Genomic DNA, 60,948 nt, shown 5'->3' on the forward strand with positions numbered 1-60,948 from the left:
GTCTCCTTGTACAGTCAAAGGAGATGGGCACATTCAAATGACAAGTCATCCTGTCCATGAGATGGGATGGCTCTGTAGGTGCTCGTCTCTCTCTGCTCTCTGAGAGTAACTTAGACAAAACAGTTAACATTTTTAGGGTTTTAGTGATGACTAGTGGTAGATAAGAAAAACCCCACGTTTAAAGCTGACAAAAAAAGACTTCCTATCCTTCTTTTGCAAAAGAGACCAAATGAGGATTAAAAAACGATCATTCATTTGCTCAAAGTCACACAAAAGTTAGAAGTTAAAACTCAGTTTTGTTTAGTTCAGACCTTAAAATCATAGAAACATAGAATAGCTGTGGCTGGAAAGGACCTTAAGATCATCCAGTTCCAACCCCCCTGCCATGGGCAGGGACACCTCACACTAAACCATGGCACCCAAGGCTCTGCCCAACCTGGCCTTCAACACTGCCAGGGATGGAGCATTCACAGCTTCCTTGAGCAACCCATTCCAGTGCCTCACCACCCTCACAGTAAAGAATGTCTTCCTTAGATCCAATCTAAACCTCCCTTGTTTCAGTTTGAACCCATTACCCCTTGTCCTGTCACTACAGTCCCTGATGAAAAGTCCCTCACCAGCATGCCTATAGGCCCCCTTCAGATACTGGAAGGCTGCTCTGAGGTCTCCATGCAGCCTTCTCTTCTCCAGGCTGAACAGCCCCAACTTTCTCAGCCTGTCTTCATACAGGAGGTGCTCCAGTCCCCTGATCATCCTCGTGGCCTCCTCTGGACTTGTTCCAACAGTTCCATGTCCTTTTTATGTTGAGGACACCAGAACTGCACACAATGCTCCAAGTGAGGTCTCACGAGAGCAGAGTAGAGGGGGAGGATCACCTCCTTCGACCTGCTGGTCACACTCCTTTTGATGCAGCCCAGGATATGGTTGGCTTTCTGGGCTGTGAGTGCACACTGCTGGCTCATGCTCATTTTCTCACCTTCCTACCTCATGGTGAAGGTGGCAGGAAAACGGTTCTCATTGCTTTCCAATAAACAGAAATGGAAGTACACAATTGACTTATTTCACACTTTGTGCTTCCTGTCCCTTTCTTTGTGAAGAGAACACTGTCCCTGTTGTTTTCTTTTTTCCTGACCTATGTCAAAGACAGAAATTTAGGCCACTTCCTATTTTCCTGGCATGGAAGGACCGTTCAGAAAGTCTCTGAAAAGGCAACTGGGTCACTTTCTAGAGACCATGAGCCAAGTTATTTGTAATGGTGAACTATTACAAATAAAATGCCACCAGAATGTGACCATTTGGCAAACAGAAAATCAGTGACACAAGAGCTCAGGAAATCACTGAAATAGTGTTGAAACCATCAGTTTATCAGGAAGAGTATTGTGTTATGAGTACAAAAGCCAAGCAGAAAAGAATACATTTCTCAGATTTCTCAAAAACCTACTTGCTTAGGTGGGCCATCCAAAGACTGTGGAAGCAAGATATGGATTTCTACTTTAAGAGGTCAATCCATGACATTCCAGGCTTCGATTCTCACACTGAAGTACACACAGACTGGAAGGACCACTGAGGCTTATGACAAGAGCCATGAACACCACAGCAGATACAGAGGAACGCTGATGAAAAGAGCATTGCACACACATCTGAATCACTGCAGGCTGCTACATATGACGTTCACAAAGACAGGAAAAGCCTATGAGTTTAGCTCTGGGTCCCCTGTCTGATGAAGTGGCCTACATCAAGATCAAGTCTAGTTTGGGTTCTGTCCTATAGGACTCAAAAGCTATTTAAAAAGAAATTAAGATAAATTTAGCCATTTTAAATGTCAGTGAGATATAGTTTCCTTTTTAAAAAGAAATATCTCATGACAAATGCTCTAAACACAAAAATTATTAAAGTATTTCAAATTAAAATTTAAAACAGTGTTGAGATACATGATTTTGACAAAAAATACATATAAGAAATTAAAGGATTGAGTAGACCAATGTCACTGTAACCAACAGGGACAACTAACTTCTGATAGCAGCAGAAGTCTTCTGCAACAAACAGAAGACATATTGTCCTACTTCTTGTCCACTTTTATCAGTTCTCAAAAATGACTAGTTCATTCAGAATTGATAGCAAGATTGGAATTTGAAAAAGAAGGTAAGTCTTTTTCCCTCTTATGATCCATCAACAAACAGGAAAACTTGGCTTCCTTTTAGCTATAAATAAGATAGTTATGAGAGAATGTTGCCTAATAAGAACATGATAAACAGAAGGTGACCTTTTAATTCCTTTACTTTTGTGCTTAACAGGTTAGTTTTACTTGCAAAAATATCTCCAGATCAGTATTTTATCCCTATATAATCTGGAACATTAAGATACTTTAAGCAACTAACAAAACATTTTGGTGATCTGTTTGTGCCTTATAGCTTAATTCCAGATTTTAGGCAACTACAGTTCAGTATGATGAAGAAGCGAGTAGTAGGTAGCTAGTAAATGAGATACATTGTTCATCCTTTTCTACCATAACTCAAATTCTAGCAAATTTTGATAGTCCCAATGTTTTGTTACATAATTTCTTAAATCTACACATTAGGGATAATTCCATAGCAGAAAAGGTCCAAGGAAAAATTTAAGTAGAAATATACCAGTGAAGATCAAATTTTCAAAGGTTTTAAAGTAGAGCTGAAACAAGGCTGAAGTTGCTGTTTCTTAGGCTGTTTCTATCAGGACCTCATCACTGATCATACTTAAAACCAGGAACGATATCCTTGCCACCCACTGCTTTTCTAGCAAGCAGCATGGACTCCCCAGTGTACAGCAGAATTTTTCTGCTTCCTCAATTCCCCAGGGGTAGTGAAGCATGCACGGATTCCCCCAGAAAGAACCATATGGAGAAAACACAGTTTGAGAGACATCTCAGTGGCATGCTCCTGATCTGTACGTGTCTTTTCCTCATGCCATCTCTGGTGTGGACATACAGAGTTCTCATTCCCCCCTCATAAACCTATAGATTCTCCTTTGTCCATCACATTGTTTCTAACACCTCCCCTGCAGCAATCACTCCCAGTCTCAAAGAACTCTTGGTGGGAGACAGGGAAACCTTTTCATAGCCTTTGCTAGTATTTCACATTCTTTTGCATAAGAATATGTGCCCTATGACCCATAATATTCACTACCATCCATAGGTGTGTGCTCACCTTAGAAACCGTAATTAAGAGCAGATTGTTGGGGAGGGTGAACGTGGCAGCTATGCTATTATTTGTATTTAGCTGGTAGAAGGCTACGTGGAGCAGAGAGAATTACAAAGATTGACATTTGTGTTTTTAAGTTTCCATTAACATAATGGAAATGGTGTGTAACTCCCAAGTCCCCAGCCATCAAGGGTCTGTCAGCCTTACTCAGTGTCCCAACGCCCTCTCACTCATCCTCCTTAAAAGCAAATGAGTCGTTCTGTATCTGACGTTTCTTCCAGAGGCAAACCCAGCAGGGTCCTCCTTTCCTCTAACTTCTTGTCATCCAGAGGTTAGTGTTTTAGTAACTTGAAACATCCTGTAAAATCTATCAGGATTAGTTTCCAGTATAGAAGCACTTGTACTTGATCCAAGCTAATCAAATGTTCTTCAGATACTAAGCCCCAGGGTTTAAGTAGGAACACCCAACATATTAAGCAAAAATGACCTTCTCAGTGTGGCTACTATATCCTCCTTTTTGACCCCTTTTGACACAATTTTGGCTGACACAAGAGGGAGTTAAAGCCATTGTGAATAGGCCAAAAATAATATAGTAAGTGTGTGCCTGATGTCACCAGAATGTTATATCCTGAGACATAAAAAAAAAGGGCTGGTTTTAGATGGAACTGGACATTTTTTACATACCAATAAATGGGACTTTTTAATAGATAACATTTTGCTTTCAAACTCGTATTTCAGTCTTTCCCAATGGAATTAGTAACCAAATTAAAGGGTTTAGGAGCTCATATTATAATCAAACCCAAGTCAGAACTTACAAGTCATGTATGACCTGGCAGCCAAGAGGTTATGGTGAGTAAGAAGGCAGACCACAGAAAACCAAAGAACAGGAAACTTTCAGTCTAGTGCTGATGGAAAAGCTTTGGATTAGATGGATACAGTACTGAATAACTTATTTCAAAGCAAACAGCTCTAACAGAAGTTTCTGACCCTTTTATAGAGGAAACACTGAAGATGTATGATGTAAGAATTCAGAAGTGCACGTTAGGCTGCAAAGTCCTATTTTGAGTTATATACAGCAAAATCTGTGTTTATGCAGCTATACAGAATGACTGCCCTTTCTTTCATTCAGGGGTTCGTTCCATCAACTGACTGACTTCCTTCATTTCAAAACCCAGTATTTATTACCCCATGAAAAGTAGTTTAATGCTCAGCTCCTCTATATGCCCAGACAATTTAATGGAATTTCTGGAAGACCTTGGATGTACAATGCTGGAACAATTCAGTTTCTTCCTCTGTCAGAATCACTCTTTGTACAGCCACAGAAAGAAGCTCTTTTTCTCCCAGTGACAATTCCAGACATCCAGATGCTGACAATTTAAAAAACGGCAAAGCATTTCAGCAGAATCCAAACCAATCTCACATTTCCCCATTCTTCAGGAGAAGCCTTAAAATTGGAAGATCACACACAAGCATGAGCTTATTTCACTGACAGATACTAAGAGACAGTAAATGAAATGGCTTAGAAATGCATGTTCCCAAGCCTAGTTCTAAGATTATATGAGCTTTTGTTGCCCTAGCTCCAGTATCATCTTCGATTCAGCTGAATAGGAGGTTAGTTTTAATTCTGCCCACTAAATTCAACACAACCTGTCAAGGAGGAACTTCAGACTAAAGGAATTTCCTTGAGTGAACTTAGGCTTGATTAAATTTCTCAAAGTACAATGCACCACTAATAACTCTAAACTTTGACCGAGGTTAGCTCTTGAATTTCCATTGGAATAAAAGCAAACAGATGTCTCTGGAGTAAAATGAACAAAATAAAAGATATTTTAAAATTGGACAAAACATCCAAACCTCACTAGGGAAGCTGTACATGCAGTTCCCATTCATATTAAATTGTAAGCATTCGCCTAAGAAAACACGTGTAATCGGCTGCTGCAGCCCAGCTGATGACTGGCAACTTGGTAACATGCTTGAGGCTAAAATCTATCTAGAGGCAGCCTCGTGTGCTGCCCTATGGTTAAAAGGAAGTTAATTTCAATTGATATTGAGGGTGTTCAGGTTAAAGAACAAACAGTAGGAAGCTGATGAAACTCAAGATAGGAAGCAGAATCCTTCCCACTCTACTTTGGGTAAACCTGCTCTGATTCCTGGTACACTTTCACTGGGAAGGTTTCTCATGACAGCAGGTCTGCTCTCTCCATCAGGCAGAAATTACTTACCTGAATTCAAAGAATCTGGTTCTATCCAAATCCAGACTAATATCAAAAAGAGACATTTCAGTCATTCCCAGAAAGTTCAGACTAACACATATGAACAAATTTAAGGACCAGTGGAAGGAGAAACAGGCTCATATAATGCCTTAACTGAGGCAATATTACTCTTTAACTTTCACACTCATAGCAAAACTCAGCCAAAAAAGCCCACACCACTAAATGACCAGATTCTCTTCTGGTGTGAATCAGCACAGCTCAAATACATGAACGCGTTTTAAAATAACAACTCAGGTAAAAGGCATTTGAGGTCTGATTCCTCATTCCAGACAGTTATTAGATCCATATTACCATATACTGACAGCATTTTATTTTTTTTTTAATGTTAAAAACATCCCAAGATTTTGGCCCAAGTGGAAAAAAAAATAAAAGAAAAAAACCCCACCCCTTTTCATTTTAAAACTTCCATGCTATTTTTTGTTGGTTGTAACTTCGTGGTTTTATGACATGACATTCATTCCTAGATATCAGATGTTAAGAAATATCAGATCACATAAAGAGGCAAATTAACTTCCTTCCCAGACCTACATCACCCAACCTGGGCCATAATTACTAAAGCTATATCCTGCTCTATCATAGAGGTCAGGATCTGCTGATTCCACCGATTTTTGTCGTACTCAGCCTACAAAACTTGCTTTAAAATCATTGAGAAAATATAGGGTTTGTTTGGAAACATGTAGAAATAGCATTCTTGCATCACTTCTCTGAATCTTATTTAGAAATTAATTCGAGTATTTTGGACTTGTTCTTGCTTAAAATCCTTCCCCACTAGTGCACAGCAACAGTGCAGGAGGTGTTGAGGTGGGACTGACACATCATGCAACTGGGAGCAACACAGGGTTACTGTTTGGAGGAGGGACAGTTTAGCGCTGAAAGGGAATGGAGGGCAGCCTGGAACAGAGATTGGTGTCAAGGGGGAATCCTGCTGTGAGGAATTTACTGAGCCCAGAAACTGTCTCTGATTTTATTACTATTTATAATTATAAATAAATGACAGTAGTTTTTAAAACTTTCCTTTCACATCAAAATCCCAAGGTCATGGGAAGGAATCACCAGCGCCACAAATAGATGTTTGAGATGAAGCCATGAAAACCTGCAGCTGCACAGAGTCTGTCAGCTACAGGCTCCCATTCCTTCTCCTCCATCCACCACCTAGTGCTCCTCACTCCCACTGGATGGACTACCTGTGCACTACCTCAGTACAAAGCTCAGGCAGCACTGGTAAATTTAAGAGTAAATCCAGGTTCCCAGCACGCCAGGACACCACTCTTGTTGCTTCCCTGCAAGATCCTTTTGGGTTAATGCAGGCATTCATTTGACCTCTGCTCTCTCTGTGGATGGTAACATAATTGTGATTGCCATGAGGCCCCCTTTGTCGTCAGCAGGGGCTGGGATTGGAGCCCAGGACAGACAGCACATCCCAAGTAATAGCTGTGCCTGGAAGCGCACTTCAGCTGTGACCTCAGCAGCTTCAGAAGAAAAAGGGACTAGCCCAGAAGACACATCTGCTTTGGGTGATGACAGAGAAAAAACATAAAGAGAAAACAGCCATGATTATGACAATAAGCCTTCCCTGATGGACTGGCTTCTTCCCTGCCCCTCACCTTCCAATCTTTACTTCCTCCAGACCTCAATCTCAAGATCTTCACATCTTTCATCATTTGTACTCCAACACCTCCCCATACAGTAGCCAGATCAACCTGAGAGATTTCCCTGCTGCGTACTTGATTGCTAGTGCCTTAGCCACATCATTTTCACATCCACTGGATTTCACCTTCCTCTCTCTATGCTGAAGGGAGGTTCAGATGCCACTCAAACTACCCAGCTTCTATAAGCTTTAAAGAGCTGTATCTATCAGTATCCAAATGTAAAAATTAATTCTGCTGGAAATTTGGGAGGCATTTAAATGTCAATGAGCCCATCACCGGTAAAGTGTGCAGAAACTCCTACAACTGTGCTATGAATCAGTTCCATTCTTTGTTTACTGGAGGTCCATAGCAATCAGAGCTGTTGGATCACACAGCTCAATATAATGTCCCACATTACAGGAGTTATTACAGACAACAGTGAATTTAATACTGAAAACAAGGTGCTTTGTGGCTACTCCTGCACAGCGCAAAGGAACTTGGAATGAAAATTACTTGTCTGAAAAGTAACTTGAAGTTGGACAGCTTGCAAGGAACACAATATGCCAATCCCAGGATGTTCTGCTTGCACAAGAATTACTGGAACAGCTTCACTGTCACTAGGGAAGCTCATTCAGTAACAGCTTCTTTTGAACGTGTGGAGCTGGTAGGGAGTTTTTCCACCTAAAGCAACTTGTATGTTCATTTGAACTGTCTCCTCCAAAGAGAGGCTTTGCTTCCCACAGAAAACTGCATTTTTTTTAATCAGAAGTGCTAAAAACCACGCAGCAAAAGGATTCTTACTTTTTTAGAAAGACAAACGTTGCCTGGAAAAATAGCTTCCAGCCTTAGCACCAGGTACAAATTGCCTTTAAGCCCAAGACTAATTGGGCCACTGTTTCCCTCTGTAGTCATTCCTGGGTGTCTCTGTTGCACTAATCCCCAGCTGAGCTTCCAGCTAAGAAATCATAACATAACACCCACCATGAGTAAGCACTGTAGTTCAGTGAAAATTTCCCTCAGCATTTGTTCCTCTGTACATGACTAATCAGGATATAACTCAAGGTATTTTTCCTACCCCTCTTTTTAAAACATAGGTGGTGCAGAAAGTTAGTTTATAGTGGAAACATTACTCCAGCACCACCTCCTTACCAGTAAAGACACACATGCTCCTTTCTTCCTATCTAAACAGAACAGCCTACTAGCAGGTGCAACTGGTTACTTAGTGCTTACAGAAGATCTCAATCTAACAACTAACAATAGTATCATCACAACCAGCATTTCCTAATTTTGTATTATCTTCTTTCAGGATCTGTTTTCCTGGTCTGCCTTTCAAATGAGCCTTGTTTCCATGTGCACCATGGCACAGGCTTTTCTATCTCAGTGAATCAGAGTTTTGAACTTCACCTTTAAAGCCCACCACCTGGGACAGCAAAACTCTCAAGATTAGTAATAAGCCATTCCCCTCTCATAAAAGCACACCTGCTACTCACCTGCAATGTTTCACTGGTACTATTGCTTCTTGTCTAGCTGTCTGAATGTAGCAAAATAATATTTCACATATTTTTAGAAATAGTTTTGAACTGCACAAGTATCTAGTTTATAAAATATGGGGTGGGGGAGAGGTACTAGGTTTATGGCCATCAATCAGCAAATATTCTCTGTGGACATCTTCAAGGAAGTCAAGAAGATGTCTAACTGAGGCAGAACAGAACAGTATTAGCCCCGGTATTTCTTTGTGTTACTACAGAAATGAGTACAGATGAGGCAGAGAGATTAAGAATCAGCTTTTCAAAATTCTTTAAGCACAAGATAGGCACTCATGAGGGTTTTCAAAGGTCCCTACAGAAGCTAAGGGTCTAACTCCCCTTGGCAACACAAGCATTTAGGACATTTACAAATCCACCATAACACAAGTGAGGCCCTGAATGTATTTAGAAAAACATACACCTTTTGCTGAAACTGCTTTGTGTAATGCTACATAACCCCATGTAAACCCCTGTAGCAAAAAAATTAACCTAGGTGCCATTTCTACAGGAAGAAGAAACACAGGTCTACTGTAATCTTGACAGGCAATGATGCTCAAACCTTTGCACTGAAAAGGTGCACTGTGATCTTTCTAACAAGGCTAAGGACCTACATTAAGCTGTAACTCTGGAGATGCAGAAGGTAGTTAACTGTTGTAAAACTGCGCTGTAGGATCAATTTATGATAATGATTTTTCATTTTCATACCTGTAAGGCAGATTTTAAATGTGTCTTTTAAATGAGCTCAGAAAAGTTTTTCATTTCAATAGGACTCCAAATCTTGCTGCTTAATTCCATGTTCTAGGTGCAGTTTTAGCCAAAGAGAAATAATGGTGTATCTTCCTGTCTGTGGGAACTTGCTCAGTGCAGTGAGGTATCTCTGTATTCTTCTATATCTAATGTGCTTACTCCAGAAGTACCATTTTCTCAATTTTACAATTAAAATTTCTAAGATTTCTCCCTTTAAGTCACTTAAAGTCTGGAAAAGAAAACCTCTAACTGTGCCATCTGCAATGGATATGCCATCTCAACAGCCATCCAGTGAAGCTCAAGCCAGGTGGCAAACAACACCTAAATGCTCTGTCAACATCTCACAGTCTATCCAGGGAGCCTTTTTTGTCACACCAGATAAAATTCTGTGCACAGAAAGGTCTTGGCCGAGGGAGGGAAGGAGAAATAAGGATTTTCAGCTCCTTTTCCCATCATGGCCTGGGTTCAGCAGCAGCAGTCCTTTTTTCTCCTTCTTAGTAGCTGGTGCAGCGCTGTGGTTTTGACTTTTCGCATGGGAACAGCGCTGATAACACTGATGTTTTTTAGTTACTGCTTAAATGTTTAGTCTGCTCAAGGACTTTCTGAGCCTCATGCACTGCCAGAGAGGAGAGGAAGCCGGGAGGAAGCAGAGACAGGACACCTGACCCAAACAAGCCAAAGAGGTATTTCATACCACAGCACATCATGGCCAGGATGTAATTGAGAGTTACCCAGAAGGGCTAGTGCATTGTGGGGCTGGATTAGGTATCGATCGATGCTCAGTCAGGTGGGGTATTATCGGTCAGCGGGTGGTATTGTTTTCTCTTCCCTTGTTATTTCCTTTATCATTATTATTATTGGTGGTAGCAGTAGTGATTGGTGTTATACCTTAGTTACTAAACTGTTCTTATCTCAACCCATGGGAGTTACATTCTTCCGATTCTCCTTCCCATCCCTCAGGGAGCAAGGGAAAGGAAAGGGGGGGAGTGAGAGACTGGGTGGCTGACTGGGTTTTAAACCACGACACACCATTGAGAAAATATCCCTTGAAATAACAATCTTTAAAACAGAAAAACATTTTTACTGCTACATGATGTGATTCTTTTACTTCTTTTTTTAGGCAGAACAAAAGGTACGCATGCTTTGGTCACTTGTGAGCCCCTGCAGGTTTCAGAGAGATTCAGAACTATGGGATATACAGTTTTATACAGCTTATTTATGGGATATACATCTGGAGGCTTGCTGCAGGGAGACATCTGACAGCTGAAGAGACCTCTCCTGCCTCTCTATAGGGTGCACCAGAGGACTTGGAATGGCAGTACCATCAAGACTGTCCCTTTTCAGCCCAAAGGCACAGCTCAGAAGTACAACTAAACGCAGTTCTCACTTCCCAGATACACAAAGCCCAGCCATGTCACAGCTGAACAACCAGAATAAAATCTGTCCTTCCCTTACCCCTTTGTCAGGAAAGTCAGTCATCAAGTAAGTACCAACTGATTTCAAGTTCAAACATGTGAGTTAACCAACAGCATGGACCACACTGTTCACATACTGCCCAGAGACAGGGAAGGTCTGAACATGAGCAGGGAGAATTCCTCATTTACCCATCCTTATTTTCACATTATGGGACCCTGACATCACCTGGAGTTTTTTGCTTCTATTGCAATGCAACACTTACAGCTTTCATTTTTAAAGGATATCAGTTTTTTTTCAGTTGGAGTGATCTTGAGGCTGATTTCCCATTCATCATGGAGAACAGAAGACCTTGCTGTACAAGCACCAGTCTTAATAGTGACCTTGGGTTTTTTTCATCTCAGCCAAGAAATAACTCATCCCTGTTACCACACAAGGGCACTTATTTAAAGTTGATGAAAAAGGAAGTGTACCACCTATTGAGTCACCAATGCCACATCCTAAACACCTGGCTTTTGCCTTGCTGGGCTTCCATGTAAGCATGAATCTACCCTGAGTACAGCTGCAGAAAAAGCCTATAATAAAACCTCAAACCACACAACACTTTCCTGGATGGGAGGTATATTGTGAACTGCAGTTCATGGACTTCCAGAAGAAAACTGAAATCCTTTCCAAAGCAGATCCACTTGCTTTGCTTTTGTCGAATTTCAGGGGTAACAACTGTGCATGTCATGTCCCAAAGCAAGGTATAAAACTAAGTCTCCCTGACCTCAGAAATAAACTTACAGCTATAATCTGGAGTGGCAGCCTTTTAGAGAGGAGAGGGACTTTCTACAAGGACATGTAGTAATACAACAATGGCTTTAAAAGAGGGTAGATTTAGATATTAGGAAGAAGTTCTTTACTGTGAGGGTGCTGAGGCTCTGGCACAGGGTGCCCAGAGAAGCTGTGGCTGCCCCATCCCTGGCAGCGTTCAAGGCCAAGTTGGATGGACCTTGGAGCAACCTGGTCTAGTGGAAAGTGTCCTGCCCATGGCAGAGGGGTTGGAACTGGATGAGCTTTAAGGTCCCTTCCAACCCAAAGCATTCCTTGATTCTATGATACAATAATTCTATGAAATTTTTTTATTATAATTTTTAGTGGCTTTACAAATTTATGGCCAAATCTTTACAGGTTTGAGGCACCTGATCTCCCACTTACCTTAACTACCTTCCAAATTCTTCTCATTCCCACGAGACTTTTGTGCAAAATATAGAGATTTCTTAAAGCCAAACTAAAGATATTTCTTACGAATAAAATTCTTGCCTGTGTGGCAATGAATCACCTGCCATCGACAGTACATCCCCTAGTTGACAAACAAAGCAGTATTTACCACCCTATTGCAAAATACAACGTATTTTAGGAAATGACTTTTCATTAAAAAAACATGGTCTAGGGCAGTACAGCGCAACAGCAGTCACACGAATGTGTGACATCCTGTGACTGGCTCCAAAGCACAAAAACAGTCACAAAATATTTTAGGGCAGAAGGAAGCACACCCTTTTCTATGGGACATCAGCTCACAGATGGGCTTGCTCACCTTTGGTTTGTCCTGAATCAGACCACAACTCCTTTAACTCCCCACTGAGGAGCTCAGCCTCTCACAGGCAGGATGATTTAGACAACACATGCCAAAGGCACCTTCTGCAACACAAAGCAGAGCATGGTTTCCACAACAAAATGGCTGTGTATCTACCTAAAGCTTTGCTTTCTTCCACATCTGCTACCTAAAGAAATGAAACAACTCTGTGCTCAAGCTCAGAGACCAAAACCATAAATGCATAGTTTGAAGGGAGGAAGAGGTAAACCAGGGAAGACAATAATGACAAGGAGGGACATTTCTCTAATTCACATCCTAAGTCCAAATTTCCTGCCTCTTTTAAACTAATGTTTGCAACACATAATTTTGAAAAGCCTTATGTGTTTCAAGAAGTATGTGCAATAGTTATGCTTTATTAATACATGAAGTATCAGGAGCATCACCCAGATTAGTGCATCACTGCACACAAGGGAGACAAACCAAGTGCACGCAGTGAGTTCCAAAAGCATAATCACCTCAGTACACACCACAAATAAAATTGCTAACAATGACTCAGTGAGATGTCCCAGTACAGAGTGGAAAAAGGGAAACTACTCCTGGACAAAAACACAGACATGAGCTCTTACTGACAGCAATATTCTTTTCTCAGTGGATATCATTTTCCAACTAATAGCACAACATTGAAGTTGTAACAGGTCCCTGCCTCAGCACAACTACAGCATCACTTGTGTCATGAAGTACCCAGAAACCACAGCAGAGAATTGCTCTCCAGGAGAAATACCACTGGCAGAACATCCTAACAGGACAAGTCAGCTTAATCAAGGCTTTGCTCATGTGCAGAGGAGGAAGATAGTATTTCCTCAGTAGCATAAGAGTTCTCTATGTTGCTATTTTCCTGGAGAAAAATACATCATAAATTAAGTCTTAATAGTAACTTTTTTTTTTAATTAATCTCAACAGAAAGATAAAAAAGACTAACACTTTTTTCTTGTCAAAATAAACTTCAGTTTTCTAGGAGACTTACTGAATTTTCCATCACTGTCGAATTTTCTTCCAGATTAATTACTTTTATTGTCACACAGACTCATCCTAAGGCCATATCCTGAAATCTAAAAATGCTAAGTTAGACAAATTGTGTTTGCACAAAACTCAGCTTCTCCAGACCCTGCACAAGTAGTCTGATTCTTACCTCCTCAAACCTCTTCAAATAGAGACATGGGCAGGCACATCAAAAAAAGGCAGGAAAAGCACCTTACAGCCATGTTATCCTGCAAAAGGAACACCAGCACCCTTTCCCACAGAGAGATCTAACCCAAATCTTCATCACAGAACAGATCAATGACAGAGACTGGCAATGAAGACAAGATGAGATTACTTCATGGGTTTTGACAGAGCCATAGCAGGGCCCTTCAATAAGGCTGCAGACCCTGACATCATCAGGCTGCTTCACACTGCAGCACCCTCTTGCTTTATTGCAATCTACCTTCTACCTGCTAAACCAAACCTAGATCAGACTGGACCAGAGACCTCCAAATTTCGTGTTTGTAATAGGAATAAGACCCTTAAACAGTACCATTTTCCCTAGCTTATAGACCAACTTGCAACTCCAGTAACTTTGGATGCAAAGCAGAGCAACTTGGCTTAAGGGAAACATTTCAACCTGATGCCTCTCACACTAACTCAAGTAGTGGGGAAGAAGCTATCACGTCAGCACTGTTGCTTCACATTTTGAATCACATTATTACGTTAGTCACAAGACAGTAATTGACTTTCCAACCCTTTTCCCTCACTAAGATGAATACCTCCTCTTTGAGGGCAGGTTTTACTAGATCCTTTGGTTGGAAATACATGGGTCACCTTTCAAAAAGCCAACAGAACAGAAAGAAAACCATCCCAGAAACCCACACACACCCCCGACTCACGATTATCAGTCCTGCAGCGAAAAGTTGTGTATTGTTATTTACTTGTGAAAGGGATGTAGGCAGTCTCACTCCTGGGGGCTGCAACTGCAGTCATCAGCATACAATCGCAGAGCACCAGCATACAGACCACTAGGCAGGTGTTCCCCTGATGCAAATTACTCCATCTTCAGCAAGGCCCTTCCATCACTCCTCTGCTGTCTAGTGTATCATGCACAAATTATCCTTTTTGTCCCAATTGCTTTTTTATATATATTCTTTTAATAAAAGGAATTTAAATGAAAGGCCTTCTCATGTGCAGCCTCCACACTGTAATAACCTGTATGTTTTGGATTACAGCAACAGAAAGACAGGGAGCAGCCAGGTTTCACCTCTGTCCTCAGCTCACCCTGGTGCAGTTCAGTGCCAAAGGACTCAAGGATGAAGCACTGCACTCCAAGCGTGTTGTTGCTCTTCTCTTCACTACTGCAGTATTAAGCCATCCAAAGAAACGGGGGGAGGAAGAAGTCCAATTTACACAGAATGCCCCAAGCGCCCATGAGCAGGACACGCCAGTACTCCCGGCACATCCCGTGCTTTCCAAATCATTTTTCAACTTTACAGCTCGATGGTGTTATCAATGAGGAAGCCAATCTCGTTTTAAAACTCAAATTTATAAGACTGAGCAAGCGATAACAGATAAAAAACCAGCGCTGGGTACGCCGACCAACCTCTGCTCCGCCCCAGACGGGCACCCCGGATCTTTGGGGGGCTGTCCTTTATCCTTCTCGGTTCAAGGCTTCAGCCAATCCCGCTGCCTCCTTTCACCCGGATGTTGACGTGGCGCTTTTCCACTGCTTCTCTCTGTTGCTGGGGTCTCATCGTCGAGAGGTTGCGAGAAGCTCCCAGAAGCTTCGCGAAGTGTCCGTTACCAGCCTCATCATCACCGGAACCTCTATTCCTTATATGGTGCATGTAACCGTACTACCTAACTCTCCCTCCCTCCACTAGCAGGGTGCGCTCTGAACACCAGCTCGATCTCTCTGGCTTCAACCTCAGCACCGGGCTCGGGGCTTCCTCTCCCTCTCTCTCTCTCCCCCCCCGTCCCGTCCCGTCCCGTACTGGGACAACTGACTTCCCCTTTATAACTCACAAAGTACAATAATTACAAAAAGAAAAAGAAATATGGTTCCATACAGTGACAGTTAGAGTGTCTTAGAGTGTAGCAAGCAATATTTCCCTTTAAATCTTTTGATGAACAAACCCCACACATTACAATGGTATAACAAAAACAGCTGTGCAGCATTCCCGGGTCCCTACCTGAGTGTATTCCTCCCTGTCCTCACACTGCAGCTGGCCACTGTAGCTCCTCATCCCATTCTCCTCACGGCACATTGCCGGTTCCCAGGGCGCTGGGTGCTGTCTGTCAGGCAGGACAACCTCAGAAATACACGACAAACGTTTTGAGAACTCTCCTTTTTCCACAGCAGAGGAGAATAAATCGCATCCACACCAGTCCTGCTTTACACCGCCATGTTCCTCAGAGCACCTCCTGCACAGAAACATGCCCTGCTTGCCTGTGGAGTCTTACATGTGTTTCCACACCTCATCCCAAACTCTCCCTGTACCTCTGCTGCCCTTTTTTGTGGGTTTTTCCTTGTTTTCACCACACGGGCTGGAAGCAGATGATGGAGGCAGCAGCTGAGTGGCCCCACTGCACTGAAGGGAAGCTCTGGAAGGTTCCGGGGCTCTGTGCTGGGCTGGCAGCAGGGCACACATTAACTGTTGTTCCTTGGGGGTTTTGAGGTAGTTCTACAATTTTTGAGGAAAACCAGGATTTTCCTTATGTCCCAAGCTCCTCCACTCCAAGCTGCAGGCACCGAAATCACTGAGGAGGGAGCGAGCCATGGCCGCCCCCAAAGGGCAGACGTCGAACTGAGACCCACCATGCTCGGCAAACCCTTCACCATGAGAAAAGCTGAGGTACTGAGAGGAAGGGTGAATCATGGCTGCCTTACTTCCCCTATACCCCTCAGCAACTAACCCTGAGGAGAGGAACGCACCTTACCCCCCCCAGCCGCCCTCAGCACCTTCATGGCGGCCCCGCTTCGATGCAGGCATCAACGAAAGAGCTGAGGGAGGAGCGCTCCATGGCCGCCCTGAGGGGCAAACTGAGACCCACACTGCCGGGCAAACCCCTCACCATGAGGAAAGCCGAGCTCCGGGGGGCATCATGGCTGCCTTGCCATCCCCATACCCTTCAACAACCACCGCTGAGGAGAGGGACGCACCCTCCCCTCACGGAGCCGCCCTCAGCACCCTCATGGCGGCCCCATAGGGCTGCTGCGTGAGGAAAGACCAACCCAAGAGACCCCTTCTCGCCGTCGGCAATGACTGTCCCGTCTAATCCCGGCTTTGGCGGAGCCGAGAATAAGCACTTGATGTCTCGCAGCTCCATCTGCTGGTGTCTGTACACCGGGAATCTCCACACGGGCCGGGAAGGAGCGGGAGGGCTTTGAGAGCGGTTCTTGTGCGGGGCGAGGCCACTGAGCCATCTTGCACGTGAGTATTAACTCCTTGTACATTAAGATGCCTCTAAATAACCAGTATAAGAAAAGCCACCTCTTGGAAGAACAGCGAACAGGTCAGTGCCAAGTTTGGGATTCCTCTGAAGAATAGCCAGAATGCAGGGCTTTTCCCTATTCCGCCTGGCATATTTTGCAGAGCCCTTGGGAATGAGTTTCTGACATGACCAGTTCTGTGCACTCCTGTTTTTCCCTATGTATCCAACTCAGGCTGCCTGCTTTCAAAGGCACTGGTGTTTCACACAGCCCCAAATTGCTGCTTTCTGATGCTGTGGTCCAGGGAGGGGGCTCCTGACCACCCAGAGCCTCCCATCCCTGCAGTAGAGCCCTATGTGACTTCCAGCAGTTCCTTACCTCAGCCGGGTTCCTTCCTGGGCTTGATCCATCCCAACAGTGAAGTCATGCACATGAACTGCATTGAAAGTTGTTCCTTACTGTTAATTTATGGCCTGGTGAAGGCAAAAGGAAGAGATTGGGATTTTTCCCCCCCTCTCAATGAATAACATGAGATAATATAAATATGAAGAAATACATTACTTTGAAATGATGTTATATAGAGGAAGGACACCCATCTCTTCTGCTCCCTTAAAAATCAAGTCCAATACTAACTAAACCAGTAATTAGAGATTGCTGATGCACACAGGAATTACTGGGGAACTGCTTTCTTGTAAAGAACAAAATAACTTTTATTTTAGCCACTTACTGCCTGCAGCAGTTAAATAAAACATAGCATTTGTGCTGAGGATTTGTGCAGGGAGGAAAGCATAGCTGTCTTTTAGTCTCTCCCAGTCTGTGCCCAACTTCATTCAGTTTGCATTTTCCCTCACCTCCTCTGCTTATCAATAGCTGTGCAGCAGCTTGCAGGACAGAGGTCTGGTTTCAATGTGTGCTCCTGGTGCAGGGGATGAGCCTATAGACACCGGCACAGCTGGGCAGCTAAGCGCTGCACATCTGCTCAATAATGACACCTCTAATTTAACCCTTTCCATAGTTGCAGCCTTAGTCTGCTTGCAGCAGCACCTCCTCAGTACCCACCCTGTAGCACTTCACATGCCTGCCTGACCCCCTGTTTGCCTTACAATAAGACTCTGTTTTAAATTAGTGCTATCACAGCAATGACTAAACAAAAGAAAACTGGATAGCTCTATAGCATGTTCGATTTGAAGGGGAAAAAGTTTCCCTTTACAGAGTCCAGCAAATGTCCAAGGTTCAAACAAAGTACGAGGTGCTAACGAACAGAGTCTTGACAAACCTTATTTTCCTGCACAGGGGCTCAGTACATAATGATTTCATTCAGCAGCTACTGTTCAAGCATGGAAAGTGTTGGTAAAGAAATCCCACAGAGTTCAGACAACCATTTTCCTAACTTAAGCTTCCTCCTCTGCTGCTTCTCCCTCCCGTTTGCCTTTCGGGCCTCTGCCAGTCATAACATAAATATTCATCAGCTGATATTTGCAGTAGCTGTGAAGTTATGAATGAGGCCAAACGCCTTTCCCTTCTGCCCCATCTGCAAAATGGCAGCTTCTGGTCTTAGCTCATGGTCAAACGACACTTTCCGAAATCCCCGAAGTGCACTTGCAGGCTTTTCAAATTCAGTCGGGTTTCATTAATGCGCAAAGCAGAAATGCTGTCTGCCTAATATTTACCCTGGGATTACTGAAGAAAAAATACATATATATTACTTTGCTATGCTTTCAACTTTGCGATGCCTTGACGTAATAGACAGAAGTGTTGGCAGCTCAAAATGTTGGTTGGTTTATTTCAGGGGACATGACTGCTGCAGGTTTCCTTTCTGAGTCGAATACCAGACACTTGAACCATTTGTTGTGCAGAAAAGAGAAACAGCTTTTATTCTTAATACCGGTTTCTTAACCACCTGGGTGCTGTCAGAAGGAGTCACATGCACTGGAAAACACTTTTAATAAGATTCCTTTAAGCCTGTCTTAAACCCTGGATCCTGAAAAATGGAATCCCCACTGTCTGTCATACATGCTTTCTCTCTGCAGATTAGTAAGGGGCTGCTGCTTTACAAATGTTCCATTCTCACAAGGCCTGGAATTATGCTTTCAAACCAACCATGGATCAGCAGGACAGTGAGACATCTGATGTATCCACACCAGCAAAGTCAAAACTAGAGATGTCAGAGAAATTGCAGAGCCTTGATGAGTCTAATTCAACAAGGTACCATTCCAGCAAAAAGAGCTGTACTGATGGACCCAAATAGGGACCTTAAGCCAAAGCATCATAGGATCTTAGAGGCTTAAAAATCCTAAATACCCAGAATCACTGGGAAATTCTGATAAAGAGGCTCAGCACCATTTGGGCTCAGGGAACTGGTTCACCTCTTGATACCTTGGTTGCACAAGTCAGTCATGCAAACAACCCTTATCTTGCCCAATTCACATAGGTTCAGCCACAAACAAAAAACGAACTCCAAAAACATCGAAAGGAAAGCAATAGGCTTAGTAAGTAGAGATATTGCAGAGATACTGTAGAGATATTGCAGTCATCTAAGTTGATTTTCACCATTAAAAAAGCCAGAACATTTCACCCAAGAAGCCCCTAAACTTTTGTGACCAAAACAGAGCATATCTTCTTTTAAAACATCCATTTTCCATGTAAATACTACAAAGGACAATTTGCCCCATTCCTTGGGAACACTCCAACACTAATCAACCTTACTGCTAAAAAAAAAATGTACCCACACTTTGTTTTTAATACCTTCAGCTTTCAGCCACTGGATCCTGTATGTCTCCATTCTGAGATGAAAGAGCCCCGAAATCATCTCACTGGTACCTCCAAACCAAAATGAAGTGGTCTTTCCACCTTAATAATAAGCTATGTACACTTCCTGGTATATTTTGCACTGACACAAAGGCTATAAAGGTGTTAGGTCCTGCATGACTTCCACCTACATGCAAAAAGCAGGTTTCATCTCTGAAATCAGTCTTAGGTTCAGGCAGCTTTTAGCTAATGTGTCTCAGGAACAGTAAAACCAATAAGCCCAGGGAGCTGCACATTGGCTGGGGCTTTATTCTTTAAAGTCACTCAGCTGTGGTTTTGTAATTTATATATAGGACATAAATGAATTCCAAGGACATAAATGAATTCCAATAGGTCATGGTCAGGGCAGGAAAAATTACAAGGCAAACATTAGATACGTACCTCAGCATGGTTCCTCTGCTTCTGTGTACAAGTAACCACTTCATGTGTGTGCATGTCTGGGATATATTTATACATGTAAGATCAAAAGGCAGCCCCATGTAACAAGACACGTGCACAGTTTTGTTCTGCAGACCTAAATCACCTGCTGGAATTGACTTTGGATCCCTTGATTTGGAAGATTTTAATTCACAAAGAGAAAATATGTAGCAGGAATTGCTGCTTTTAACACTAAATGCCCTGTAAAGTTACATACTGAGTGCTTTCATGCAACAAATCACACTATACCCACAAATCCAAAGTTCTCACTAGGTTGATGACCCTGTTTTTATCAGCTGTTTACATACTATTGTGCTGCTTAGAAACATCTTGTTGGAGCAGTGGAAGTGTCTATGTGGTAGCATAAGTGAACAGTAATTAATTGACACACTTCACTGAACATACTAATATTGAGATGAGTTGTTCTGGCGTTTACCATGTTGATACTGTACTGCGGGATGGTCTCACTATGGACAGCACTTGAAGCAAAAACAAGGGGGCATGGGGGAAATTAATCACAGCTACACCTTCCTGTAGCCAATGAGGCAATAGAGAAGAGAGTGTTCACCAATTCCAAGTAGAAAAGGAAAGAGAAACTTCAAGGAATTTCTCCTTCACCATTTTCCCAAGGGATTGGGAAGGTAAGGATGAAAAAAACTAGCTGTGAAGAAAGGAATATTACTTAACAGGGCTGTCTCCTCTGCAAAGACACCTTTACTTTGATGCATCATGTTATATGGCATGCAGACACTTTGCTTTTGTAAAGATTTCAAACTCATTGGCAAACATCTATCAGTCACTGTACTTTTCTAAGCATCAAAAGCAACAAAGCTCGAGATACTCACTCCTGGGTTCCCAGGTATTTATAAATGTAGTAATATAGTTATTACTTTTGCTGTATTAATAACAAAAAAGCTTCTGATAGAGGCAATAAAAATTCTTCCAGGTAAATTATTCAGTGTATTGCAGGAAAGATTCAGTCAGAATGGAAACTTTCTCCACAACTGTGCTGCAATTGCAGCTTTAGAGATCATGGCAGCAGTATGAAGTGTTGCCTTAGAGATGCTTTACATTGCAGCCAACATCTTTGCTCATCATATGCTACTGAAGATTTCCAAACATCAGTAAATAGCAACACAAATTAATAAATGAGCTTGTGGGCTGGATATACCCTACAGTTCCTAGTTCTTCGAATGCGTTCTACATCCTCTATAATAAGTAATACAACTCCCATCCGTAGCAGAGCAGTAATGGAAAAAGGATTGAGAATCAAAAGAATACTTTTTCATCTTTTTATCTACAGTAAAAGGGCCTTTCAGCAATAGATCAAAAGTACTATTTTATGCTTGCTGGGGGGATGCATACACCCAAACCCAACACACTTGAAACTGATAAAAAGCAGAGCATGCAGCTGGTTGAACTGTCTGGGTTTACTGTTCATTAGCATGCCGGCAAATTATTTAGGTTGTGTGTGGTTTTGTAGTCTGTTATGCAGCAGTTACAAATCTACACATAACTACTTGCAAGTGACTATCCATAGACCAGCACAAGAAGACACTGTTAATGATGCACCACAAAGTCTTCAAAGTTTCTCTGGCACCACTGAATAACCAGAAAATAAGCTGGAGCTAGAACTATCAGATATGTCTTTTAGGCCTGCTGTACAGCTGTGGCAGTCTTCCAGGTTAACAATGAGCACATAAAAAACAAAGGTTTGGAAACTGGATGCAGTTAAGGTATACTTTATGGATAGATAACATGGTGGGGGAAGTGCAGAAATCATAAAGTACTTGTTTATTTATACATTAAAGCATGCATGTCATGCACCAGGGCTGTTCATTTTCCCATTCACACAACATGGCCCGGTGTAACAGGGCAACTTTGGCTAGGAAATACCAGCAGCATTGAGAACATTAACTGCACGAACCTTGCCAAACTGTGAACTTGCTGCTTTCCTCTGGCTTTTGCCTCAGAATTCCTGAAAACTGATTGTCCCACAAATTCAAATGCTACAGTCCTGCTGGGATACACACAGAACTTCCAGTGAAACCAGTGGAAATCTTGGTTCCTCTTGGGAGGTTAGGAAGAGATGAGCCTGTAGATCCAGGTTCTCAGCTGATGTAGATCAGTACCACTCTACAGATTGCAACAGAGCTATGCTAGCTCATGATTTGCACCTAAACATTTTGGACAAAGATCATATCAGCATCTAAACAGATGAAGTGGAAAGAATGTTGTAATGGTGGTGGGCTTCTTTATTTACTCAAAAACATGACTCTTGCAGCAGAAGTTCTGTAAGAGTAAGCTCTAATCTCTCTTGTCCCAGGACAACATTACGGAGTAACATGACATAGGCAAGAGCACTTCAATGTCTTTGCCAGCCTTCTTTTTAACTATTTTACTATGGCTGTAGGTGATGTGTAGCTTGAGAACCAGAGACTGGGGTTCCTCTGCCTTGAGGAGGCACCTAGTGTTTTCTTTACTGACATAAAGTGCTGCATCATATGCAGGATGGAATTAGATGCACTGGCATAGCAAAGTGGAGATGGATGCTGGTACGCCTGCACCTGGATTAGAAGTTGTGGAACAAACCCACCAGTAGGCAGTAAGGAAATGAGGTGGATTGTCAGCAACTCTTCTCCTTTATTTGTAGATACATTCTGTTGTTCTGTTTTCCTAAGATGATGTGACCAAGTTCTCTTTTCCTAATACAAATTTCTGCCTTTCAGAGAGTTTGCCACTGGAGTTTCCTGGATGAAGGGGGCTTGCTTTTTAATCTTTTCCAGATTCCTGGGTATTGATGCAAGCTTTGAAAGGGAATTTGCTTATACCAAATTAAATTTTTGGCTGCTCTTAATTCCTTAATGGGAAGGCTGCAGGTGTGTAACTCTAGAGTTAATGACAGTTTGTATTAGAATTATGGTAGAGACCTCACCTATGCTCTTCAACACACCAGGCTAGCTTATCTTCGATAGAGTAGATATATAGACTCAGAAGAAAGCTTATGTATGTACGGTGATCCTGCTGTTCAAATTCCTATCACAGTCAGCATTCAGATCTCATCTGCTGTGAAGACTGTGTATATCACATCCATATTAAATTTCTGAGTCCAGTAACAATACATGCTGAACTTATTTGCTGATCATATCACATAGAAATGCATACAATACACATTCTGAATTTGTGTAAGAGCTAAGTTTATGCCACGTTGCCTTATTGTAGGTTCCTTGCACCTTCCATTGAAGTCTTTGTGACCATTCTTGAAAATTAGACAAATCTCATGTGAAGTGAACACAACCATGAGTACCTGGCCTGCAGTAACTGCCATTTTTTAATGACAGCTGGGTGTTTTAAATACACTACTTTCAGGCCTCCTAACTGGAAAATCTAATAAAACACAGCATACACAATTAAAAGGGTTGCTACAATGTAGGGCTTGGGGAGAACACACGTAAAATCATGTTATACTACTGAATTACAGATAACCAGCAAGAAACAAGAGCTCTTACAATCTCATACTGGAAAGCCACCACAGTCAGCTTCTGTTTGGCAAACAGACAGATACAGTGCCCAGTTGTATAAGGAGCTCCACCTTCTTCAAGATAAAATACAGAGGTTAAAAGCTCTGCTGTGGCCCAGCTTCACCTCTGCTCTGTAGTTCATCTGTGGACCTTCCCTGTCCTTGCTGAGTATTTGAGATACATGATGTCCACCCCAGAGTTGTCTGCCTTAGGGACAACAGCATGTTTTATAATTAAAGCAATGGAATTGAAATTTAAGGGACTTAACAGGGGAAATCAGTTTGCTTCTACCCCCATTTTACAGAAAGAGACTTCCTCTTCCTGTGCTTGCCAGTGTATGCTTTTGACTCTGTTGGGTAGAGACTGCAGCTTGCAGAAAAGCCTCTTTGCAGTGCACAACAGCCTTGACCTTGACTGGAGCTTACAGCTGCTGTTGTCGTGAAATAATAATCAGTATTAATCATTGTCACTCTAGTTATATGAATGTCTTCCCGTTAGCTGAACAAACCAGCTGTATGTATCTACCAGCCTTCCATACCATAAAGGTGCTGCCAGTGCAATTCTTTACTCAGGGCGGTTAACTACATGAGCACCCTGCAGGATTGTGACAGAAGAGATGTATTGATGGTCTTGGGGCATTCCTGTCACACTGCTCCTGGACACAATTCATCCTGCCCATCTGAAATGATGATTTGGGAGCTCGAAATCCCTAAGGAGGAGTCAGATCTTTGAAGTTCAGCTAGGGCAGCCTTTGGGTGTCAAGAACTCCAGGCTCTGGAGAAACATGGGGTTGGCCCTCAAGAGCATTCTTATATTGGCTCATAACCAACATACCTATGCAAAGGAAGAAGCTAAACTATAACACAAAGGCATTCTGCATCTGGAGGACATGTTCTCAAAGCAGCAAAACATCTTTGTTATGAATGTAACATATGTGGTACTCTCCCTGTGTTTGGCAGGAGATAAGAAAAACAGAAGCAAGGCAAAAATGAAAACACAACGGAGTGTATAGGCATCGTGAAACGATTACAGTGCTGTGTCTCATTAGTGTCTAAATCTGGGATTGCCAGTCTTGTTTTAAAAACAGTTTTGTTCAACACTCAGTGACAGAATTTAGAAGCTGACATATCTTGCTGTCTTGTGGGCCACAGTCACAGCTGGTGTAAATCAGTATAAACTAATGAAGTCAATGGAGCTTCTCTGATTTACACTAGCTGAGGTTATGGCTCAATAAGGTTAGACTTGCTTTCTAGGAGTGTTCAAGGAAGCCAACTTCTGTGTGTCCTGTGATGAAGTGGTTATTTATAATGGCCTTCAGTGTGGTTTGGAGCCAAATTTCCACATCAAAAGTAGCTTTATAAGAGATATCCTTACAGTGAGGTTCAGTGCAAAATCATGACTTCAGAAGCCAGCTTTCCTCATGCTCTCAAGTATTTGATTTCAGCCTGAAAACCATTTGAGAAGCCAAGAAAAGCAGAGCCATTCCTGCCTGCTTCCCCAGTCTGCTTCATCTTTGGGTCGCCTGCATATCCAACAGGCCCCGACCTACGCTGCCCATTTATCAAAGCCAGTTACTCTAAGTGTCTGTTTATTTATGTTCAGAAATTCCCAGTAAGACAGACAAGTTTCATGCTTAACCTGAAAAACTGGGGCTGGAGGTGGAGTTCTTACCAGTTCCAGAGCTATTTGTTTGACTTGGCCACTAGTAAAAATAAAACACAATAACGTGTCCCGGAGTCACAGCGAGAGGTGGAGGTCACAAGAAAACAGATCATGTCTTTCACAGCTCTTCAGCTTCAGTGCACTGAATTATGACTCCTATTATTTACTTACTGGATTCTCCACCCTGTGCGCAGGCTCCAAGCATTCAAAAAGCAGCAGGTCTCTGCTTCAAAGAACTCGCAGGCCAAACAGGAGAATAAAATCTGTCCCAAAGCTACACTAATCTCCTCCTCTACTTAACTGAAAGGTCAGATGGTCTCACAACCCTCGGCTGACTCCTGCCATCTTCTGCTCGCAGAACTGCAATGCTGGCCTCTGTGCTCTCCTCTGCTGTATTAAACTGCCAGGGTTTTATAACAAAGACATTCCCAGTGGAGCCAAACCTATGCTCCAGGCACAAACTGCTCACATCTTGCAGCTTCTGCTGCAGGTCTTTTGCAGAATGGTATTGTTTTCTTCTTCGGGGGGCCCTGCTTGCTGCAGGAGCCTTGATGTGCTCCATCAGATGTCCAAACAACATCACAGGCTCTTTCATTGATCTTGCCACTTTGAAACATACTGTTTTCCTTAGAACAGCTTGCTAGAAATGGGTCTCTTGAGTCCAGTTGCTGAGATCTCAAACCAGGGCTGAAGCCTCTCCAAATCTCCTGTGTGGTTTCTACACATCCTCTCTAGAGCACCACATGCTTCCATAATTTCTTCAGTGGGTTTAGTCCTCTATGGGCTCACTGGGGCCAAGGAGACAACTTTATGGGGATGCTTCCAAAAAGGGGATCTTCAAAACTGACAGCACCAGAGAAATCCATGTATGGGCTGAATATGAAACATCATTATGTAAAAGCCTGCTTCATATCTTAGCCTCTTGGGAGGTACCATTTTCACCTAAAAATGACAGGATCCTCCTTCTCTTCCATGCTGCCAGGTTTTGCTTTTGGTCTCTTCTCTGTCCACAAAAGATCCAATAAATATACTCTCATTAAGAGCTCAAATCTCCTTTTCCAGGGAATGTTCCTGGTCTACCTGAGGGATGGTTAGGGAACCCCATTCAGTCACCAGCCACCCAAATGAGTTGCTTTTTTCTAGGCACCCAGCACACCAGTTGAGTGCTGTCCTTCTGGGTACATAAATATCACTTGCTGTTCTTCCCTTACTGGATTTTTTAATATGCAGACATTTTTCCTTGGTACCTAAGGCTAAATTATGGAACTAAGGTAAAGCCAGAAAATAATTTCACAATTAAAACCACCAAGACATTGTGTTTGTTATTTGAAATGCAGGCAGGCAGATATCCTAAAGCATCATAAATGCAAAATGCACCTTCTGTTCCCCCCAGCTTCTCTGCCTTGATCTGAAGACTGTGACCAACTGTTCCTTAGAGTTTGGTGGATTCACTTATTACTTCACAGACAAATACTGTATTTTTCTCACAAAAATAACTTTTTTTTAACATCTCTCACAAAAGCCTATTATTGCTTCTGTTACATTGCTTATGTTCTCCTTTGAAACACCCAAACAAACCACAGAAAGATCTGCCACCACCACTTGTTCTATGTGCTGGGTTTTCTTCTCAGCTTCTTCAGGTAAAGCAACTGTGAAGTAGACCTTTTTCTTAGGCAGGGTGTTGTTCAGCTTTTAAAATGGGGGCATTTGTCTTTCTGTGTTCTAAGCTGAAACCAAAACCAAACAGAATCCCTACCTTTTGCTAATGATTTCAGGAACCACTTGTGTTTGGTTGGCTCAAAATCAAGGGAAATTCACTTCACTGTTTAATGTTTTAAAACCAGAAGTCTACGAGATGAATGACTCTCATTTCTGTTAACACTGTTTCACAGCCTTTCAGTATGTAGCTCTAATATTGAGTTTTAATGCATTGAACTGGGAGGCAGTCAGACAATTCTCACGTAACAAGCAGGGAAAAATAATGTCAAGCCATTATCCCAGAGGAACTAGAAACAGTTAACTACGCACAAGTAATGAAACCGGTTGCCTCACCATCAGACTTCATCCTGGACCACAGAGTTACAGAACTTTCCTTGAATCTGGTTGGGGCAGAGGCAGGAAACTGCATCTTCTAAACTTTAGAAATAGATCTTCAACATGTAAACATAAGATATTATGCCCCTATCTTTTAAGTAACATTTATATTATCTAAAATAAACAGTCTTTCTGAAGTTAGTCTGTAATTGACATCTGACACAGTCCACATTGCAACAGATATGATAAGTGCAGTAAACAGCAGAAATTATGCTTCTCTGTGCTCTGAGAAACATTCATATTTCCTTACAGAGATAAACTTTATTTTGTTGCTACGCAACCCTCACACAACACACTACATTCTGCAGTAAATAAGAGTACAGATTTTACAACTGGAGGGCAAGCATGTGGCCTTTTGGGTTTTCTCCCCTTTCTGAGTTCCAGCCCCAGCTTTAGTTCACATTATAATATTCCATCATTTTATTACAAAGCTGCCTCTAAAGCTCGGTAAGGGATATGTCAAACAGAGCTAAAAGAGAGAGTCAGAACGCATGAGGCCTTCTGACACTGATGGGAAACAAACGGTGGAACCAGTGATGTCAGTGACAGTGAACAATGAAACCAAGGCTTTTGGGGTTTTTTTTATTCCTCCTTAGAAATGAACACTGAATTTCCACAATAAGATTTCCAAAACCTTCCTGCAGTGGCCTCTGCCTGCTTCCAGTAACATTGCTATACCTGCAGCAGAAGTGAGACAAATGAAGAGCCACCCTTAGTTTTACCCAAGATGAGATTAGTAGAATCTTACCTCCTCTGCCTGGTTGATCACTTAAGGAAAGGTCACTCTGTAGTATGAAAGTATCCCTTTGTTCTTTCCAGGGCAAAATTTCTCCTGAATTCAGTAAGGATTTGGATTGTTCAGCAGATCCTGCACGTCTATCTTCATCATAAACAGAGTGAATAATGCTAAGATTTATCTCTCTGAAGGGTGTTCATGGAAACTGAGTAGGGCCTAGGATCTTCCCAAGTGAAGGGTTAATGCCTCAATTATTCAAGTTCCTCCTTTGTACATGGCTGCAAATCCTACAAACTGTCCCAGGTACCATCAGCCTTCACTTGCCACTGTCAGCAAATGAATCCAGGTGAAAACCAGACTCACAGCTTCAGCTGGGTGCAGTTGGTGCAGTTTGGTGAAGGCAATAGGGCTGCAAGGATTTGCACCAGCCAAGAGTCTTGACATATACATGATGTATATATGTAGCACTGTCTCATTGCAGAGGGGTTTTATGTCACTTAAACAGCAGAGTTTCCCCAATTTTGCTTTGCTATTCAGTTCTTTCTAAGCATGTAGGCAGTAGGACCTTAGAGGACTCTTAGTTGTAAAGTAATAGCATATAGTCTTTAGGGAAATGACATTATGGTCACAAGCAAGCAATATTTAATCTCCACAATCTACAGTGTAGTTTCTCTAACAGTGAGCAAAAAACTATCTTTTACATTTTAAATTTCTCCATTTTGATAGTGGTTTGCTGCCAAGCACTTTAGTTTATAGTTTCATTTTAACATCTGAGTTACTTCCAGGCATGTATGTTAATATTAGCATTTGATGCAAAACACCTTGAAGTTTCTATATTGATCTTCTATAAAGGCCCATCTTTAATCACAACTCCCAGTAGAGCAGCTTTCCTTAAGACCCTAAGAAAATACAGAAACACCTGTAACATTTGCCTTATGTACATTCTTCAGCAAGTTATCTCCTACAGACCACTTCTCAGTCAGGATTGCAGGATGAGGTCCAAAGAGTGCACACAGTTGCTTTTTGTCTGGTAGCCCACTTTCTGTACAACAGGCAACACACTAGGCAATAATCTTCAGACCTAAATCTTGGAAGACAATACTTGATGTCTTCGTACCAGTGTCCTGCCGATTTCTTCTACTCTCCGGCACCCTGGAGTGGAAGTTACATATCAGTTGAAAGCCCTGCTTTTCCATCCTACTCTATGCCTTTTCTTGTCCTATAGAAATCTACATCCTGTCAGATGAAATCCACCCCTTAGTGACTGAGGATTTTCCACTACTTTTCTATGGATTTATTGCTCTCCTTGTGAAAAAGATCTTTTATTGCTTTTAGCTTATCTGCTCAGTTCCCATCTGTAAGAAGTCTTCTTCCCATTTCTCCATAGACTAATCTGTTTATACTGCAAACATTTCCATCTCCTTTGTGTAAGTTACTATAGCATCTTGCCCAGGGCAAATAAAAGCAATGAGAAAGTGTGATTACTGAGGGGAAACGTTGATGTCTCACCTGTCAGTGCCATTGCCAGGCGAAACTCTTCCTTCAGCATCTGGAGAACCTCTTTTGCTCCTTCTTCACCCTAAGAGATTAGGAGACAATATGTATTATTATGTGTACATATAGCTAATATGTGTAAATACAGACATGCATACTGTGCCAACAAAGTTTCATGCACAACTGTAACTCCTGAGTACTTGTCATAGCAGATTTTAAATCAGATGGTCTGGATACACACAGGCACACTCGGGTACCATCACACACACACTCCTATGTGCACACACATACACATCTGTGCGTACACTAAGCTTAAACAGGGAGTCTAGATATTTATAAACATAAAATTGAGGGTTTTATGACTTACTTGATAAACCAAGCCCCAGATGAGAGGTCTTCCAATGAACACAGCTCTAGCACCAAGAGCAAGTGCTTTGAGAACGTCTGTGCCTTTTCTTACACCACCGTCTAGGAACACCTCCACCTTCCCCTCCACAGCCTCAACAATTTCAGGCAAGACATCAATCTGAAAGAGTAAAACAGGAATACAGCTTGTCTGCTTCTGTAACCCTATTTATCTTGTGAATGAATTCTTACATACAGGATCCAAGCTTTAAAGAAGCTAAATGAGCAGTTGCATGCCTAAATGTATGCACAGATAGCAGAGCTTTGTATTGAAAAGCAGCAGTGACTTAGCATGTTAACAGATATACACAAAGGTCAAATTTACTTGGAGAGTCACATAAATAGAATGAGAATCAGCAGGGTCACATAAAATGGACATCTGATCCTATGACATGTATGTGACATAAGCCAGTATCAGATACCAGCAAGCAGGGAGGCCTTTTCTTTGTATTAACCCCCCCACCCTGAACATCCAGTGTTCATCAACTTGGGGATGAAACTGAATCACTGTCACCTTTAAATAACCATCTTTGCTTTCGTGTTTACATTTATTATTCATTTATACTGAGGACCAGCAAGCATCCAGAAGCCCAGAGGCTACCCAAAGACATGGAGTAAGAGAAAGATGTGCCCCAAAGAACTTAGAGTCGGCTTTAAATTTTTAATGACTGTATTATTCCTTTTGAAAATGCATCTTGATAACAGGGATAAACCTAGAGGAGACTTCGTCATAAGAGAAAAAAGCCAGCTTTCCTCTGAATTTTGATCAAGGTGGGACATGCTTTCTTTTACTGCATTCATATATTACTTTCACTGAGCTCTTCTAATCCCCTACAGTAGTGATAAAGTTAAGGGTGGAAAGGATTTTTCCTGTTCCTAAGTTACAAGTGACGAGGGAGTTAAGCAGCATGTTCACACCAGGCAAGAGGTCCCAATGAAGAGATGAGCCTCCTGAATTCAAGCCTCAAGCCTTAGTTACAGGGCAACTGTTCCCATAATGCCTAAATAGTTCCTATTCATGAAAATCAGGAAAGACGCAAAACTGGAAGCCAAATACTAAGGAGACTGGAAACAGTGTGTGGTAGTAAGACAAAAGGCCCACAAATCCACGTCTTTCAAAGACGGATGTAATTCATTTCCTTTCTAATGGATGAAAAATGACCAGGAGATGGGGGAGAGGAAGACTTGAAAGTGCAGTTTGTTTTTAGATTTGGATTAACATTTTCTTGAAGTTTGGCACTTGCTGTGATTTTTTTCCCCTCCCTTTGGTTTTGCTCTCTTTGCCAAACATATTTGGGATCTATTTCCATATACAGAGACCACTTTCTACATCCTGACAAACCGTACTGACATTAAAGTGCTGTAATAGCTAAAGTATGATGCAAACCATAATTAAAACATCGATTTCCTCAATGTGTAACCGGACACTGGAAATATTAACCAGCTTGGGTTCAGCTCACGTTCCGAAAAGCCATGGAATTAAAGCAAATTATTATGGTTTTAAAGCAGAAACATTTAGCGTGATCTGATACAGATATTTCCATTGTGAGAAGTAGTGTCTTTGTACGATGAAATCCAGTGAATACATCAGCTTTAATAGTGCCTTCTCCCCTGCACTGTGGTGTTGCAAAGAAACATCTCATAACAGATAGTTTGAAGAGAATGTTCTACTGATTTTGGCAAAAAAATCATGTTTCTTGAGCTTTCTCATTCCTCAGAATAATGTTTTTAACATCCTTATACATCCACCCTGTTGGATTAGCTCATATATAGACTTGCCCAAGATTTTCAAATACTCAGTATACTAATATATTGGGGAATATATTCTCAGAAGGTGATAAGAAGATAAAGATAACAGAAATTTAAGATAAAATTTCATTTCAGAAGGTTTAGGGACCCATGCTCTGCAAATTGAGTTCTCCTTAAGGTATCTGGTACTGAATAGCTGCAACTCTCCAACAGCACTAAATCATATCTGAAAAAGAAAAATCTCAGCCTTTCTTTTGAAACTGGAGAATTCCTGACATTAGGAAGTCTCTTTTCCTACTGGTTCCCGGGAGTAGTTGGAGACAGCCAGGCAAGAGCATCTCTGAGGATACTGCCTCAACTCAGAGATCAATACCTCAACTTCATTAACCATTTAGAAAACCATTTGTGCTGGCATTCGGCTTCCCAGTGCAGGGCTTGGGTGCTGAAGAATCAGCCAGCACAACCAGATGATCACTGGGTATAAGAGAAGACCTCTGAAAGTCAGTGGGTGAAGGAAATCAGCTGGGGAAATCCATGCTTGAGGATGGATTCAAGGATACATCCAGTCCTTGACAAGACAGCAGAGAGAATCACTCTGGACACTGCAGGAGAAATATGTCAGTGGGACAGCAGAGATGAGCAGATAAGGCTTCATGCACAAACACTCAGCAGTGAAAAAGAGTTTGCCTGTCTCCCTCTCCCTTCAGAGAACCATCATGGAAAACAGGAGGTTTTTCATCAAGGACACATTAGGAATACTGAAACAGTCACAACCAGGCTTTGATTCTCCTCCCTTTCATTCTCTTTTCACTTATGCAGCTTTCCCACACCAAATGGAGCAAGATGAGTGATGACTGGAATTTTGAGGGTTTTCCTTCAGCCTGAACACATACTTTTTCATTTTCCTTTACTTCTTTCTGTTTTGCCAGATGAGGACTTCTCAAATCCCTTTCACCTTTGGAAAAGGCACGGGGTAGCACGACAAGGAAAAGGAAAGGGAAAAAATAATGTAATTTAACCACTCTGTACCTTTTCCAAAGGTAAAAATGTTTGAAAAGAGAAAAAGGGAGAGTTTCATTCTGCCTTTAGCTGTTTGGTAACCCTGTAATTTTTCAGAAGCCTCTGAAGAATATTAAAGGGGAAAACCAACCTTCGATGTGCTGCAGATGGCGACAAGGGGTTTTCAGAAGAGGATGAGAAAGGAGAAATAGATGAGGAGACTGGAAAAGGAAATCCTTAAAGTCTTTCCAATTTCTAAAGCTTTAACTGACAGTAATGCTCTGTCTGAAACTGCTCTAGATTTCCATGCAGGGTGCTGCAGCCAAGGAGAGGATGCTCAGGTAGCTTGAAGAAACAGGCACCCATCAACCCTCCCGTGTTTTATTGTCTGATCTGACCAAGGGGAGGCTGTGTCTAACAGTGCGATGTGACATACATAGAGAAGAGGAGAAAGATTACTGTTTGTGGGTTAAGGCATATATCACATATTTACAGTTTTTTTTTTTCCAGCTACTATGGTGTTCAGAGAAGCAAACAAGAAGCCAAAAGGTAGAGAGAACCAGAGACTACTGGTGTATATTGGCACCATTACTTACAGTTGCAGGGACCCCATCAAGTTGGCGTGCCCCATGATTTGACACCAGGATACCATTTACCCCAGTCTTTACAGCTTCTTTAGCATCATCAGCTGGAAAACAAAGAGACACAGTATGCCCTTCTATGCCCTTCGATAACTGAGAGCATTGACACCATGATGAGGGAAAGTTTGGCATCACTAAAAAACACATTGCCAGGTAATGCAAAGCCACCTTAGGGCTTCACCCTTCCAAAGCTCCATCTCAACCCAGAGAAAAGTTTTATCTTTAAGAAATAAGACCAAAAAAGTAGTTTGAAATGTGGGAGCAGAGCGTTTGATCACTATGGATTAGCAGCCACTTTAGTTGCAAGCCTTTATTTTCTCTGCTACATTCTGGAACTCATCACTAAGAAATTTATTTTGCTGAATGATTCTCTCCAAGGCAAAATTATTGGCATGATTACAACAATAATCCATACTTAATGAAACCACTACACTGTGCTAAGTGCTCTTTTGACAGAATGGAAATACAGCTTTCCTTGAAGTTGTATACAGTTTACAGGCACAACCAACAGAGCAAGTTCCATCTTCCTGGTTGCATCTGATTTTAGACATAACTGATGCCATGCCAGCTGACCAACTTACACATTTAGTAAGGTAACATCAAGGTAAATACACCCTATAGCACAGCCATACAAAGCATCTAGTACTTATTTAAGCAGCTGCCTCTGCAAGTGTCTTTGTTGCCGTGTTCCTAAGCATGCATGGAGAAGGGTTTTTTTACTTCTGATTGTTTTGGGTCTCTTTTGGCACATCTTCCATTTAACACAGCACAGAAATACAAATGGTACATCCCACCATATTCCATGTCAGCAGAGTGGATGCTTTCCACTTAAAAGTAATGCAGTTCTAAGCAATTCTACAGAAACTTCCCCAGCACCAGCACTTTTCCTTCCCTGTGCAAAGGGGCACCTCGTCTACCCCACAGGAAGCAGCAGAGCTACACACCCCTGAGGATTCCTTTTGCGACGATAGGCAGCGAGGTCAGCCCTCGAAGCCATTTGATGTCCTCCCAGTTGATACTTGCATCGATTGCCTCAGCTACATACACAGCCAATCCACTGTTTTCTCCAAAGTCTTTCCCCGAGGAGAATGCCAGGTCACTGCTGGAGAAGTTCTTTAAACTAAAACGACAAAATACATAGAAAAACAGGCTGAGAAAGATTCAGTGTGGCCACAGATCAGTGCCTAATGCCAGCATTGAGTTTAGCTGTGTTAAACCTTCACTGCACAGCAAGGCAGGAGCAAAAAAGCCTATCCCAGCGTGTCAGATCACAGTCTTTAGTAAGCCAAAACCTTTGGCTAGCAAAGCCTTTGGTACCATTGGTACAGCTTTCTCCAGCCTAAGGCAACTGTCCTGGTGCTTCCAAAAGAAACAGGATAAAGTCCAAAATCTAAAGGTTCAGCATCAAACCCACAACCAGGAGGAAAAGTCAACAGTGAGAGCATTAATGTAGGCTCAAGGTTCTGTCCTCCCATGCGACTTTTGAGCACGACACTTTGCCACTCCTTTTGCCTCCGTTCCCCATCATAAAATAGGAACAACAGTATCTGCCAGGAGAAATGCACCAGAGGTTGTGGGACATTCAGACCCTAGAGCAGTACAGGTTGGATTTAAGAAGATAACATCAATCTTGCTTGCCACAACCCAGGACACACTGAAAAGTAGAGGCGCTGCTCTATTTACCAGCAAAAATCCCCTTTGCTTTCATGCAAAAAAGTTGGGTTTGTTTTGGGGTTTGCTTTTTTACCCCCCAAATCCAGGGGTTTCAGCTGCTGGAGGAACAGGGGATTGGGTAGGTGGGAAGGGAGAAGGAGGAAGGGAAATTTTGTTAAGCTCCATGAGTTAGGTGGATCTGCATGAAGCTTTGCAAGGAATTCTGAATTTTCATCTCTGACAACATCCAGCCAGTTCCCCTCATGTTTTCTTTTTTGCATGTTTCCTTGTAAAATGTAGGAGGGGTGGAAATTAAGTTCATATGAAAACATTAGCTATTATTTGCTCTTTAGCACCAAATCAATCTCACAGGTTCTAGGAATGAGTGGTAAGGGACAGCCCCTGCACCAAAGACTTCACAAGGCTTACTACACAAAGCAGGAAAAGGAGGGTAAATACACTAATTCAGGCTGTGCTTGTATTAGAAAGCTGAAGCAGCTCCAAGTGCTCACAAGCATTAAACCACCATGAGCAACACCAGTACTACCAAGGACACCCATGTCCCACATGAGGCTAATCACCCTGTTCTTTGGAAACTCTCTTGTTCCACATTGTGCTGTTTTATGCTCATATTCCACATTCTGGGACATGCACTGGGGTTTGTGCATGGAAACTGGCTGGTTTCAGTGCTGATTTCATGCCTGCAACAAGCTTTTCTGTTCAGCTCCGGGCCCAGAAGAAAATGAGAAAGGGCTCTCAGCAAGATCCAGCTTTTCAGCTGTTGGTTTGTGGAAGGTGGGGTGCCCAGAGGAAAACAGAACCGTGGATAAGATTATATAAATAACTGTTGTTTTTCTTGGCCTGTGAAATGCAGATCAACACTTGGATGAATGTTGCCTTACATACGTTTCCGAGCACAATGGCACCTTGTTGTTGCTTTGAGAACTTTGTTGAAAACCTGAAGCCAAGAAAAAGTTATCACATAACTGAGCGGAGGAGAGTTCCACCGCCGGCTCGGCAACAAAACACTGCCCAAGGGTCACTCTGAAACCTGAAGGGATTCATTAGAACCTTCAAAGATTACTCCAACTTCGTATGATTTAATGTGGTTCACTCAAACAAAACCTTGTTAGGGTTTGGTCAGGTTGGGTCAAAGGGTTTCAGAAATGCTCTGTTACTTCACTCAAACATTTCTGGGTTGACTCGCACTCAAAATCTCTTTAACCTCACACATTAAAAATGGTGCTATCCCTAAAAGAAGCTATGTAAAGAACTATTCCAAACTTTTTTTTACGTGAAATGACAGTGTTACCGACAGTGTTTTGGCATTCACAGATCTATAGCAGAATTACTACATGGGGCATATGCATACCAGCATGCTACATTTTAACATTAGATGTATGAGGGATGTTTTGTTTTATGATGCTTTCCTCATAAGATCATGCTTGAACACAAGTCATAGACAGAGATAAGCTTGCTCTGTCAAACTTCATCATACCATCTATGCTTCAAGTACAAGCATATGGGTAGATCCAACACCCCAGGCTCTGGAGGTTTTCTTGCCTGTGAAGTGAAGAATCAGGTTGACTGCAGAGTCCCATGGCTTATCTCCCATTTGAATATTATGAAAAAGAAGACAGGCCCCAGGATGTGATATTACATTTCTTGCTCTGCACACTATGTATAGTAAGTATATAGTATAGTTTGACAGTCTTAGGAGATGTAGGAAGAGCATTTCAAATCCAAAACCTGGACTCAAATCAAAGTTAATCTGTTTCAAAATATGTTCAGTTATCCTTTGGGGCTTTTTCCTTCCATTCTTGTGTTCATTCTCAGGCTCTGAATAAGAGCAAACACAGCACTCTCGATACATGCTGAGGCTGACTGCTGTCACTACCAAGACTTACTTGCAAGACATTCCCAAGACTTCTAGCTCCATTTTGTAAACCCAAGTCCTGGATATCCCATCCACTACATACTTTTCTAGCCAGCCTGTGGCTGCTAACACTGTGCCAGCACTTCAGCATAGAGGAGCTGTGGCTGCCCTGTCCCTGGCAGTATTCAAAGGGACAGGTTGGATGGGGCTTGGAGCAACCTGGTCTAGCAGAAAGCGTCCCTGCCCATGGCAGGGGTTGGAACTGGATGAGCTTTAAGGTCCCTTCTAAACCGAACCACATGCCCATCTCCCACATCTCACCAGTGAACATGTACCTGAGGTGGGGAGGGAGCTGGAACTTGTTGCGCACATCATCGAAACGCCTGCCGAGGAATGGTGTGTCCACTGTCACGAAGATCCCTTTGTATCCTGCTCGCTCCGCACGCTGCACAAGGGATTTGGTGATCTCCCGGTCCTTGTACACATAGAGCTGCAGCCAGTGAAGGCCAGATGGAGCTGCTTCAGCCACTTCTTCAATGCAAGAGGTGGCCCAGGAGCTCAGCATCATTCCCGTCCCCATTGCTTGGCAAGCTGGAGGAAGGAACACAAGGTTATGTTTGAGATTATCCAAGCTTCTCTGAGCGGGAGCACTTGGCTCATCAGAGTACCTCAGTGTTTGTGATCTCACACTGCCTTCCTCAGTGTTAATGTGCTTTCAGCCTTGCAGGGATAGCTGTTAGTAACTGCTATGAGTACAGTTACTAACAGTGGTGGGCTGCTGTGAGCCTTCTCTCTTTTATTCTGTGTTTAAAGGCAAATTCCTAGTGACTGCCATCTGCACAATGTTTGGGATGATCCCTGCTCCAATGCTGGAAATAAGAGATATTATAATCAAACTAAGCCTAACCCAGAGTAATAATTCTTTATCCTAAGGGGAGCCTGTTCGTAAGCCTCGAGTGTCTGGCTACTCTGAGGCATTCTGGCACATAAGTTTAAGGACCTACATGCAGTTTCAAATGATCTAAAGAAATAAAAAGATATATATATGGATTTAAGGCTTCCGGCTTTCTGAGCACTGCCACATTGCTGCTGATTGGTGTTTTGGATCTGTCATTCTCAATGTTGCTCTTCAGTGCTCCTCACCACCATCACAAACACACCCTCCCTTGAGCATTCTGGTCACTACATTTTGGCTACTTTGTCCCAAGTATGGTCACTACCATTAAACCTATGTTTCTTGAAGTGCTGTTCTAGTAAATGCCTGTTTTCATCCCTACAGGGAATCTCAGGGCTTAATAAAACAGGAGGACACAGTCCAACAGACAACCTTACTTAAAGACTTGAGGGTGAAGCGCGACTGTTCTTTGCTTGAACACTTTTGCTCTGTCTCATGGCCTGAAGGAGAGGAACCCACATCCATTGTGTGATCCTACACATAAAGTTAACACTTCTGCTGATAAAAAGGAGAAGTTCTTGTCTCACAGGAGTGGGGTAAACACACCCCAAGTGACAGTCTCCACCCAGAATACCCCAAAAGTAAGTAGAGAGATGAGTAGGTACAACAGACAAGTGGTCCCTAAAGTCTCCAATGAAGCCAAAGCAATGGGTGCTCATGCCCAGTGTGTTTTGGCCTCTCCTTTACCTTCGAAAGGCTGTAGAATGGAAGCACTCCAGAGGCATGGGCAGCCCCATGGTTAAATGTCACTGAACAATCCCAGATGGGTCAAGCAGCTGAAGGCTCTGTGCTAGCCACCTCCCTGGGGGTGATTTCCAACCCAGGCTGTGCTGCTCACCAGCTAACTTCATACAGCCATATCTTTATGAATCTATCACTTATTCTTCTTGGAGTAATCTGTCACTTAATGTAAAAGAAAGGAAAACACACTGTAAAACTCAAAAATATTATAGAAAGCCTTATTTTTCTTGGTCTACCGCAGTATGCATATTTGTAATGTAAATGGAGCTCTGTTTCTAAACGTCATCTCCAGCCCATCGAGGAATTAAAAAGTGGTCTTTATGACAACATTTTATTAAATAAGGATTACAAGTCTCTTAGAGTGGAAACTTATGAACAGCTTATTCAAACAAATTGGTTACACCCTCCCAGGGCCACCAGGCAGCTTTCAATCACTGCAAATACAGAAGCAATGACCCAAAACTCTGCATTGCAGCCTTTTCATTCCTTCCCTTAAAATTACTGAAAATAGTTCCTTCTCCCAGATTAAGTACCTAGAAATGAGCTGCTGCTGAAGAACCCGTGCTTACTGAATGCCCTTCTCTACAGCTACCTGAAAGGAAGATGGATCCAGGAGGTGGCTAGTCTCTTCTCCCAGGTAACAAGTGATAGGACAAGCTGTATCAGGGGAGGTTTGTATTGGGTATTAGGAACAATTCCTTCCCCAGAGGGTGCTCAGGCATTGGAACAGGCTGCCCAGGGCAGTGCTGGAGTCACCGTCTCTGCAAGTGTTCACACACAGTGGAGATGAGGCCCTCAGAGCCATGGGTTAGGGGTGGCCTTGGCAGTGCTGGGGAATGGTTGGATTTCATCATCTTAAAGGTCTTTTCTAACCTACTTGATTCTATGATTCTAAAGTCTTGTTAAGATCAGCTGTGGTGGGTTATTGCAAATCCTGAAGTAATTTGCTAAATCCTGTTCAGCAAGTGATGCTAAGAAACAAGGGATCCACATTCCTGTTGCTCTGTCAAATACAAATTCAAGAATGAGAGGGAGAGTTGCTAACCCAGCAATTGCAAACCCCTTAGATCAGATAAGGGGGAAATGTAAATGTTATGGTTCAATCTGCCTTTAGGTAGCCATTTATTTCCATTCTGCCTTTTATCCTCAATGTCTATAACTCTACAGACACAAGAAGCAAAAATTAGACTAGAAACTACACAATAAAATCTATTGGGTGAACAGAAGGTTTAAAACACAATAGAACACTGTACTCTTTCAGCTGCATACGTAACAATAGAAAAACAATGCTTTCATCTCATTTAAGATTAGATTTAGGTGGTTTGGTTCAATCAAAGTTCAAGCATCCCAGACTGGGTTATGGCACTGTCATGAAGGCACACTCACAGCATTCCCCTGCCCTGTAGTTATCAATCTGGTCCAGCGCCAGCTCAACACGTGTAGCTTGGATCCATGTGGTCAAATGCAAAGTTCACACACACAAAAGCTTTCCAAGCTTTAGAGATTCCAGCTTTGGTTGATCTGTGCTTTATCTTGATCATTTCAAAGCTTATTTTGACAGTTTTCTAGGTTCTCAAATGCGTGATACATCAGCCTGAAGTGTTGCCAGGTTCTATTTTTTCTTCCTACCTCAAATCAGGTTTTGCTAAAAATATCCTCCACTTGCATATTTAGCTGCAGTGGAAGAAAACAGAAGCAATTCATTTCCTCCAGCAACTATATTTTACACTTCAAGTTTGGGGTGCTGCAAATACCTCTGTTTATTATTGTAAATCAGTACTACTGGATCCGTATTCCCACAGGATGCTCTTGCAGCAACGTGTGACATTTGCCAGAGTTTAAACATTGGATTTTTGTAAACCAGCCTTTCCTCATGCCATTTCAGACTGCTTTTAGTCCTTTTTTCCTTCCCCCAGGCCTTCTTTTAACCCAAACCATTGCCCAAAGCATACATTTGCTTTCTCAGGCTCTCACTCAGGTCAGTGATAGTGCAGAGAGCACGGCAGTAGCCACATACAAGAGGCTGGGGAAGTTTTCCATGTCAGGATGATACAGCTTTGAGTTATTTGTTCTCCACCTTGTTTCAGGGCCAGATGCAGCTAGAATTGGGGTTCCTAGCAAACGGAAGCTTCACAGCCTTTGCTCCATGTGTAAAGGAAGTTTCTCAGCCCCACTGGTACCTCCTTGCACTCAGCCCAGGGAATCCACAAGCAAGGTTGTTCCTTCTCACCATAGAACACAGACCTCAATAAGATGGGGCTTTCCTAAGTCTTAGAGAACTCAGATGTCGTATTTTATGTAGCAACAAATCAAGTGGATCTTGGGACAGGACCCACTTGGTAATCCACAGGAGAACAGAGTGATAATCTTTTTTAGCCCCTTTTTCATCCTGAAACCTCAGTCTCGTCTGATAGGACATCACTTCGCTAACTGGTTTAGGAAGGTATGGAGTTTGTCCCTGTGGGCAACCCAGCAGCAACATACTTCATGGGAGAACACTGGAGAAGAGCCCAGGTCTTGCATATTTACCAAGGGTTATCCTGTTTGGGAGTGGGAACTTCCTCTCTAACTGGAAACTCCCATCATTTCCCTTTAAGGGACATCTTGGAATCATGCAGCCCAACTGCACCACTGTGGTCATCCTTCCTGAGTCCACCAGTGAATCCACTGCCCCCAGGTTAGGGGCCAGAGGACATTCCTTGGAACCAGCACGATGTCCTTTTGGTACAGTGGTATTTCTCAAGAAAAGTAGCTACATTCTTGGAGCTGCATCTCCTAAGAAACAGACTTGTTTAAAGTACTCAACATTTCTCTCTTGACGAACCATGCTTGACTGAGAAATCCCCTGCCTGGCCTTTCCTCACTCACCCCTTACAAAACACTGCGTGTGAGTTGTGCCTATGATCCTTGTGTTGACAGAATGCATTGTGTCAGCTGTGCAGGAAGGCTGGAGGCAGCAGGGAAAGATACACATGGCCAGGATGGGTCTGGCTGGTCTGAAGAGGGCTGTTGTGCCAGACTGCCTGCGTACACTTGCATCAGAAAGTCCCCTGGCCATGATGGTCTCCGGGGGGGGAGTCAGGGGCAGGTCAATCCAGGCCATTTTCTCCCATGTGAACATTGTCCTTTCAAGGACTGAAGTAGCCATACCTTCAAATTAACATTTTTGGGGAACAGCACATGGGTAGCAGTGAAACTCTCCTGTGAGGACAGGCTGAGAGAGCTGGGATTGTTCAGCCTGGAGAGGAGAAGGCTCCTTAAGGGGACACCTTATAACAGCCTTCCAATACGTAAAGGGGCTGACAAGAAATCTGGAGAAGGGCTTTGGACAAGGTCCTTTAATGACAGGACAAGGAGGAATGGCTTTAACCTGACAGAGGGGAGATGGAGAATAGACATTGGGAAGAAGTTATTCACTATGAGGGTGCTGAGGTGCTGGCACAAGCTGCTCAGAGAAGCTGTGGCTGCCCCATCCCTGTCAGTGTTCAAGGCCAGGTTGGACACAGGGGCTTGGAGCAAGCTGCTCCAGTGGAAGGTGTCCCTGCCCATGGCAGGGGGTTGAACTGGATGAACTTCTAGGTCCCTTCTAACCCAAACCAGTCTGGGATTCTATGAAACATGGGTACAAAGTCCTGCTATTTTCACTGTGGCTGAGCACCAATAGCAGCAGATTGCAAAATCCTTCACAGTCACAGGCATGTGCCATGAGCACAAGGAAACTGTGCTCATTGCTCAACAGCATCAGAGCAAACAAGAAGCACATTATAAGTCTGTTAAGAGCCAAAGGAACAAAGGTGTTCCTTTTTAATGGAAATGAAGCTGCTAGAAACTCAACTAAAAGGCTTTTCAGTCAATGTTCCTGTTCTCCATTTGGCAAAGCAAATGGTGCCGTCACATCACAGGTGATGCTGAAACCCTTCTTGCATCAGCAGTAACTCAGGAAGTTATCTATGAGTAACTGCAGGGAGTAAATATCAACACATCACATCTGAGTAACCCCAGTCAAAGCTTTCAAAAGATCAGGCCAAGAAAGCAGTCAGGTTGTTCCACCTGACCTTGAGCAAGTCACAGAAGTTGGGTATTGTGATACGTCTTCTGGGCTAAATCACAGGAACATGAGGTGATGGTTCAGTGAGCTGGCAGTGTGTAATGAGCAGCAACATAATCATAATAGAAATCTTAGTAAGATAAAGCTACAAATCTGATTATCACTGATGAGGGTTTCAAAAAGTTGCTATTTCTTGCTGAGCAGCTGCTACAAGAGAGTCTGCTTTGGTGTTCCTGAAAGCGGGTCCTATTTACAGGAACACTTGCAGGCAGTGCTGCCTGAATAGAAGACTCCAGGGAGAATTTATTGCAGCCTTTCAGTTCTTAAGAGGGGCCTATAAGAAAGATGGAGAGAAACTTTGTGTCAAGGTCTGTTATAGGATGAGGGGTGATGGTTTTAAACTAAAAGAGGGGAGATTCAGGCTGAATGTGAGGAAAAGGTATTCTTTACAATGAGGGTGGTAAAACACTGGCACAGGTTGCCCAGAGAAGTGGTGGATGCCCCATCCCTGGAGGGCCAGGCTGGATGTGGTTCTGGACAACTTGATCTAATTGGAGATGTCCCTGCTCATTGCAGGGGGGTTGGACCAAGATGAGCTTTGAAGGTCCCTTCCAACCTCAACTATCCTGTGATTCTATGATTAGAAGACAACACAGGGATCACACAGAATGAAGTTGGGATGGCAAATGAATAGTGAACCTTCTGATGGACAAGCAAGAAAAAACCTAAGTCATGTAGAATCAGAAGAGCCCTGTTGCAAAGTGTTTAGGGAGCAGCCCTTTGCTCTTTAATGGTGGCTGAGATTATTCATCAAATTTGGCAAATAGTTTTAGTTAAAGAGGTCGAAATTGGAGTGGGAAGGACAACAAAAATTCACCAAAGTCAAAATGTCATGTGTGGATATTTTCAACATGGAAATGTTTTCTGCTGAGGTAACACGTTTGTCTCAAAACAGAGCTTTGGTGAAAAGCATTAATAGGGAAATGAAATAACACTTTGTGTTTGGGATCATATTAAACATTTCAGTGACTCCAAAACAATTTTCCTCCCAATTTTTCAGTTTCTACTGAACAGAAAATCCATTCTTTGGGAAACTGCAATATAAACTGATGAATTATAACTAAAATCCTTGGGAATATACTTGCCCAGGGAGGTTGTGAACGCTCCATCCCTGGCAGTGTTTAAGGCCAGGTTGGATGAAGCCTTGGGTGATATGGTTTAGTGTGAGGTGTCCCTGCCCATGGCAGGGGGTTGGAACTGGATGATCTTAAGGTCCTTTCCAACCCAAACTATTCTATGATTCTATGATTCTAAGACAGACCTCGGAAAAATGGGACAATCGCCAAAGTCCATGAAATCATGTCAAGGACAAGAGAGCTTCCTCCATGGGGTCTCCTGATCCACTTGTATACATCAAAAGGAACTGAGGAGCAACCTCATGACAGCCTATATGGACAACAGCTTTTCTTTTTGCTGTTTTATATCTAGCAAACAGAAGTATAACTAAATCCAACATCAGGATTTGAAACTGTGCACGTTCTGATCAGGGCTACAGCTTATTCTGCTCAGAGGGGAGTAAGATAACCTTTGGAATGAGTTGTGCTGTGTTGAATGACCTGTCACCAGCACCTTGTAAACTTACAATTGAACAGTTCTACCCCAAAAAAGGTCCTTTACTAATGAAACAGAATTGTCAATGAAGGTGTGTTTAAGGGGAGCTGCCAGAATTTGCCCTGCTTTGGGTAAGATGCACATCCCTCTCTACCAGCTTGGTTGCTGCAGGAGCATCCCTTCAGGAGCAGCTCCCCCCAGCTGGAGGGAGCTGCCAAAACTCCTTGCCCCAAAGTGGGGACTAGGACTTTTACCTAATGAGAGACACCATGAGATGCTCTTGTCCCTAGAGAGGACATTTGTGCTGCCACATGTGGGTGAAGCTGCTGGAAGAACAGAGAGTTTAAAGCAAAACCCTCTTACTGAAGGGAATTCCTTGGCAGGACCAGGAGTTGGTCTCACAACACAAAGAGGAAGAGGACTGGGACTGGATGAGCTTTAAGGTGCCTTCCAACCCAAACCATCCTATGATTCTGTGAAACATGGATCCTTTTCCAGGATCATCATAACAGCAGAGGCACCACCATATGTCGCTTCCTACACACCTGAGCTAAGAGCCAAACTTAGGAAGTACACTGGGTTTTGCAAAAGCCACAAGACTATGGGTCAGACTTTCAGCTTGTGTAAATCACAAAGCAACCAACAAACTGCTCGCTTATATTTCAGCAGTATCACAGTTTAACACAAGTTGGGTGTTTCAAACCCCCTGATCCCAAATGTCCCACGTTTAAGGGAACCTTTAAACCAAATGTTTAATTTATGGCTAATCCCTTCATCTTAGAAGGTCAAACCAAACGCTTGGCACTGAACACCCCACTCCACCTCTAACAGAGCACAAAACTGAAGCATGTTTTTGCTACAACAAACACTGCTGCAATGCAGAAGCTGTGACTTGAATTACTGTCAGCTTTGAAAGCAATGAAAAGTTTACCAGCTCCAATAGACAATTTATTCTGTCCCACATTCAAACCATTGCCAGTTCACCAAGCGATCCCAGCTGGAAACCCCAAACACATTAAATGAAATAATCCTACCCTAAAATATAAGTGCACAAAAGTCAGGAAGTTCCAAACTTATCGACCACATCCATAACTCAGCCCTGTAGTCAGTCTCATCGCACCACTTGACTTCATAAGTCATTGGGGATTTATGCCTTAAAATGTGGCTGGGCTGTGCCATTGGTGAGAAGTTTTGCTAAGGAACATCCTGAATTTTGTGTGTTTCATATCTGGCTCTTAACATTGCATTAATACATTCACACTGAACAGTAGAATGCTTCAGAGTTCCCTCCCAGCATAACCTCGGCCAGAAACAATGCACAAGAACTGCCAAAGCCCGAACAGATGCCCCTTCCCAAACCAATTCAAGGTATTCGAGCTCCATCGTGTGGAACTCGCCGGCACATACAATAGGGAAAAGAAATCTTGGGCTTCCTAATAAACGTCTTGGGAAGAGGGAAAAAACGTGTCCAAACATATTATGAGAAGGGAGAATTGTGCTTTTACAGAGATTGCTGCTGGAGTTGTGCTGCCCATCGGTTCACACCGCAGCGATGGGGCTTTTTAATGGCTATTGTGACCAGCTCCCATTGCAGGGCAGGTAATGAGACTCACTTCACACCATCAATTGCTGCCTTGCTAGTGGAAATGCTGTTAGAGAACAGCTCATTTAGGCTTTGCACCCCTTTTCATTCGGCGCTAAAGCACTGACATGCACAGGTACATCCTGTGACCTCTTTCTTACACTTTGTGTCATTCTGCAGCTGGTTAAAGGAGCAGGAAAGAGCTTCACATCTGAATTGTGGTTAACAGCCCATTTCTTGCAGCCTTTAAGGCAACACCTTTTTGCAGCATCTAGCCCAAAGAGGCCCTTATCTCGCTGGTTCTCTGGGATGCTCTGAAAGAGCTCTTTTCAAAACAGGGATTTAGATTAAAACAAGGCTTAGATTAGACATTAGGCAGAAGTTCTTCACTATGAGTGGTGAGGCACTGACCCAGGCTGCCCTGAGGAGCTGTGGTTGCCCCATCCCTGTCAGTGTTCAAAACCAGGTTGGATGGGGCTTGGAGCAGCTGCTCTAGTGGAAGGTGTCCCTGCCCGTGACAGGGGTTGGAACTGGATGAGCTTTAAGGTCCCTTCCAACACAAACCAGTCTGGGATTCTATGAAGTGTATTACCCAGATAAGCAATTTCTAGAAGCAGTGCTGTAACAGGAATGATGCTGCTGTGACAATATATAGAGTTATATTCATAGAATGTAGAGAAAGATAAGTAGACAGATGCAGTTTTCAGTTTTCTATATTACAAATGATCCCCTTCTTACACACTGCATTTCTCCTCTCTGTTCCATAATGAAAGAGAACCTCCACACAAAACAGTCAATGGAAAATAGTAAAGAAACAACCAAAAATCAACAGATTACTTTAAGCAGCAGCTCAAACCCATCCTGGCCACAGCATCAAGAAACCCAACCAGGCTTCCCAGCCAGCAGCCCAGCATCACTCTGCTCCTCTCTGCCTTGGTGCAGGGGCCTTGCCTTTGCTCACCTTTAGCAGTTGCTGTCTCTCCATCAGCGTGAGCCATGCGCTGCATAGCGGTGGCTCCGACACAGACCGGCATGCTGACCCTCTGCCCCAGCACCGAGGTGGACAGGTCCATCACCGACACATCCCTGAGCACACGGGGGTACAGCTTCCACCTGACACAAAGGAAGAGGATAATAAGCATCATTGGGGTTATTTACAGTTCCTAATGGGCAAGAGCAGATGTTTCCTGCTGTCAGGAGAAACATGGTGAAAGCTGTGATGGGGCTGGAGCAGAACCTCACTGAGTGACCCAGAGCTGCAGCAGGACCCACAGAATACACAAAGCAGGAGGGATGAAAGTCCATGGAGGCTGAAGAGGTAAAGAGCCTTTGAACACTATTGGCTGGTATCATTTGAAAGACAAAACAGGAGCTGCAAAATATTCAGGTTCATGGTCTCAGCCTCCCCAAAAGCCTCGGGGCAGATCTCTATGGCAGAGGGTGTGCAGGAACAGAAGTCACCAGCCTCCCTCAGTTATTCCTTCTATGGACTAGGGAGCCAAAAGACACAGGATGTAGGTATAAAACCAGCCTGGCCAGCACGCTTAGCCTGCCATGTCCCCATGCTGTAGGTCTCAGTAGTGACTACTCAGAAACAAGCTGCCACACGGGACATGGGTGGCCAGTGTGGCTGCTCTGACTTCCCCCAGCTCAGGGGGTGTGGAAATCCACTGCACTACATCTCTGCTTGCACAGACACTGAGCTGCTTTGCTTGGAGAGGTCCTGTCCCCAGCCACTGTGCATGTAGTCCCTGGGATGTGCCGCAGGGACTCCAGACTTCCAGGAAAAGACTAAATGTGGGCACTGTAATTTGGTGCAGGAATAGACCAAGCAGCACAACTGCTTTCCCAACAGGGCAAATTACAATCTAGGCCTTGAATGATGTGGCCCAGCATTGGCTCAACCCTTCCCAACCATGCTTTGCCTTCAGCGTGTCCCAGCAGAAACCACATCAGCTCAGAGCTGGGCTTGATTCTTCCCTGGGGTCTTCAACCTGGGTACAAATAGAAGCTGACACCAAAACAAAACACACTGAAATACAATTTGTTGCAGTCAGGCTGGACATTGCGTGCTTGCATACACAGAAATCTATCCCTTCTTTGACCCAACACAAAGTCATCACAAGAGGACTGAAATCTCTCTTATGGGCTCAACTGGAAGACACTGCAATATCCAACCCTTTATTAAGAGGGTTGCATTGGGGATCCCTGTAAAACTGCATCTTTCTCTCCCCATCCAGGCGATGCTGTACATCCAGGCCGCTGTTGCTACAAGCCACAAGAGGGTGTGGAATAGCAGGGGCTGCCTCTGCACATGAGTGTGCACGGCACCTGGCTGAACGCTGTACAGGCAGTAGCAGGGTGCACATCCATCTCTCCCTAAGGAATCCCTCCCTTTGGAAGGAATCTGATGGCCATTGAATTTTCATTACAGAAAATAATCAAAACGTTCAGCTCCAGCACTGCTGAAGCTCTACCTGCTCAGCACTAGACTGACGTTCCTATTAGGATAGATACAGCAACCAGAGGCACCGTTACCCTCGGACTGCTCCGAAAGCAAGCAGTGGCCAGCTCGAGCTCACACATCAAACTGACAGGCTGGAAAAGAGAAAAAGACAAGACAGAATCTCTTCATTTCCCAGAGAGATCAAGAGATGTTTCCACAAGAAGCCTGGGGCAGAGCCAGGATGAGACCCAAGAGCACAGGGCCGTGCCAGCTCTCCAGGAAGCGCTCCCCAAGGAGGAGACAGATAGTTCTGATGCTTGGAAGGAGATGTGTGTCTGTGGGAGTCAGCTGTATCACTCAGTGCCAAGACACACACTGCAAGTATGCCTCCTCAGGCGTGTTTTCATGCTATTGTATGGGTTTGTTGTTTCTCAGGGGAGGGTGGGACTAAGAAAATATGACTTTTTCCTCCCCCCTTTCTTCCCAGTTCTCATTCCAAAGGCTTTCTCTCAGCTCCAAGGCATCTTTTAGCTGGGAAAAGCAACACAGAGCAAAAATCCTCCCAATAGAGCATGCAAGAAAAATTATGCTGCTTCAAGCAGCATCCTTCCCACTCACCTTTATGTGCCAGCAAATTACTCCATCTATGAGTTTTTTGGGGTCCTCGGGCACATGAGCCCCAAATTTTTAATGGAAGTGTCTCTTCCAATGTCTTCTGTGGCTTCTCTTCCCCTTGCACCTTATTGGGTTGCATCCTCTTGACCAACATCAAGCAATAGTTGTAACTGAGTAACTAGGTCTCACAAAAATACTACTTCAGTATTATACTCTTGAATGAAAACCTGATCTTGCTTTGGGAACATGGGTGTCTGCAGCTGTGGGTTTACTGGACATGTGAGGCACTTTCTGGACAATCCCTACGGAAAGGCCCTTAACAGCCACAAGCAAACCCTAAGAGCTGTATTCCCAGTAACCAGAGCACCATTCATTCCACTGCCAAACACAACTGAGCCTGTGAGTGAAAACATTCCCTGGATAACCTGTAACAAACCTGCAGTCATCCTCATCTCATTACCCCCTTTTTTATCCAGCCCGGTCCACACTCATGTGCTGCAATCAGCAATCCCAAGTGGGTGCATCTTTCTTCCCAGCTGGAAGCAGGGCAATGTCCCACCATGGGGAAGGCAGTGAGCACCCCTGATTTAGGCAACTTCAGCTAAATGCTGGTTTAGAAGCAGGATGAAAGGGAAGGAGAGGGATTAGTGTCTTGGGGTGGTTTTTTCCCCCTCCATGCTCAAAGAAATCAGACTGACTTTTGGCTGAGGTTACCTACAGTTGGGTGAGAGGGAAGCACTCGCTGCTTGCCAAAATGCCTTTCAGCTGTGAAAAATGACATTTTCAAACCACACCACATTTCCAAGCAGCAATTCTTGTTTCTTTCTGAGCCCCTACCAAGCCATCCCTTTGTACTGCATCACAAGCAGTGTGCCTGGGAGAGGATGCAGTCTCCATCCCAACTCCAACCCACTTTGCTGCCTTTCCATGGCAAGGGGCAGACGCCAGCGCTGTGCAGGGTAACCAACACCTCCTTTTGCCTGAGGAAAATCGATGTTCTCTCTCAGAAAACCCCCTTGCCATCCACACAGCGACTCTTCATGTCCGAGGTGAAAGACATCACAGCAATCTAACTTATTATCACAAGCATTCCTTTCCTTTTCTCCCCCCTACAACTTCACATGCGTGTTTGACCCCAATCGCATTCTCAGCCTTCCTTTTTTAGCCAATACTTCAATTATTTATGTGCCCAGTCATTTGAACACCCTTAACACCGAGCTAGAACATGATGTGTTTGCAGAGGACACGCATCGATGCTGTCACTGATGAACATGACAACGAAACAGATCTTCTCCAAAGGCCACCGGGAGTCAGTACATGTCAAGGTGGATTAGCAGGAACATGTTCCTACACGCACAGACATCCGCCTGCATTAACATGCTGAGGGGAGGTTTCAGATTGATTCCTTTAATGCCATCAAGCTAAAGGCATCCTGACCTTGCCATAAAATCTATTCTCCATTCAAGCCCCTCGCTTCCTCGACAACTTGAGAGTGAAATTAACAGCCAGACGGCACGGGGCTGGAAGGACACAGAGTGGTTTGGGATGCAGAGCAAATGCAAGGTGAATGCAGTCAGATGCCATAGGGAGTAACGTGTGCTCTGACATCCCAGATCATCTTTTATGGTCTTAATGCCTCACTTAAGCCACCACCATCTCCAATATGAGTAAAAGACGATTTTCTGGCCTTAGCAGGAGCACACCAATGTCGGTATGTGAGCACCAGCTCTTCCCTCACTCCCAGAAGAGCTAGAAGATGGGAGAGTTTGTTACACTGGCCTTTTGGAGCCATTTCATACTCTGGCATCTGATTACAGGTTCAAAGTGCTTTGAGCTCCTGTGCTGATGGAGGCCAGGATATTCAGTTTATAGAATCACAGAATGGTTAGGGTTGGAAAGGACCTTAAGATCATCCAGTTCCAATCCCCCTGCCACGGGCAGGGACATCTCTAATGAGAACAAATTGCCCTGCTCCAAAAATTGCACTGGCAAGAAATATTACAGCATCCATCAACACAACCATTCATTTGCTAGATTAGTTCCTAATAATAATCTATTCCTCTATGAATATAACCATTCAGTTGCCAAAAATATAAAGAGCTCATAAACAAACCCAACACTGATTTCCCCTCCAAATACAATCCATCTCAGCAATCTTGTTTACCCAAATCATCCTGGGTGAACACAGCCCATACCAAAAAGGTATGGGCTAACAATTCATGTTCCTGATCACTTTGGTGCTTTCTTTTCTATGTACACACAAACATTTATACATTTATCTGTAAATACTTAAATAAACTGTAAATGCTTTTAATCAGGCTGCAGCTTGGCTTCTGGCAGTGGAAATCAATGGGAAATGAAGCCAAACGTATTTGTTTCTGTCACAGAGTTATCTGACTGTGATCTCTGTGGCTTGGGGTGTAAAGGCCATCTTGCTTTCTATTTACCCACAGGCTGTGCTCAGGAACACAGAGGAAAACCAGTAACGTGCAGAGGGACTATGTGAGAGTCAGAGCAGGCAGCACTCCTGCATCCTTCACAGTCAGGCCATGCTTCTCCCAACAGCATCAAAGGACAAAAGATTGAAGAAGTTGCTTTTGTCACGCAGGTCTCTATAATATATATATATATATATATATATATATTTTGATTATAAATCAAAACACCATAAAGACTTCATACCAGGGCTCCACATTTTCTAGATGTGCTGCCAGGAAGCCACTGCAACCACGCTCTAATGAACCATTAATGGCAGCATCTAATGCTCAGAAATCAGGAACCCACCATCCCATGTTGTGCCCCAGCAGGGACAAGTGGGAACCACTGCAGCTATTGAGGTGTAGCCCATGGAGCCCTGTGCTCAGTGTGCTTCCTAAAAGGTTCACCAGCTCATTGCAGGGGGTCACCTTTGCAGAGGAAGGTCCATCTGGCTGCAGGCAGCAAGTGCACGCAAGTGCTTCATGAAAGTACTTCAGATGGGCACAAGAAGGTACTAAAACTGTTGAGAATCACTTAACTCATGTTTCTGAGTGCTACATAAGGGCTGTTTTTAAACTCTGAACACTTCTGCTATCATTTCCCTCTGGCTATGGACAGATAAAAGAGCACATCTGTCCATGAAGCCCTGCATCCTTTCCACTTCTTATCAGCAAAGCTGGCAAGCCCCAGCAGATGACTCCAGCTGCGATGCCCATCATCAAGGGGAGAGCTGTACTGGCCCTGCAGAAGGAAGGGGACCATGTGTTTTACCAGGGGAGGTGGGCTTCAGACTCCCACTGACATGATGGGTGACCATCAGCACATAACCATGCTTTCCTCTGCTTTGATGGGCACCCAGAAAGAGATGTGGAAGTAGAGCAATGGAAAGGTAACAAACAAAGCTTTGACTTCAGCATTTCTACCCCATAACCTCTCTCTTTGGCTGTCAGCAAGTTCAGTTCTTTGATGATTTAATAGAGTAAACCCATTGTCAAGTCTTCCAGATTTTATTAACTGCCCTTTGGAAGATGTTGAAATGGCCCAAAGCTCCTGAGGAGATCAGAGCTTGTTTTCTTTAAGACAAAAGGAGGGGGAGCAAAGACAGGAACACAGCTCCCACCCCCTTCCTACCTTCACTGCTGCAGAGCAGGAACCCAGCATCAAGGGCCTTTCAGTCACACCAGGACCTGGCAAATTTAGAGTGTCTCAGGCTGCTCAAGGCACTGCTGATTGGTATCTCCTTCATCTTAGGGACTGTAGTGATAGGACAAGGGGTAATGGGTTCAAACTGAAACAGGGGAAGTTTAGATTGGATATAAGGAAGAAATTCTTTAGTGTGAGAGCTGCTCTTATCTCACCATGTACATCTAGCTCTGCTAATACCAACACAGCAAGTGGACATACCCAGCTTGTTGAGAGCCTGTCTCTGGGCAATTTGGACCCAATTTAATCAGGATTAGCTCTAGCATTTACTAGTAAAAAGGTCACTATTTGTAGTTTATTGCTTCTGAGCACTTCCTTTGAGCATCCTTTCCTTAACATTTCATTTTGGTTTTATGAGGACAAGTAACATCATAGCAGCATCTGGAAGCATTAAAAAACTAAACTAGAAAAGTAAGATTAGATGAGAACTACTACATCCCTTCCTGCTCCTACTCCTCAAAGCCAGAGCAGTCTCTTGGCTTGTGCTTGAGCACCTTGAGGGATTTCCAATCCATGATGGCAGCTGCTGCATTGAGCTATGAGGTCTCTAATAAGGGGTCACAGTGGAGGTTAGTTTTCTTCTTTGCCTGACATTACAAAGCTTTTCTGTGTCCGTAAAATGAAGATTCCAAGCAGGTTTCTGGGATCTGACCTTTGAAATCCACCTAAATGAATTACCACCAAGTTACTACAGCTTTAAAGTTGTGAGGCATTTCCAGCTGAATTGCTCACAGCCTGTGGAAAGGCAATCAGCAGTGAACAGGATTGCTGCTCTGCAGCAGGAAAGCAAAGTGGGGATGGAGAAAGACTAAAGATAAATCAGAGAACTCCTGGTTTGATTTATTAGACTCAGAGGGATTAAAGACAAAGCTTTCAGAGATTAGCAAAGCAAGTGCAGGGGGGTTAAATGTCTGCACCAGCACAGCACCTGAAGGAAAGAGAAGCCAGCATGGGTTGAAACAGCTCAACTGAAGCAGCAAGTCAAGTCTCCATCCACCTTCTTCCCTCTGCAGTGCTCAGGCGGATGCTCTGGGGGCTGAGAAGCAGCAGCAGAGATTCAGAGGATGGGGAACCAATGTGAGCTTTGACCGTCTTCCACTGAATCTGACAGCAAATGCTGACTGAATTTGTGTTGACCTCATGCTTGACACAAAGGCTGACCCGAGTCCAGGTTTTGACAACAGATCAGGGGCTCAGTCTAAGTGAAAACTGCTTTATCATAATTCCCATCATTTACAGCATTTGCTGGTGAAGTGCTGAGCTCCTGCTGGACTCCCCCCTCCGCACAGCCTGGCCACCCAGGCCTGAGCCCTGGGCTTTCACAGCTCGCTCCAGAGCTGGGATACACAACTCCTGTCTGCGAGCCTATGCGGTTCTGATCCCACAGTGCTGCACAAGCACTTACAAGGGGAGACTGTGCACTAATCCAGGTTGGGAAGAACGAGGAAAAGGCAAAACTGACTCAGGACCTGAAAGGTACAACCCCACCATAAGAATCCCTTCTTTGCACTATAGCCCCCACTGATGAAATCACAGCTTCGTCAGCTGATTAAACATTGGAGCCAAAGGACTCTTCAGAGGATTGATGTTACCAAGTGAAACAAAACGCAGCTAAAGTGAACAAGATGCTAATGGTTTTTAGAGGCTGCTTTTGGGAAGAAAATATTAGGTGAAGGAGTGGAAGAGGAGACAATTGCTCACCAAATGAATTCTGTAAGTGTATTTTTTGCTCAAAATGAAAGAAGTTACAGAAAAACTGAGTTTTGTTCACACAGAAATCTCACATTGCATCACATCTACTGACAAAGCAGAATTTACACCCCCTACATCCCACCCCAGCCTCAAATCATCCTCCTACCTTGAAAATGCTGCTACATTATCTGCTAGTGTTTCTTGGTCATCTGCTCCAGAGCGGTAATAATCATACACTGATTTGGGGAGGAATTTTGCAGCATACTCCTCAAAGTCAGCAACACAAACCAGCTTTCCAGACATGCCTGCAGACCTCCCAGGGTTAGTGTAGTCCTATTGCCTCTCTTCTCAGCTGTGTATTTTTGTCTGTAAATCATTAATAAAGGGACCTCATCAGGATTCAACTTACCCCCAAAAAATGCATCAACTTCTTGTGTCATACTGGACTTCAGCACCGCGTTTTATTTCATGTGGTCAAGGGCAACCTAGAATGTAATGGAATAAAACGTGGCAAATAGGAGATTAACCAGCAAGGAAATAAATATATAGGTGCAGCATGGAGGGCTTAAACCTGCAGTAACAGGAATGCACAGTCTCTCGTGTATGTCTTCATCATTCAAAACATACAGGAAACTGAAACAAGGAAGATAAAAGCAACATCTTGATTTGGATGGTTTGTACATGTAGATCCCAGCCTGGACATTTAGGACTACACCTAACACAAACAAGATTCCAGTTATTCCCATTAAAATCCTGGATACTGAGTGAAGCAGCAGGGACCAGCGTGCTCAGGCATCTAACACATCCTCAGGCAAATGGCTCCTGATTTCAAGGTAATTCCACCTCCACAACCCACAGCACTCTAGTTGTTCTTCAAATGTTATGAGATCAGATGCACTCACCAGCTGGAAGTAAAACTACCTAATTGAAAAGATGCCATTCAAAGTGTAACAGACTCGGGTAAGATTTCTTGATTGAATCTTGACTTAAAATCTAACAAATATACATCCTTTGCAACAAATATAGAGTGTTTGCTTGTTAGGGAACACTTAAGAGCCTTGGGTGCCATGGTTTAGTGTGAGGTGTTGCTGCCCATGGCAGGGGGTTAGAACTGGATGATCTTAAGGTCCTTTCCAACCCTAACCATTCTACGGTTGTATAACTCTATGTGTACATAATTCAGCTTTCTGGCTGTGCACATTTCAATTATTAATAAAGCTATTTCATTAAAACCAGATTTTCAGAAGGGAGATATTGATACCTCGAGTATAGTGTAAGACATGGCAGACTGCAGCATGCACAGGAGCAAAGCAGCAGGCACTGGGCTTGCTGCACATCCCTCTCTGGTGCAAGCAAAGCAGAGAGCTTGCATTTTGCTCACTGTTCAGTACTTGTGGTGCACCAAGGCCTGAAGATGCACTGCAATACAGGTATAGTCATGCCTCCTCACTCCAGTAATCTGAGGCTTTAAGTGACTTGATATTTTCATTGTTCACCAAGGCTGAAGGACTGAGATAACATCAAGTTAAATATAAATGCACCTCTGAAAACCACAGCCATGTTCTTGCTGTTTATAAATAACTGGGAACACAAAATTCTGCAGAGAGCCAGAAAAACGCTTACAATTCAAAGGAGATTGTCACTATCTTTGGAAGAATCTCTCAGGGGCTGAGGCACGAAGGATGGTGCCAGCTGTAAGCGCAGCCTCAGGAACAATTTAAAGGGAACAAGGGCACTGAGAGAACCCAGCCTGGTTTGGGTTGGAAGGGACCTTAAAGCTCATCCAGTTCCAATCCCCTGCCACAGGCAGGGACACCTTCCACTAGAGCAGCTTGCTCCAAGCCCCTGTGTCCAACCTGGCCTTGAACACTGCCAGTGATGGAAGCATTCAAGGCCAGCTATTTTTATATTATGTATTTATTGTATATAAAATATTTTATATATTTAATTTAGGTCTTATTTTACTTACAGATTTGCAGCTATTTCCCTAACTGCTCTCCCAGGTGTGGGCACCTCAGTCTAAGCTGTACAGGTTGTGTAGGGGATCATTTTCCAGAATATTCATGGGGGGAATTACTGCAAATTAATATGAATATACACAGCCACACCACGAGGCATTTATCACACATCAGTGTCAGATACAATTTAAACCCAGCCTAGTTTCACACTGACGTTTCTCTGTGCTCCCAGCACAAAACTGGGGACACGTCTGCTTTCGTTTATTTAATGCTTGCATTGCCTGTGCTAAAATCAGGTATTTATCCTAGAGCATGGAACCAAGTGTTGCCTGGTAGCTGAACATTTTAATATGTGAAGCTGAATTCAGCCTTAATGAACTCAAAAGGTTTTAATGTTGGAAAGTTGCACACAAACTGCAGAAGGGAACGATACTGCTTCACCTCTGGTCTCCTCCTGCTTTATAATGTCTATGTTCACCTAAAAAAGACTTGAGCTCTGCAAAACACTTCCCACCTCGATCTTTCTCTCCACTTACATATCCCTTTGCCACATTCACATGGTATCAGTGATTTACTTTGCTGGTTGGTATTTGCCACCTAATTAAACATTCTTTTTCCCTCCCTTAGCATAGAGCTGCTCACATGTCCCCAACTTTGCAGATCCCCCCTAGATGTGCCAAGCACACACTAAAACCCAGCCAGGGTCACCGACTTCTTGCTGCAGCCAGGACAGTGTGCCCTAGGAAGATCCACAGACATCAGGACTCCACCAATAGCTGGACACTTTTCCACTCCAGCAGGAACCCCCTTCTTCCCACTGCTGGCCAGTTTAGGAGCTGGGGTGTGGTGGAAGGTGCCACTATCAGCCCAAAGGAAGCAAAACTAAATGAAAGAAGAAGTTTAATCTGCTGAACTAAGGCCTGATTGGTTTCCTATGGGTGTAATCCCTGGCACAGTGCAGCCAATGTCTCCCCAGCACGTCTGACACCAACACAGACTGGCTCTGACACCACTTCCCTCCAAGTAATTGGCTCCTCAGTTTAATGAATCTCTGGATGAGCTGTTTCCTCTGTTCGCTTAATGAGACATCAGCTGTCTGAACTTTAACCTCGAAGCAAAAGAACAGCATCTGACTGAACAGCAAAGAGTTTGCCTGAGCAGCCAGGCACAGCAGACCTCTCTGATTAAAGTCAATGGGCAATTCAATTGAAAGATACAGATGTGATTAGGGCACAGGAAAAAATAACCCAAACCAAACCCTACACAGTCAGGGTAGCATTAATATCCTCTCCCATGTCTACTGCTTCTCACTTGTTCCTTTAGCAGGTCACCAGAGAATTACTAACAGAGAATGGTGTCATGTAACTGGAGCTCGGTTGAACCAGGCTCTGCAAAGGAAACTTTAATTCATTTTGAACTTTAATTCAAAATGGGTATTGCAAATTCCAGAGGAAAAACCACACAGAGGGTTATTAAATAGATACAACTTCTGGCTTAGAAAGCACTCCAAGCAAAAGTCAAGAGTATTCGAAGAAATACCACAACATGCTTGTCCTTACATGTGTTATTTGCTAGGGAGGGAGATCATTGCACAGCATTTACAGGCCAAATCACTGTCCTACTTGAGGATCAGAGATCATTGCTGCTCTCCTGCCACTGTCCAAAACCCTAGGTGAAGGATGAGCCAGCAGGGATTTTCTCACTTCAGTTACCTGCAGTAAAGATTAACTGGAAAAGTTAACTGCAGTACATGATTAAAACATTTCAATGTCCCAGTGATTACCTATTTCTCAAGACTCTTCTGCAAAGCTGTTTTATAAACTTACATAAGAAAATGGTTATTTTGACTTCCAAATCCCCCATAAACTTCTCAAAGACAGAAAATACCTGCTTACAGATTGTGAAGTGTTTTCAATGAGTATTGGCCAGAGCTGAACTCATTTCCTTTGGCTCCTCCAAGTCACTCAGAAGAATCGACTTCTTTCTTGTGGCTTTGTTTTTCCAGCAACTTCAGCATGGGACCTGCTGTAGGGATGAGGAGTTTCTTGGCCATTCAGCACAGTGAGCAGGTGGCCCTAATGAGGCCCTGATTATCTATTTGGTAAAGGGAGTTCAGAAGTCTGAGGTGGATGGAGACTGGAGCACCAAGAAGAGGACCAGTTCTAGAGGTCAGGTTTAAATGTCTGAGTACAATGAAAACAAGCCAGGGGAGATCTACAAAGATGTTCTTGGCATCCCAAACACACAGCAATAACCAGACATAAAAACCGCCCTTACCAAGCATGATCTTTTCATGTCCTGATGTGGAACTGATGGTCAAACACTTTGAATGACTGCTGTTGCTTCTAAATCCTCTGCAAGCACATGAGCAACCAGCACAGCCTGTGCCAAGACCATTAGTGCTGCCTGTGTTCAGCACTCAACCCACTGGAATTCAGATTAACATGTCTAAATCTAAAGTACTGACAGGCTCTGGGAAATTCTAATGAGCCAAGAAAAATGGCCTTTCCATATTAAACTGGAAATTTAACTGAAATTATTTGATTACTAAATCCCCATTTGTTCCCTGTGTGTTTAAATACGGAGCTTTCCTTTCTGCTCAGGGAAGATGAAGTGAAAGTAAAGCACACAGGTTTTAAAGGGTTTTTCTACTGGGAAAGAAATTAAGATGCTTAGTTAAAAGAAGCCTTCATTAAAGTAAAACACACCACTTGTTATTCCCTGCAGGGTAAGGAATGAAAGAAAGTTATCAGCAGACTTGGTTCCCTGGCAAGAGAGCTTACAAATGAACAACCACTGGTGCATGATGGGCTCAGAGTGGAAGGATAAGAACTGGAGTTAGGCAGGTGGATCCAGGGAAGAGCTTCAGAAGCATCCCAAAGGACAGGCACTGGTTCCACCCAGACACCATTCACAGCCCAGGTGTTTTCTGTGTGCATGTGTGGGTAATAGTCACAGAGAAGGGAAAAGGAGGGAATCCATTTCCTTCCCACTACCATATTGCAGCCAAAAGGCTTGATGAAAAGCCACACAGTTTCTCATGTGCAACGTGTGGTGAGCTCCTAGGAGGAGGCACACCAGGCACTGGTTTTCCATCGCCAGAGCTGGGGATTACCACTGTCTGTAGTATTCCACCTGCCTGTATTCCAGGGGAAAACTCCATATGCTCACATCGTGAGACAGACCAAGAAGCAGCTAATTAAACAGTAAACCAAGGGTTTCATTTGCTACCATTCCCCCTTCAATTTTACATCAGGAAATCAGTGAAATGAAAAAGAGGAAAACTAAAGTGAATGGCAAATCACCCAAGCCATGCAGCAGTTCTGTTCACAGCCATTCAGGATACTCACCTGAAGAGAATGCATCTGTGAACTTGATCTAATAGTTGTTCACATCACCCAAATACTTGCACTGGTGGCTCCTGGTAGTTACTTCCTCCTCCTAAATCCCATTTCTTTAGCAATGACTGCTCGCTGTGACCTACAACCAGACGTGCCATTGAAATCTTTACACTTCTTTTTGGACTGCTCATGCGGAGGGATGTCCTGCTGCCCTCCAGATCTGTGGGAGTTAGCACACAGCTTGCAGTTAGTGGACTTCTCAAGGAGGGAAAACCCAACAGAACTAACATAGAGGTGAAGCCCTCAAGGGTTCAGAGTTCCATTATTCTGCATGGCAGCCTGCACTTGAGCCCCAGCTGCATTTTATACCTTTGAGAGCATACAGCTTGGCCTAGAGAAGTGTTCCATCGAGGCACGCTTCTTCCAAGCATTTTTTCCCACTCATGTAAGAAGGAAGCAATTGATTAATGTACAGGTTTGGTTTAGAGTATAAGAAATCTTTGCAAGTCACAATATTGGTTATTAATGTCAAGATCAGTATTAAAAAGGAATCATCGTTTGTTAACTACACAGATAAGCCATCTACACACCGAGAAAATGAAAACTACAAGATCCTCATAAATACAAAATTTATGTGGAATTTCAGTAAAAATACCCACAAGTATAAATTTGCAACACCTTTTCATATAAAAGACAATCCTGTGTAACATTTCCATGAAGAAACCCACACAACAAGTGTTGCTCAGCACAGCTGCAGCATATACAGAGTATTCCAAGACACACATACACATTTCACACAGATCTCAAGGACAGGGGTTCTGTATTTCCAGCCTCCTTACAAAGTAACCCACTGGATTTTCAGAATGACTTGCTTTTAAGCATTCAAGTTCAGCTCCATCAGGAACTGGTTTGCAGAATGGCATGCATCCCATTTGAAATTTAAATTGGATCTCACAAAAAACCACCCTCAAGTCATGTTTAACATACAGCTCTGGTTTACAAGCCTTACAGCCCTCTTGAACAGTGTTTGGAGCATCTTCTCCAAGGACATTCTGTCTACTGAGGCTGCAAGAACAAGTTAAAATTAACCATAAGAGAACAAAGATAACAGAACACTCAGATTGCACGAAAAGTTGATACCGACTTCTTTTTGTTGGAAACACAACAAGTTTAATACTACTGTAATAGTCTAATTAGTGCTATACTTGCATGATTCAGGCAAAATGTGTTTCAGTGGGAAAGAAACCTGGTTCTGGAAACTACATTAATATTACACTTTTACTGACTAGCTAATGGTCTTCCTGTTAAACACAAATAGAGCCTTTACAGTGCTTTCTGCTTGTTTGGCAGATAAGCATTAGTCAAAGTTGAGTATCTCCAGTATCACACTACAATATTCTTCCTACAAATGTAAAACTACAT

General features: G+C 43.3%; 1 protein-coding gene across 1 annotated transcript; it reads right to left on the minus strand.

The window, feature by feature from the left end:
* Positions 1-29,120: 29,120 nt before the first annotated feature.
* On the minus strand, positions 29,121-54,530 carry HAO1 (hydroxyacid oxidase 1). Its single transcript, XM_034060966.1, has 8 exons — positions 54,394-54,530; positions 46,755-46,906; positions 37,192-37,447; positions 34,272-34,447; positions 33,283-33,374; positions 29,901-30,059; positions 29,549-29,618; positions 29,121-29,191 (listed from the first exon to the last, which is right to left on the minus strand). The coding sequence occupies exons 1-8, from the start codon at positions 54,528-54,530 to the stop codon at positions 29,121-29,123; spliced, it is 1,113 nt and encodes a 370-aa protein (XP_033916857.1).
* Positions 54,531-60,948: the final 6,418 nt, after the last annotated feature.

Source organism: Melopsittacus undulatus, chromosome 3 (assembly GCF_012275295.1).
Source record: "Melopsittacus undulatus isolate bMelUnd1 chromosome 3, bMelUnd1.mat.Z, whole genome shotgun sequence".
Classification (NCBI taxonomy): Eukaryota; Metazoa; Chordata; class Aves; order Psittaciformes; family Psittaculidae; genus Melopsittacus; species Melopsittacus undulatus.

Bases quoted from the DNA above. Each gene is read 5' to 3' on its own strand.
- HAO1 (XM_034060966.1), bottom strand. From the start codon at position 54,530: ATGTCTGGAAAGCTGGTTTGTGTTGCTGACTTTGAGGAGTATGCTGCA. The intron at 34,448-37,191 runs GTACATGTTCAC...TTGTCGTTTTAG, and splicing joins CAGCTCCCTCCCCACCTCAG to TTTAAAGAACTTCTCCAGCA. The intron at 29,192-29,548 runs GTGAGACATCAA...CTTCCACTCCAG, and splicing joins CCTGGCAATGGCACTGACAG to GGTGCCGGAGAGTAGAAGAA.